Source organism: Cervus elaphus, chromosome 28, assembly GCF_910594005.1.
Source record: "Cervus elaphus chromosome 28, mCerEla1.1, whole genome shotgun sequence".
Lineage (NCBI taxonomy): Eukaryota > Metazoa > Chordata > Mammalia > Artiodactyla > Cervidae > Cervus > Cervus elaphus.
The window spans coordinates 22695314-22756261 of NC_057842.1; the positions used below are offsets into that span (position 1 = coordinate 22695314).

Below are 60948 nucleotides of genomic sequence, written 5' to 3' on the forward strand. Positions count from 1 at the left end.
TTTCACTCCAATCCCAAAGAAAGGCAATGCCAAAGAATGCTCAGACTACTGCACAATTGCACTCATCTCACACGCTAGCAAAGTAATGCTCAAAGTTCTCCAAGCCAGGCTTCAACAGTATGTGAGCCGTGAACTTCCAGATGTTCAAGTGGGATTTAGAAAAGGCAGAGGAACCAGAGATCAAATTGCCAACATCCACTGGATCATCAAAAAAGCAAGAGAGTTCCCAAAAAACATCTACTTCCTGTTTTATTGACTACGCCAAAACCTTTGACTGTGTGGATCACAACAAACTGTGGCAAATTCTTCAAGAGATGGGAATACCAGACCACCTGACCAGCATCCTGAGAAATCTGTATGCAGGTCAGGAAGCAACAGTTAGAACTGGACATGGAACAACAGACTGGTTCCAAATTGGGAAAGGAGTACACCAAGGCTGTATATTGTCACCCTGCTTATTTAACTTACATGCAGAGTACATCATGAGAAATACCAGATTGGATGAAGCACAGCTGGAATCAAGATTGCTGGAGAAATATCAATAACCTCAGATATGTAGATGACACCACACTTATGGCAGAAAGTGAAGAACTAAAGAGCCTCTTGCTGAAAGTGAAAGAAGAGAGTGAAAAAGTTAGCTTAAAATTCAACATTCAGAAAACTAAGATCATGGCATCCAGTCCCATCACTTCATGGAAAATAGATGGGAAAACAATGGAAACAGTGACAGACTTTATTTTGGGGGGCTCCAAAATCACTGCAGATGGTGACTGCAGTCAAGAAATTAAAAGACACTTGCTCATTGGAAGAAAAGCTATGACCAACCTAGACAGCATATTCAAAAGCAGAGCCATTACTTTGCCAACAAAGTCAAAGCTGTGATCTTTCCAGTAGTCATGTATGGATGTGAGAGTTGGACCATAAAGAAAGCTGAGCACTGAAGAATTGATGCTTTTGAACTGTGGTGTTGGAGAAGACTCTTGAGAATCCCTTGGACTGCAAAAAATCCAACCAGTTCATCCTAAAGGAAATCAGTCCTGAGTGTTCATTGGAAGGACTGTTGTTGAAGCTGAAACTCCAATACTTTGGCCGCCTGATGCGAAGAACTGACTCATTGGAAAAGACTCTGATGCTAGGAAAGATTGAAAGTGGGAGGAGAAGAGGATGACAGCGAATGAGATGGTTGGATGGCATCACCAACTCAATGGACATGAGTTTGAGTAAACTCTGGGAGTTGGTGATGTACAGGGAGGCCTGGTGTGCTGCAGTCCATGGGGTCAAAAGAGTTGGACATGACTGAGCAACTGAACTGAACTGAACTGAGTCATAAAGCAAGTCTCAGTAAATTCATCTTACAAGAAAAGCTTTCAATTAGGTGTGAGATAAGCTGATGGGCTACAGCACATAGAGTGGCACAGTCAGACACGACTGAAACAACTTAGCATGCATGCATATCCCTGATGAACATAGTTGTAAAATTCTCAACAGAATATTAGTAAACTGAATTAATAATATATAAAAGGATCATAGATCAAGTGGGATTTATTTCAGGGTTCGACATTTGCCAATCAATATGATACATATTAACAAACTGAAAGATAAAAATTATGTGATGATCTCAACAGATGCAGAAAAAGCACTGGACAAAATTCAACATCTGTTTATGATTCAAAAAAAACCTCAGCAAAGTAGATATGGAGGCATTATATCTCAGCATAATAAAGATTATGTATGACAGACTCACAGCTTATCTGACACCTAATTGAAAGATTTTCTTGTAAGATCAGGAAGAAGACAAGGATGCCCACACTTGCCACTTTTATTCCAGTTAGTATTGGAAGTCCTAGCCACAGCAAGTAGGCAAGAAGGAGAAATGAAAGGAATCCAAACTGGAAAGGAAGAAGTAGAACTGTCATCACTTGCAGATGATATGATACTATACATAGAAAATCCTAAAGACATCACCAAAAAAAAAAAATGTAGAAATAATAAATTAATTCAGTAAAGTTGTAGGATACAAAATTAAGTATAAAAATCTCTTGCACTTCTATACACTAATAACAAACTATCAGAAAGAGAAATCAAGAAAAAACCCCATCTACAAATGCATCAAAAAGAATAAAACACCTAGAAGTAAATTTCACCCAGAAGGTGAAAAATGTGTGCACTAAAAACTATGACATTGGGGAAAGAAATTGAAAAGGACACAAATGGAAAAACATTTTATGAAAGTGAAAGTTGTTCAGTTGTGTCCAACTCTTTGCGACCCCGTGTATTCTATAATCCATGGCATTCTCGAGGCCAGAATACTGGAATGGGTACCCTTTCCCTTCTCCAGGGAATCTTCCCAACCCAGAGATTGAACCCAGGTCTCTTGCATTGCAGATGGTTTCCTTACCAGCTGAGCCACAAAGGAAGCCAGAATGGACAGAGGATATGAATACATATTTTTCCAAAGACACACTGATGGCCAAGAGGCACGTGAAATGATGCTCATGATCACTAATCACCAGGGAAATGCAAATCAAACCGCCATATCACCCCACCTGTCCGAATGGCTATTATAAAAAATATATAAATAAAAAAAGTATTGGTGAGGATGGGGAGAAAGGCAGACACTCATGCACTGTTGATGGGAATGTAAATTGATGCAACCAGTATGGAAGACAGTATAGAATTTACTCAAAAAAAATGAAAAATAGAGCTATCGTATGATTCAGCAGTTCCACTTCTGGGTTTCTATCTGAAGGGTATGCAAACAGTAAATCAAAATGGTATATGCACCCCTGTGTTCACTGTAGCATTATTTACAGTAGACAATGGAAATGATCTAAGTGTTCAATGATGCATGAATGGATAAAAAAGGTGTCTCTCACAGGCACAAACACACACACACACGCACACATACACACACATATGAATACCACTCAGCCATAAACAAGAAGTAAATCTTGCCATTTGTGATAACAGGAATAGACCTTGAGGGTGTTTTACTAGGTGAAATTAAGTCAGACAGAGAAAGATAAACATTGTATGATTTCATTTACATGTGGAATCTAAAACACAAAACAAACGAAACTCAGATTTGTAGATATGGAGAACAAACAGGTGTTTGTCACACTTAAGATGGCATTGGCCACCATAAATGTTAAACGCAAATATATGCATGTCTAGACACAAAAATATTACAAAGAAACTCTTTATAAACTAGAAGCGAGCTTTTATGAAGTGGTTCTAACTCTCTCTCCTCTCTGGATCTCATTTTTAGCACCATTCATAATATTTCATTTTCTTTGCCCATCTTCTCCACAAGTTGTTGGCTTCTTCTTCTCAGGATGCATTTTTACATGTTTTACTTTATTGATTACTTTTGGTTGCTCTGGGACTTCACTGATGCCTGGGCCTTCTCTTGTGGCAAGCGAGGTTGTGGTACACAGGCTCCTCATTGCAGTGGCTTCTCTTGTTGCAGAGCACGGGCTCTGCATGCATGGGCTTCTGCAGTTGTGGCATACAGATTCTAGAGTGCAGGCTCAGTAGTTACAGCCCGCAGGCTTAGCTGCACGTGGAATCCTCCCCGACCAGGAATCAAACCTGGGTCCCCTGAATTGGCAGGTGGACTCTGATCCAGCATACCACCAGGGAAGTCCTTGAGATGTATTTTGAAAAAAAACGAAATACTTGACACATTTTTTAAAAAGTTTAGCATGTTATATTATTATCTTCCTCAGCTAACACAATAATTGGCACATAGAGAGAAATGTCAAGACACTTGTCAAATGAGTGTATTCCACATTAATCTGAGAGTATAAAGTATGATTACCTTAAAATGATAAACAAAGCTTTCTGTATAATATCTAAATTCTGACACAAACATGCTACCTCTTGTCAAGGAATTGTTTCCTCAATTTCAGTACTGTTTCCCAAATTTTTACGTAAATTATGCCTACAATTAGGAAACCTCTGACTTAAAATTTGAATATGAAAGGGTAAAAGTTGCAAAAGCTGTTGAAATTTTAACCTTTATCTCAACCTTTACAAACTTTATAAGTTGTTGTAATTTTAATCATCAATAAAGACGTTCAAAATCAAGTCTTTGAAAGACAGTTAATTTCAGTACAATTCTATAGCCACATGGAGGTATCTTAAGAAGAGCTTACACCACAATGATACATATATAAATATGTATATCTATCTGTATGTATTTTCATATTAAGATTTATTTATATTTAAATAAAACTTTCAGAGACCAAGATTAAAGCAATGTATTAATTTATGCTAAATATTTAGCATATGTACTCTATAAGAAAAAATTATATAATTTTCATATGTCCTATTTCTTTTTACCTCTTCTTCAAGTCACTTTTGACCCTTTACACTCACCAGAAAATAGTTAATAATATTCTACACCCACAATGATAAGAGGTCCCATTAGGTCATGTTAACCCACTTCTTCTCATTCCATGAATAGGAAAGTCTAGTTGCATATAATGTTTATTAATTGTCCCTGACACTACTGCCTGAAATAGGCTCCCAGTCTAGAGTGTTAATTTCGTTCCTAAACTGAGCTGGCCATGAGGCAGCACTGTGAAAGCCGTGGCAGGTGAGAACCGCTTCCCAAGATTGCTGATGAGTATAAATCAAAATGAGACAAATTGGACTTCCGTGGTGGTACAGTGGATAAGAATGTGCCTGCCAATGCAGGGGATGTGGGTTCAATCCCTGGCTCAGGAAGATTCCCCATGCTGGGGAGCAACTAAGCCTGTGCACCCTACTGAGCCCAGATGCCACGACTACTGAAACCCGAGTGCCCAGAGCCTGTGCTCTGCAACAAGAAAACCCACCGTGAAGAGAAGCCCACGCAACTCAACTAGAGGGTGACCCCCACTCTCTGCAACTACAGAAAGCTTGCATACAGCAACGAAGACCCAGCACAACCCAAAACAAATAATCTTTTTAAAAATGAGACATTATTAGTCAAATTATTATGTAATATTACAAGTATATGACAGTACTAATAAGATGTTGTAATTACTACCATGGCAATAAAATTACGGGAACTCTGTGCTAACATTGACTGTTTATTGAACACTTAGTATATGTCAGGCCATAGGCTAAATGCTTTTCCAGCAGTATCTTACTGAGTTCTCATTAAAACCTGACTACTCAATTGTGATAGAGAAGTGGGCAAACTGACATGAATTTTAAGTATAAAAATAAAATATGGGATGAACCAAGCCACCTCAAATTTTTACTGGAATAAAGAATGCCTTCTTCCCTTCCCCTGCTGAGTCTACAGCACAATGATGGCAAAAAGGTGCTGATCCGTTCAGCAATATCAAAATGAAACTAATCATATTAATGAGAAATGTAAATGATAAAATGTCTATGACTGATTATTCCAAAAAGTCAGAGCCATTGCCTTCATAATAGTCTGATCATTATGACTCAATATATTTATAAAACCACAATTTATGTCTAACTAGCAAGAATAAAACAAACCTGGAATATGTTTCCTCTAGTTTGTATGCTCTAAACAATGAAGCATAAGTTTAAGGTAATTAAAAAATATGATTTATCAAGACAGCAGGAGACAAGCCACAGACTAACAGAAAATATTTGCAGAAGACATACCTGAAAAAGGACCACTACCTAAAATACACAAGGCACTCTTAAAGCTCAACAGTAAGAAAATAAGCAATCCAAATTTAAAATGGGCAAAAGCCCTGAGCAGATATTTCATCCAATAAGATAGACAAGCAGCAAATGAAGATATGAAGAAATCCTCCACATTCTATGTCATTAGAAAATTGCAAATGAAAAAAACAATGAAATGACACTACACACCCATTAGAACGGTAACCTCCAAAACTGACAACATCAAATGCTGACAGGGATGTGGAGCAGCAGGAACTCTCATTCATTGCCGGTAAGAATGGGAAATGGTACAACCACTTTGGAAGACAGTTCAGTTTTTTCTTACAGAAAAACACAGACTCCTACCACATGAACCAGCACTTTGCTCCTGGGTAGTCACCCAAAGCAGTTGGAAACATGTCCACACAAGAACCTGCACATGTATGTTTATAACAGCTTTATGCATCATTACATTTATAGTCAAACTGCAGGAGATTTATAGAGGTATACAGGGATTGGCATAGTATTAGCAATGGTCCTTAATCCAGGGATCCATGGCAGGCCCCTCTGGATTTAAAGTCATTAATTTCTATTATTGTCACAGTGCCCAAACAGGAGACCTTAATCTGATTATCTCTCCTGCTATTCTAGCCAGAGCTATTCCAGCACTGTCTTATAACAAGTGCAAATTAATTCCTAATATAAAACAATAAAAGCTAATATAGACAGTTCTTTGAATTTATTGTGTTGATAAATAAATTTTGAAGTGCTTCAGTATTTAGTTAAGAAATCACACTCTTTCCTTTCATGATCTTCTTTGCCTGAATTCAAGTTACATTAGTCCACAATCAAACAATATTAGGACAGGCTTCCCAGTGGTAAAGAATCTGTCAATGCAAGAGACCCAAAAGACTCAGGTTTAATCCCTGGGTCGTGAAGATCCCCTGGAGAAAGAAATAGCAACCCACTCCAGTATTCTTGCCTGGACAATTCCATGGACAGAGAAATCTGGCAGGCCACAGTCCATGGGGTTGCAAAGAGTGGAACATGACTGAGCAACTAACACATACATACAAACATACATCCTTTCACACATTTTTGGGCTAGCTCACAAGTGAAGCTGTAACACTGCCACAGTCCATTTCCAGCTTGTGTTTGCATTTTATGTGGAATAGGTTTTAACCAGGCTCAATTACTTTCTTTCTCATTTTCTCAATCAGAGTTCCAGCATAAATGAAAATTTATCACAGATGGTTTAAATGAAAAACCTTTTATAAAGAGACGGCTTATAGAGGTGTAAGCAAGGTTAAAGGAACAAATGATGTTGCGGTATCCAGACCCTAGCAAGAGTGTGATGTTATCATCCCTGGAAGTGAAGAGACAAGGGAAGAAAGCAGTGCTCCCAGAGCTTAGTGAGAATTAAAACTGTGGATATATTTCCCAGCAGGGACTGTGGTTGTGGAGGGAAGTAGCTAGGGTCAGAGGTACATCACCCACATAGGGAAAGAGCATGGAACAGATGTTCCATGCATTCTATGCATCCACCTATTGATCTCCTATTGATTGGATCCAGCTGACCAGGGAGCCAAAGTGATGCAGTGTCCACATGGGTCAGTGTCCTAGGACACAAAGCAAGGCGGAATGGATCAGACGTGTGTAAACACAATCAATCTATATTTCGCAGAAATTTTCAAGACGTCAAACTCGTGGGCTGAGGGAAAAGTGACGGTGCGGCAGGACTGATGCTGTGGCAGGACTGCCCATGCCACTTACCTGGGCCTTCACGGCCTTCCACCTGATGAAAGGATACTGCTGTGCATGGCTTAGCTTATGACATGGTGAATCAGATAACTCCCAGTCCATGACAGGCAGCTCAGCTTACACGGTCATGTGATAGTCTGTGGTCAGCTACACAAATTTCTCCCACGGTCTGGAAGCAGTCCAGGATCTGTTTCTTTAAAATAGTACATTTGGAGACTAGATTGTGGCTTTATGCTAAAGCCCTAGAGGACTGCACTGTCATTCTATGTTAAGGCTGGCCAAAGGCCCCTGTAGGATTGCCTTCTGTCAGATTCTTCAAGAACCGTTTCATCTGTTGGATCTTAAGGTTCAAATAGCAGTGTAACTTGCATGGCAGTCCATAGTAGGAACAAAGCCATTTCCTATGCTGGCTCCATTCAGAACTGGCAGCCTGATGGGTTACTTGATAAGTGGGTGAAAGTAGCCCCTTAAATGTATATATGCTGTTTCAAAGGTCCAGTGAAATTTAGCAGTCTAAGAAATTCATCTCTTTAATACCAATGGGTAACAAGTTATAGCAACTGTCTTTCACTAAAGAGAAAAAAAAAAATCTCCATCTGCTACAGACCACTGGTCTACCCCAAACTGTTGATGTCATGGCTTTTGAATTTACATGCTTTTTCCCCCTCCCACCATCTCTTGGGCACTTAGCAAGGAACCATGGTACTTTCTACCTCCTGGGCTTCTTTGGTAGCTCAGATGGTAAAGAATCTGCCTCCAATGCAGAGGACCTGGGTTCACTCCCTAGGTTGGAAAGATCCCCTGGAGAAGGGAATGGCAACCCATTCCAGTATTCTTGCCTGGAGAATTCCATGGACAGAGGAGCCTGGCAGGCTACAGTCCATGGGGTCGCAAAGAGTTGAATATGACTGAGCAACTAACACTTTCACTTTCTACCTCATCCTCATCACTAATCACCACATCCAAGTAGGATGAACCAATAAATATCTTATGGTGTGATGAGACAAACAGGATTTCTAGATTATTATAGAATACTAGATAATCAACACTATCCTAAAGTAAGACCACAAACAAATAAAGGTGAAAGAAACTATTTCTGTTTCCTCTTTATTGGAAAAGGAGAAGAAAAACATTTAACAGATTGATAGCTAAGTATCAGATGCCAAAATTATATTGATTTGTTGCAGTTAATTGACCATGTCTAGAACAGTCACTGAACTTGGAGTTACATGACTAAGTGAAAATTTCCCAGATTACTCAGTGGTAAAGATCCGCCTGCAAATGCAGGGGACATGGGTTTGATCCCTGGGTTGGGAAGAGCCCCTGGAGGAGGAAATGGCAATCCACTCCAGAATTCTTGCCTGGAGAATCCCATGGACAGAGGAGTTTGGAGGGCTGAAGTCCAGGGGGTTGCAGAGTCAGATAGGACTAAGCGTGCATGCATATATGCATAAATAATCCACGGTCATTCTCCAAGACTCTCCAATATCTGGCTAGGGTCAAATTGGAGAGTTAAATTAGTGTATAATAAAAATAATCAGCCCTGAATCTTCATGCCTTTGATGCTGGCATGAACCTCTAACATTCATGGAGAAACATGGTATTGCTTTTGGTCCACTGTTTCAAGAAGGAGGTGATCGATATTTAAGGGCTTTGACTTGGGCCTTTAATACATATTAGCCCTCATTCCACGCAGGGAACCAATGTTAAGATTCAGCCAAAGACTGAGTATGACTAATCCACTATACATTCAGGAACCAAAGAGTGCAGGTTTGGGGATCCATGGGGCCACTGTGAGATGGACTTAGGCCAAAATTACCTTTATCCTGCAGCCTCCTTAAGCCTCGGTTTTGACTGATGGTCACAGTAGCAATTTGGGTGCCTATGATCAGTATCAGCTCAGTGACCCAGTAAATCCCCTAAAGTCTGCTTATTTCCCTTCCCTTTGGGTGAAAGCTAGTAGAATTTATACTGCATTCTTGTGACAATGTCACAGGAAATTTTCTCAAGGGAACCCCACATTCCTTTCATTTAGGAAGCCCTGAAACTAAAAAACCTCTTGATGAAAGTGAAAGAGGAGAGTGAAAAAGTTGGCTTAAAGCTCAACATTCAGAAAACTAAGATCATGGCATCTGGTCCCATCACTTCATGGGAAATAGATGGGGAAACAGTGGAAACAGTGTCAGACTTTATTTTTTGGGGCTCCAAAATCACTGCAGATGGTGACTGCAGCCATGAAATTAAAAGACACTTACTCCTTGGAAGGAAAGTTATGACCAACCTAGATAGCATATTAAAAAGCAGAGACATTACTTTGCCAACAAAGGTCCATCTAGTCAAGGCTATGGTTTTTCCAGTGGTCATGTATGGATGTGAGAGTTGGACTGTGAAGAAAGCTGAGTGCCAAAGAATTGATGCTTTTGAACTGTGGTGTTGGAGAAGACTCTTGAGAGTCCCTTGGACTACAAGGAGATTCAACCAATCCATCCTAAATGAGATCAGTCCTGGGTGTTCATTGGAAGGACTGATGCTGAAGCTGAAACTCCAATACTTTGGACACCTCATGCAAAGAGTTGACTCATTGGAAAAGACCCTGATGCTGGGAGGGACAGGGGGCAGGAGGAGAAGGAGACGACAGAGGATGAGATGGCTGGATGGCATCACCGACTCGATGGACATGAGTTTGAGTAAACTCCGGGAGTTGGTGATGGACAGGGAGGCCTGGCGTGCTGTGATTCATGGGGTTGCAAAGAGTTGGACGTGACTGAGTGACTGAACTGACTAACTGGGTCTATGAAATGACTCAGGTATGGAAATTGATGTGGGGGCTGTGTCTATCATGGAGACTCAAGCCACATCTGTGCTCACTAAGTTTAGAGTGAGAGATAGAAATCAAGTAGGTTGCCTATCTGTCTCAGTCCTAGGGACATCATAATAAATTCTCAGCCACCATAAATATTCGGGCTTCCCAGGTGGTGCAGTTGGTAAAGAAGGCTTCTGCCAATGCAGGATATGCAAGAGATGAGGGTTTGATCCCTGAGTCAGGAAGATCCCCTGGAGCAGGAAATGGCAATGTACTCCAGCATTCTGGCCTGGAAAATTCCATGGGCAGAGAAGCCTGGTGGGCAATAGTCCATGGGGTCATAAAGAGTCGGACATAACTGAGCACGCACACACACATGCATAAATATAGATGAAGTTATTTTAATAACGACTCAGGGGAATTCCCTGGCAGTCCAGTGGTTAAGACTCCATGCTTCCATTGCAGAGGGCCCAGGTTCAATCCCTGGTCAGGGAAATAAGATCCTGCAAGCCTTGTGGCACGGCCTAATAATAATAACCGTCAGACTCAGCTGCCCATTACGATAACCATGTCCATTTTGGCATTTAAGTACTGGCATTTGGCCTCTGGCAATCTGCAATACCATCATTCCTACTGAAGTCAGAGAATGTACTTCAGAAACAGCACTTTCCCTCCTTCATCATCCTGAAGGATCAGAATATGTCACCCCAAAGCACTTCACTTTGACAACAAGGATTATTATTATTTTTTTTTTTTAACAAGGATTATTTTGAGCTGCAGGCAGTTGAGAAAAAGCAGACACAGAAAGAGCTCTTTGCCCTCCCTCTGACTGCCTAACAGCAGGGAATAAATTTTCCCTGTTGAGGCTGTTCCCTCTTCTCCTGTATCAGGAAAGGGAGAACAACCCTTATCCCTGAAAACAAAGAAGGAACAGAGATGAGTCTGCATTAGGAGAAAACAAAACAAAACAAAAAACCACCTCATGAAATAACCCTTGTCTCCCATGAGTTTCTCCCATATGCTTCCTAGTTACTTTCCCACAAAGCATGAGCCCCAGAATCTGAGATTCCCTTTCCTTTGTCCAGTCACTTCTCTACAATTTGTTGTCTTTTGTTAAAATGGTATATAACTCCCAAGGCTAATCATTTCTTCAAGTTTTTTATTTCTTCACCTATGCATATTAAATTGAAAATATTAACATCAATAAATGTTATAAAACTCTTCTCTTGATAATCTGTCTCTTGTCAGTTTAATTCACAGGTAAAGGTGGCTTAAAACTCAACATTCAGAAAACTAAGATTATGGCATCTGGTCCCATCACTTCATGGCAAATAGATGGGGAAGCAATGGAAACAGTGACAGACTCTATTTTGGGGGGCTCCAAAATCACTGCAGATGGTGATTGCAGCCATGAAATTAAAAGACGCTTGCTCCTTGGAAAAGTTATGACCAACCTTAGACAGCATATTAAAAAGCAGAGTTATTACTTTGCCAACAAAGGTCTGTCTAGTCAAAGCTACAGTTTTTCCAGTAGGCATGTATGGATGTGAGAGTTGGACTATAAAGAAAGCTGAGCCCTGAAGAGTTGATGCTTTTGAACAGTGATGTTGGAGAAGACTCTTGAGAGACACTTGGACTGCAAGGAGATCCAATCAGTCAATCCTAAAGGAAATCAGTCCTGAATATTTATTGGAAAGACTGATGCTGAAGCTGAAACTCCAATATTTTGGCCACCCGATGCGAAGAACTGACTCATTTGAAAAGACCCTGATGCTGGGTAAGATTGAAGTCAAGAGAAGGGGACAACAGAGGATTAGATGGTTGGATGGCATCACCAACTCAATGGACATGAGTTTGAGTAAACTTTGGGAGTTGGTGATGGACAGGGAGGCCTGCAGTGCTGCAGTTCATGGGGTCTCAAAGAGTCTGACATGACTGAGTGACTGAACTGAACCTAAGAGGGTAGAAGAAGTTTTCCTCCTTGCAGTCCACAGTCTACAGAAAACAGCCACTACAGAAATTTTCAAGGAAATATGGCCAATGTACACTTAACACTGTATTTCTCAAATATGATGAGACAGTGGTCAGGGGGAGTCACATACGATAAATAACCTGCAACATTCCTAATAGCCTTTGGAGTCTCTCCTCCGTTAATGCAATGAATTTCTAACATATGTCTCACTCTGATGCAGGCCATCAATGATGCCAGGTTTTCCTGATTTCAGGTTAAACACTTGACAAATTATTAAAGCTTACTCCTCACTGTTATGTCCTCAAATTAAACATTTCTGATAAGTACATCTATATTAGTAATTTCAATCCCTTAAAATTCTTTAAAAATAATTTCAGGCTAACCCTAAGATATGTTTCTTTCTGCTTTCTTAGCATTCATAAATTCAAGGCAGGGAAAAACTAGCCAAGTCCTATAATTCTAGGCTATCTCATCCCAGGATAGATTCTGTGTTTTCACCCTGGAGCATGCTGTAATTCTTCTGACAGATCTGATGACACTGAAAAAGTAGAAAGCAGACACAAGGAAGATCAGCATTGCTTTAGAAGGTCTCTACCTTGGGTGAGACGGTGACTGCAGCCATGAAATTTTTAATTTCTCCTTGAAAGAAAAGTTACGATAAACCTTGACAGTGTATTAAAAAGCAGAGACATCACTTTGCCGACAAACGTCTGTATAGTCTAAAGCTATGATTTTTCCAGTAGTCATGTATGGATGTGAGAGTTGGACCATAAAGAAGGCTGATGCTTTTGAACTGTGGTGTTGGAGAAGACTCTTGAGAGTCCCTTGGACTGCAAGGAGATCAAACCAGTCAGTCATAAAGGAAATCAACCCTGGATATTCTTTGGAAGGACTGCTGCTGAAACTGAGGCTCCAATACTTTGGCTACCTGATGTGAAGAGCTGATTCATTGGAAAAGACCCTGATGCTGGAAAAGATTGAAGGCAAGAGGAGAAAGGGGCAACAGAGATGGTTGGATGACTCAATGGACATGAGTTTGAGCAAGTTCCAGGAGATTGTGAAGGACAAGGAGGCCTGGCAAGCTGCAGTTCATGGGGTTGCAAAGTCGGACAGGACTTAGAGGCTGAGCAACAACCACCACCTTGGTTGAAGTCATTACAGGATCTCAAGTAACCAAGGACTAATATCTGACCAGGAACAAAGTGCTGCTTTTCTTGGCTAGAAATATCCAATGGGATTTAGAGAATCAGGTTCTCGGATTCATGTACACCCATCCAAATGTCCCCAATCCAATTCTTTGGGTCCCACTCTTTCCCAGTTACCACCACAACTTTCACTTATTGAGGCTGTGAACTTCAGTGGTAATTCTGCCACCAGTTTGGACCAAACTTTGGACCTCGTTTTAAGGTGAGATCTCCCACTACAAGATGTAAGAGGGCCTCTTAGGGCAGCTAGGAATGAGTGAATTTTCTTTCTGATAGCTCTGCAGGGCAATCAGAAACATCCATCTCACTCAAGTCTTTATATTCTTCATTTCCATCACAATACTTCAATAATGTCACCCCTAGGTCTGCCAAAGACTTTGCTTTCAGTAGTTATTTTGTTCTCCGTGACCACAGTGAAAATGTCAGCTATCTACTACATGGAAAGTAGTATCTCATTTCATGAAATTTTCACTGCCTATAAGCTCAACTAGGTCAGATAACCAATTCCACATTCTTATCTCAAGCAGCCTGTTCCCTGATTACATTTTGGTACTGAATACTTCATTACGTAAGAGTCACTGCATGCAATAGATACCACTCAACGTATTTCAGGCAGAAAGAGCTTTAATTCAAAGAATTAGATGCTTATACTATTACTGGTAACTTGGAGGAATAAAAGTCAGGAGGCCACCCCCTGTCTTTGACTTCAAATTCCCATGACCACATCTGCCATGACTGTTATCACCATTACCACTGCCTGCCTTCACAAACTTGGTGCCAAGGTAGTAGAACATGCAGTTCAGCTATTGCCAACATATATGTCAGTAAGGAGTCTATTCACATGATCGCATTACTACAGAAAGATGGCATCCACCTCCCTTCTGCCTTTCAAAAGTTTCCTAAGTGCCTCCCCGAGCGCTTCCCTGCTGGCTGAGGTGGTAAAGAATCCACCTGCAATGCGGGAGTCCCCATTCTGATTCCTGAGTTGGGAAGATCCCCTGGAGAAGGGCGTGGCAACCCACTCCAGTGTTCTTGCCTGGAGAATTCCATATACAGAGGAGCCTGGCGGGCTGGGGTTGCCAAGGGTCAGACACGACTAAGCAACTAGCTCACCTGAATTTGTGAGGGAGTCTGAGAAATGTAATCTTTCATCCTCCAGACTGTAACACAAAGAGAGGAAAGGACAGAAGGAGAACATTTCAAAGGGTTAGGAATGGATTCATAGAGCTGCTAACATCTAGCACACAAACCTAAAGATGGGGCTGGATTTCTAAAATAGTTAATATGTAGGGAAGACTCTGGGATGTAAACTCCAAATTTCAACTCTGAGGATAAATTAGAAATTTGTTCCCCAAATTCAAGTCGGCACTTTTGCCTCAACAGCTCCCATTCTCCTTTTCTGACAAAAAGACCAGACACCACTTTTACAAGGGCTGGTAATAATAATTCAAGTCTAATATAAACATGCAAACATTGTTGAATAAATGTATCTTTAATGAGCAACTATCTTTGTGACCGAATAACATCTTGAATTTTCACTATGAGAATTGAACGTGGAAAATATCTGAAATTCACCTATATGCATACAGTTGATAAACCCTAACTATATATAATCTGCTTAGAAAAATGTTAAAGTTGTGTTTGTGTTTGGTTCCCAGATTTATTGAGGAAATTAGAACATAAATCATATTCAAAGGTGAGGTATGAATGCCACTAACATAATACTGTGCAAGACTAGTAAGCTACCCACCCTCTCATTACCAAATAGCTTGGTAATCATTCTTCTTGAAAGACTGGTTCTGAGGATAGCTACCTCACAGGGAGGAGAATCTCAGTCTAAGCCTACAGCATCAGGGATGACAAAGAATGAATCTCAACTGGATGCTTTCCTTTCTCTTAATGTCAAATAAAAAAGGAAGAAAAAAAGTTAAACCGAGGAAAGGAACTACCTGACTGGCTTCTCTAAAATTGCAAGAAAAGGATTCAAGGGTATGTGGAGACTGACAGTGGATACAGAATATGCCTGTGGGCTGACGAATACTTTTTACAATGCACAGTCTTGTATTTAAAGTGGGATATCCAGTAATTTCAAGACCTTGTCTTTTTAGAAACAGTTGTATTATTTAAACCTTCCCAGAGTTTTTCATCTTAGCTTTTAACGTGGACATATTCTTTGTGGAGATGTTCAGTTACAATGTGACTTTCTGATCGCTGCATTAGATTATTATAATTAGGTAGATAGACATCAAATGATGTGTTTCAGCATGCATTTATTCTTAAAGAAGATACTGCTTTAAGGACACATTCTTTGGGGAAACCTCACCTATGAGGGTGCTAGTGGTAAAGAACCCAGCCTGCCAATGCAGGAGATGCAAGAAATGTGGGTTCTATCCCTGGACCAGGGAAGATCCCCTGGAGGAGGGCATAGCAACTGACTCCAGTATTCTTGCTTGGAGAATCACCATGCACAGAGGAGCCTGGCGGGCTACAGCTCATAGGGTCCCAAAGAGTCGGACACTACTGAAGCGACATGCATGCACATACTTCTGCGAATGGAAAAAATAAAAAAATTCTAGTTGAATTTCAATTTAAGATCAGATGGATCTCCAATGAATAAATGTATGAAGGAAACTTTGGTCACACGTGGACATGTAAACATGTCTCTATGTCATAAAATGAAAAAGACAAAGAAAAAAGGAGACCTAAGTTCTGGGGTTTCTTTTAAACTGGTAGAAAAATGCTTAATTTCTCCAAAATTTAGACCTGTAAGTGTAAAAGGACACCAAGAGATAATTCAGATCATCCCCCTGCCAGGATGGTAATTAGTCACCATCCAAACAAAGCTATTACCATCTCTTCAAATGTCACGGTCCTCACCTGGTTATTTGTTCTATATGTCAATTGTAACTTTTAATTTAGACCTCTGAATATCCTTCAGGAACACAGGGTTATGTTACAGCCTCCTATTATAAAAACTTAAAAAAAAAATAGCTGTGCCCTTCAATTGACACTTGTGCATTCCCTCTATAATTTACATCAGGAAAACCGACCTGAAAAATACTTGCGTGATCTGCAGTGTTTTGACACAAGAAATCTGTTTCTACATTTCTTCCTTTTCATGAAGATTCTTCTGGTTCAGATGTCCTCTGCCTAAAATTGTTATTGCTGTTTAGTCACTAATTTGTGTCCGACTCTTTCGCTAACCTGTGGACTATACAGCCCGCCAGGCTCCTCTGTCCGTGGGATTTTCCAGCCAAAAGTCCTGAAATAGGTTGTCATTTCCTCCTCCAGGGTATCTTCCTGACCCAGGGATCAAACTCACATCTCCTGCATTGGCAGGTGGGTTCTTTTACCGCTGAGCCACCAGGGAAGCCCCTGCCTGAAATACCTGAGATTAATTTAAGGATGGATTGTAAAATCCAGTAGTAAGGACTTGCTTTCTGAGGTTACCTGTCAAAACCACTTACATGCTGAGTGGCAGATGACTGATCTCATCAAGCAGGTTCTGTGGTTACTGCTCAGATGCTGTGTGCCTGGGCAGGTTGCTCAGCCTCTCAGCTCTTCGACCCTACTGATCATCCAGCAAAATCCTAACTCTGAGTCGCCCAGGTCTGTAGTGAGGATACCACTTACAGCCATACATCCACCATCATCTTTTTCTCAGTAAGGACAATGTTACAAATACGGCTGGCTGAGGTTAAGGCCATAACAAGGGATGAGCTGAGAGACAGTGAACAGTTCAGCACGCTATCACATTCTAATGAAGGTGAGATTCAAAGGCTCTGCCCCAACACTCAATACCTAAGGCCTCAATTACATTATTAACAGATACGGCAGCAAAAATCACCTCCATCTCTAGGTTCTCTTTCTCATTTACAGGGTATCCCTCTATGAAGCGCGTCCCTGGTGATTCAGATGGTGAAGAATGTGCCTGCAACGCAGGAGCCCCGGGTTCAATCCCTGGGTCGGGAAGAAGTGAAGAGAATGGCAGCCCACTCCAGCATTCCTGCCTGGAGAATTCCATGGACAAGAGGAGCCTGGTGGGCCACAGGCCATGGGGCCGCAAAAAGTCGGACATGGCTGAGCACCTAACCTACATGAAGCAAGCCTTTAAATTAAAATATTCCTGATAAATAAAAAAGCACTGCTAGATTTGATGTTCTAAAATGTGAATATAATAATCTATAGGAAAATATGTTTGAATGCCTCAGAGTATGTGTGGAAAGAGTGAAAAAGAGAGTAACTGAATTAATAATGCTAAGACTGGAACTAGTCAGTGTCCAGCAGCAAAGCAGAGTCAGGGGTAACACAGAAAAAAGAACAAAGAGAGCCACAGTTATCAATTCAATGGGAAAACACACTGCTAACACACCTCAGCTATTTCTAGTCAATGCAAATATTTCAGAAATTCCGTTTTCTAAGAATATTTTTCTTAAGTTACTGACACAGTTTTACCAGAAAGAGGATGCAATCCTCCTCACTGATTTTTACATATGAGGCATGTGTATTTAGTGGGGTAATAGAGAAATTATGAAAGTGCTCATAAAAGGCTGTATTTATTACATCTTAAAATCATCTTTGGTAAAAAAAAAAACAAAACAAAACTTAAAGTATAGTAAGGACTGGAGGATTTGAATATCAGAACAGGAGAACTTGCTAACTTTATTTTTAGAACAAAAAACAGCACACCGTTAAAAAGTGTTACCATGTACACACTGCTATATTTAAAATGGATAACCAACAAGGACCTACTACTGTATAGCACAGGGAACTCTGCTCAATATTACATGACAACCTAAATGGAAAAAGAATTTGGTAAAGAACAGATACATGTATATGCAGAACTGAATCTCTTCACTGTACACCTAAAACCAATACATTGTTACTCAACTACACTCCAATATAAAATTAAAAGTTTCTTTTTTAAAAAAAAAAAGCTTACATTTGAAATGACAAATGTAAGAATTCACAACAAAATGATATGCCAGGAATCCAAAAATTCTTCCAAAGAAACATCTAAGTTTTAAAGTAAAAATATGCTACCATAAAAAAATAAGCTTTTTGCCAGAAATTATTGACACCCAAGTTCTAGTTTCATTTCTTTTCTACACTAGAAATTGGCAGCAGGGAATAATTTAGAATATTAACAACTGAATTAAATAAATAAATATCTAGAAGATTTATATTATAATAAACTGAGTAGCCAAAAAAAATCATTTTTCCCATAGCAGTAGTATATTTATTGTGCTGAAATCAGGTAGCAGGGAATGAATAGCTCTAGGGAACTAGTACAGAATGTTCACAAAGATTTACAAATCTCTAGTCATTACAAACTGAGTGGTAAAAACAAAAGTGTTGAATCCTCCTAGATCAAACTATTACGTGCTGCAAATTTTCTGTAGTTCTCATGTCTGCATGCCTTGGGTTGGGGTGGGGGGAGAAGTGTGTAATTTGAATGCACAATAAATATTTCATAGTTTACAAAGTATTCTGAAATAGTCTGCACAAACAGCATTACATCCTGCACATGCAGTTTTGATATGTTAAAGATGCTTAGAAATACTCATGCCTTTTTACTTTTTGGTCACAAGATCCCTGTGCAATACCCACTAGCAATTTAACCCATGTAATAAGACATAGTACAAGTTCTTTCCTAGTGAATTTCCAGTTGTGTTTTTACATCACATGAAATACTTCATTGGTAAAGAGCAAATTTAATTTTCTGGATCTGACAACCCTCACTTTTACTCACTTTATGTCTTAGCAATTAATACCTTTTAACAATCAAGCATTGAATTTAATGATCTTTAGCACCAAGGAGTCAAGAATATTGCACCAAAACGGGTTTACACTTCATATCTAGTTACAAATAAGATCTTGCAACTTTGTCACAGAAAAATGTCACTCCAAAATTAAACACATTGAAAGAGAAGGATAATTTCACAAAAAAGCTTGCTGTATGCTATTTGTAAAAAAAAAAAAAGTTAGTGAATTTGAAAGTTAGTATTAAAATTTACATTAGAGGACTCCTTGATTTTTTAATTAAAATTTATTTAATTTTAAATGTTCTTTCCAACAGAAGAGGTAGGTATATTTCCACATATGAAAAATCGGTAACAGCCACAAATCAAAACAAGGAAAGCCTGATAAAAATCAACATACTCTCTTCTAACAGCACATAAATGTAGCTATTTTATGATGTTACTAGTAGACACATGAATTGTTTCATGTTCCAATCAGACAGTAATCTTAATTTTCATAATATATACCCAGTAGTAACAGGAGTATTGAAAGGCTGCCTTTTCATCACAAAAATTGTTTCCCACAGTGATTTGTGCTGCAGGTCACAGTGAACTGAGCCACTGGACAGGATTTTACTGTAATTCTATTGTCACCAACACCATCATCATAAAGCCTCTAAGAGTCTACAAAGATCATCAGATTTTTAAAATTTAATTCCAATCAAAAGGGTATCTTCAGACTACAGGTGGAGAGATTTGATCATTCCAGTAAGCAAATGAATTCAAATGTGCACGTTTTAAACTATCTGCATTTCCAGTTTGGGACCAGAAAAGATAAGGTAACTGATTTTCATCAGTACATAAGTTGCAATTTAGCTAAAAAAAAAAAAAAAAAAAAAAAGGCATAAAGACCGTGTTTCTGTGATCATCAAACTGAAGGATGAAGAGAAATGAAAAATCTCATGCATTGTTGGATGTGAATGTGGGGGGGTGGGGGTGGTCTCCAAAATCACGTGATGATTTGCTTTGGTCTGACAACATCAAGGCTAATAAAAAAAATGTTTAAAATAAAAACTTCATAAATAAAACATCTGGGTGTTGTATTTAACACTTTACTCAATCTAAAGGTTACTAATAATACATAGAGCACATTTGCCTTTTTTCTCCCCACCCTCAAACCCTCATTTGCTTCTGTTTTCCCTGAAATCTTAAATGAAGTGGGAACTTCCTCACTGTCAACACCAGGTAAGGCCCAGTTCGCTTTACTCTCCTTTTGCTTTTCCATTTTTCTGCTTCTTGCCATTTTCTACCACTAGGTGGTTTTCGGATTTGTTCACACCGTTCGCTGAAATACCATTCGCCGCTGTTTTTCCAGGTCTTGCTTTCTTGGGCTCTTTGTACGTCCGCACATAGAAGTTAAGGAAGAGGAAAATGAAGCTGATGGCGTAGGCGATGAGAGCCCAGTGCATCCACTTGGGGAAGGGGCAGTCGGTGTACAGCGACAGTGCCGTGTGCCCGATGGTCACGTGGAACTGAACCTGAAATCAGAACAGCACAGCCTCGCTTACTGTGGGCAGCAAGCAGCTCGTCCCGACCGCAGCACCTTCCCTGCGGCTGAGACAGGCCCGTGCCTGACCCAGCGCCCAAGACCTCAGCGTTCTCTGGCTCCTTCTCACGTGGGCCGCTTCTCAAAACCATGTCCTCAACGAGGGCTTCCTGCTAAGACTCAAGTACCCCCACCCAATGGGGTCCTCCATCCCTTTAACCAAAGGGTTCTGGTTTGGGCTGGTTTTGTGTTTCGGAGGAATTATGTCTTTTGCATCTGCTGACTTCTGGACTGTCCGTCTCTCCCCTCGAGTACCACTTAAGGGCAGGGCTCTGCATTCATCCCCACGATTCCTGGGCCCTTGGCCTGGTATCTGGACCCAGGGAATTATTTTTTGCATAACACTGAATAATGTTATCTAATGAGAGGGAATATCACTGGCCTAAGAGAGTGAAGGCTCTTCAGTTTTTGTTTTCCTCCCAAATAGACTGATTTCTTTCCACAAAGTTGTTAGCAAGCTGGTACATATACTTTTAAAAATGAGTTTATCAAAATGGTTCATTATCTGTTTCTTATAGAATTGGAGACAGGTAAATATGCATTTTACAATTAATTAAAAATTGAATTAACATAATCCTTTAAAAACTAAGATTCTTGGTAAAACTTAGTAGATATTTGATAGTAAGTATAAAAGGAGAGGACAGTTCTCATTATAAGAATTTATGAATTCCATGCGATTAAACAACACTTAATTTTTCACAAGGTTAACATACAAGATTCACTGCTGTGAGAACTTCTGTCTTGGAAATACACTACCCTTCACAAAATTAACACCCTATCTAAAATGGGCAATTGCAGCTTCTCTTTTAAGGATAGCATTATCAATATTATTTTATTAAATATTATTTTAAAAGTTTATCCCATGTAAAGCTCCAAATTTCTATCAGACTAAAAAACTTTAAAAGTTTCCCATGGCAAAATCCAGGTTTTAGGGACTTTTGATTTCACAATGATTCTTAGAACCTGCATCACTGGAAAAGGGTGTGTCTGGGGGGTGACTGAGTCAGGCATCGCTCAAAGAGAATCAGGTGCAGTCTTCCCGCAAAGTAGATAAGAACAGTTCACATGATTTCTGTCTTCTCGTTTTCTTGGGCCCACTTACTAATAACTGAGAGAAACGAATTACACAAACTGTGTAAACAGGTTACACAAAAACTGGAGGAAGCTTCCTGTAGCATTTTACTTGCAGATGAGTCCTGCACACCCAGCACTCCCCAAAAGCTGTGCTTCCTGTTTGGGTAGCCTGTTGTTTGGCAACTTAAAACAGAGATGAATGTATTTCCAAATGTGATTCCACTGATAAAATTGTGCACATGCTATGATTAAAGCAAATTATAATAAATTTCCAAGGCTTGAAGAATAGCTACCAGGTTGGTTTTGGATTTCCGGTTTGATTACTGGGCTGGCGCTTCAGCTCTGAAGGTTGCACTGAGTCACCCAGATGCTACCAGAAGTCCTACTAGGGGTTGGTGCTGCGAACTGTCTGCTCTGAAGATGAGCATTTGAGTATACCAAGCTCTGCTCTCTAAGGATTGTGTGTTAGGGAATTAAGAGTTCTTTGATCCTTGGTCCTTTAACTTATTTATTTTTTGGCCACACAGCGCTGCATATGGGATCTTAGATCCCTGACCAGGGATCAAACTTGCACCCTCTGCAGCAGAAGCATGGAGCCTTAACCACTGAGCGGCCAGGGAAGTTCATCCTTTACCCCACCCCTTCCTTGGCTCTATGACTTCTCTACAACTTTCCTATTCTAAATGTACAGGATCTGTTCACAAGGACGAAAAATGGGAGTCAAAAAACAGAAAATGTATTTAAGGGCAGAATGAACAGAGGTAATAATAACATTTTAAGTGGGAAAAAAACTAAGAAGTTATTTTTCTAATCATAAACGATTGTGTATTTTGCAACGTGCCTAGATCTTTACTCATCCATTTCACAGAGATGTTTAAAGGATATTCCTATTAGACAGACAGGACCTGCATCTGGTCTTTTAGGGACATTTAAAAAGCAAGAGTCTGTGAGCACTCAGCCTATGAACAGGCAGCTCAGAGCCAGACAGCCTAAACTCCTATCGCTGGAACACAGAGAAAGCCAGTTTGGTAACATAAAATGGTTGAAAATGACTCAGCACTTCACAATTAATGACAGTCTAACATTCTCAGTGTTTTAACAGAGAACTCACCAGCTGCAGCATGGTCAGGTATCGTTTCCACCAGAGATATTTCTGAATCCACGGGCCAAAGGCAGCTAACCCGTAGTATGAGTACATAATCACATGGATGAAGGAATTCATCTGGGCTCCAAAAAATGCTTTAGAAAAAGAGGTGATACAAGACACAGAAATCTTTACTTAGGTGATAAGCCATCTGAATGTAAAATAAATGAATCTACATTATTTTCCAATATTTAATTCTGAGTATAGATGAGAAATAAAAGTTGTAAAACAGTTCTAATGGACAAGCCTTCTCTTAAGATCATGCGGAATATTTTTAAAGTTTAGACTACACCTTTAACCATATAAATAAAAATGGGTGTTCTTCAAAGGCAAAGGACTTCCCCAGTGGCTCTGCTGCTGCTGCTGCTAAGTCACTTCAGTGGTGTCTGACTCTGTGCAACCCCATAGATGGCAGCCCACCAGGCTCCTCCATCCCTGGGATTCTCCAGGCAAGAACACTGGAGTGGGTTGCCATTTCCTTCTCCAATGCATGAAAGTGAAAAGTCAAAGTGAAGTCGCTCAGTCGTGTCTGACTCTTCGCGACCCCATGGACTGCAGCCTACCAGGCTCCTCCGTCCACGGGATTTTCTAGGCAAGAATACTGGAATGGGTTGCCATTGCCTTCTCCGCCCAAGTGGCTCAAGTAGGCCCTAGTCTATTTAAGTAGGTCATAATACTGCCAATATTATTTTTCATTCTGTTACTCTTGGGGGAATAAAAGCCAGGGTACATATAATGGTTTAAGCAGATCTGTAAATCCTTCATTATTGTCTTTACATGTGCTGATACACATAGCTACAACAAAATAATACTCATTTCTTAGATTTATAAATAGTTTGAAAGTAAAGTAGCAAGATGAACTATAGTATGACTTGTAACCTGGGTCCCCATCAGAGGAATGGTCTGTTTCCAGCTCAATGATGTGAATTATCTCCAATGTACAGGCATCTGAAAAGCTGGAGGCAGATCTTGGCCAAACTGTGAGTTCAGATTCTCTTCAACACTGAGAAGGCTACCTACAATTTCCTTTGAGTAAGAAGCAGTAGGTGCTCTGGGGCCTATTTGAGAGCAAGAGTGGGCTCTGGGCTTGGAGGAGAGATGGAACCTTCAGATGGAGAAGTTCTATCTTGGTATCCTCTGGATCAGAACCACTAGCATTGTTCCCTCTCAAAATACTGTTTGCTACACTTGGGATTCATTTATGCTAATCTCTGGGGTAAATCTTTAGGTGTGAAAGTAGTCACAGATAAACAGCTAAAGCTCTACTTTCTTCAAATTTCTTTAAAGCGAAATTAACACAGGAATAATTAAGCCTGGAAGGAAGTTATATTTGTGTGTGTGTGTGTGTGTGTGTGTTAGTTGCTCATCGTGTCTGACTCTTTGCGGTCTCATGGGCTGTAGCCTGCCAGGCTCTTCTGTCCATGGAATCCTCCAAGCAAGAAAACTGGACTGGGCTGCCATTAGACCAAGTCAAATTCCCACCACTTTCCACCCGACACATTTACATAATTTAGCACACGGGGACATGTTCCTGAAGATGCTCACCCTGTCCTCCTGGGACCCACTTAATTCCGATCCACCACAAGGTAAACATGGTGCAGTGATGATACACGTGAAGAAAAGAGACTTGGTTGTTTTTCTTCCTCAGGATAAAAAACACCGTGTCCAAATACTCAATTCCTTTAGATATAAAGTACCACCACAGAGCAGCAGCTATCTGTAGAAAGAAAGGGAAAGCATTTTACAAACACCAGAATGGTACTATCACATGGTTTTCTACTAAAGTGAAGTCTTAAGCAATTTTTACTGCACAAAACGTATGAGGCATAGAATCATTTTTGTTTAAGTGGGTGTGAAACCTAGGCATCTATTCATGGGGAAGATGATGGGAAATAAAAGACTCCAAATCTGTATCTACACTGTACCAACAGTTCACAGAAGATTTTTAGTCTGTTTCATAGCTGGATGTCCTGGGTACCAGCCCACTCACTGCAGTGCTGTGAACACTTTCAACTGCTATGATTTCCAGTGTGGGAGAGAAACAGATATTTACTCTATAAAGGCACTTCAGTTGTTCATGCCAAGCCTATATTCCAGCCTCAGAGATTCTTGCAAGTGTGCTTGAATCTCTCTTTCTCACTTTAACATGTGCAACAAAATACTTAACCACATTATTTTTTATTAGGTGGTGAAATTTTTAAAATGATTAATTGCAACAAACACACACACGCAACAAATATTTCCTAGGTCATAAATATAATCCTGCTTACATGAGTAAGTCTTTTCTTTTCCTGGGCTCTAATTAAGACACCAGATGGTGCAGAAAGATTACATTACACGCTGAGATTAAGGATCCAAGGATCCAGCGAGAGGTGACCTCTGTATATACATTTTAAAATATTTCACAGGAATCCCACTAAAATAGTAATCTAGATTCATCTTTCTTATGTCAAGTATTTTCTATGACATCTGCACTATATACCAACAGCAAAGGCAGCAGTACAAAACTGAAATCTGATGGTAAACTTGTGTGTGTCATTTGGCAGATGCATTCACAGGAAGGCTTAGGCTCTTCAGAGCTGATAGGGTCTTCATTTGATAAGAGCACCTGTTGGATGCCATGGGTTTCTGTCTGTTTGGGTTTGGCTGTTCGCTTTTGAAAAACAAAATTATGATTTTAAAGTGTAGGCAAGGAAAAAAGAGAACATCCAAAGAAAAAAATAATTGTCTTGTATTTACAAACTGAGAATTATTTACTGAGTCTGTTTGCATAATAACATTGCTGAAAATGATAAAGTTGTTTGAAAACAAACTTGAAATAGGGAACTACTCATAGCAACACTATATTTAATATTCACCATTATGTTGGTATTTTAAAGTGTAACATTTTGGTGCATGCAGTAAGGGGCTTCCCAGGTGGCTCAGCAGTAAAGAATCCACCAGCCAACAAAGGAGACATAGGTTTGATCTCTGAGTCGGGAAGATCCCCCGGAGTAAGAAATGGCAACCCACTCCAGTATTATTGCCTGGAGAAATCCATGGACAGAGGAGTCTGGTGAGATATAGTCTGTGGAGTTGGACATGACTTAGCAACAGAGCATGCAAACTCTATCTAGAAGGTCATGTCTTATTTCCCCTCTTATCTGGCATGTTAAATTAGCAATGAGACATAAACAGTAATTAACAATCCTTCTTTTTAGTTTGTGAAAGTGTTAATCGCTCAGTAGTGTCTCACTCTTTGTGACCCCATGAACTGTAGCCTGCCAGGCTCCTCTGTTCATGGAATTCTCCAGGCAAGAATACTGGAGTGGGTAGCCACTGCCTTCTCCAGGGGATCTTCTGACCCAGCAATCAAACCCAAGTCTGCTGCATTGCAGGCAGATTCTTTTGCATCTAAGCCACCAGGGAACTGAATAGCTACATCAAAGTGAAAAGATTCTTCTTAGCTACATGACAACTAATACAAAGATGAGTCTCTGAGTAAAACACTTATTCTGCCACATCTCAGAATAACAGAGAGGGAAGAAGTGTTCAAATACAATCTGCTGCCAGTCTTGTCCTTTCTCCTCCTAGATTTCAGGTCTCACAACAGCTACATTTTTAAAGAACTCATCAGTTTATGCATGCCAGGAGGGCAGGGACACGGTGGCCAGAATGGTATTTTTAAAACTTGATCCCCCAAATATTAACATGTTGTCTCCCCCAAAGGGTTTATCTGAGCTCACTCCTCAAAGAAAGCAAGTCCGACACATTTCCTTTTCTCTCCCCAGATTCAAGACCAGTCCTGCTCCACTGCTCCAACCAGGAGAAGGTTCTGGAGCAACAGAGGGGCTCCCCTCAGGCAATCTCAGGTCTGAGCTCCTGTTAACCGTTTGTTTACATGACTGCCTCTCCCACCTGCGCTAGAATGTCAGCTCCACAAAGGCTGGGTCCCTGTCTGCCTTTCCACTGGGGCTCCCAGTACCCGCGCGCTATCTGTGTATAGCCGATGTCAATACACACTTGTTGAATGAATAAAACCAACGTGACAACCAAAAGGGGTCATTTTTCATCAGCGTGTTAAGTCTTCCAATGGGGAAATGAAGATAGAGACATAAAATCATAAATACATTAAAGCAATTTGGTCTCGTGTCTTGATGAATACTGGTTTGTTTATACTGTTGAACCCCAATGCTAAAGAGCTATTTTTTTTTCAGGGCCAGCTATTACATATTATATTATTACTACATATATCATATCTAACATAAAACACACATATATATAACATATGTCACAGACACATATGTTTAATATGAACACAGTATACAAGAGGAATTCTATAAATACTTAACAAAGTAAGTATTGTTTCTTCACTTGAGTAAAATGGCAACTTTACTGATGTAGGTGACTACAAAGTAAAATATGATAACATTGTATTACTAGTCTATTTTTCTCAAATATAAATAAAAACTGGGTTTATACCTATACAAGCTGTGCTATGCCTAATTTACTAAACATTAAATAGTTATATTTGTCTTCCTCATACTTTCTTAACAAATGAATTCAACTTCAAGAGTTTCTATTCTCGACCAAAAAACCAAGAATCTAAAATATAATCTTTATACTAAACATGGAACTATTATTGTTTTTTTTTTGAGTACTGCATTTCAGTAGTTCAACATATATTCACTCTCAAATCTCCAAATGAGAAAAGATAATGGGGGAAGAAAATGGACTTTAAATTATGTATATTTTTTAAAAAGTAGTTTTACTGACTCAAAACAATCCCACTATAGTTTTTACCACTACATTAAAGCATGTTTTTCACAGACTAGAGACTACAAAATTAAACCAACGTCTACTGATCAGCAGTATTTTTAATGTACTTACCCTGACTTCATGAACATTATCAGAATAATCCACAGTCTGGCAAATATAGCTATATCCTGCATTATATGATCCCATGAATAACTGGAAAAAGAAAATAACATTTGGAGTAAAGTTTTAGAAGATATAACATTTAAAAGCACTACCTACAATATGCAAACTTCCAAAATATTTTTAAAAGCAATATTGTCTTAAAAATAAATTTCAAATGCATTAAACATTTAATATGTTGGAATTTCTAAAATTTATTATCCGTCAATTTATTCTTAAATTGAAATCTAAGTTGACATGTAAAATTTGGACTGAGACACTCTATCTGTATTATAATATTAAGAGAAACTGTGATTAACCATGCTGCAAGAGTTGCATGGGTTTCTAGTTTTGAACCAGAGTGGACTGCATCTAACAAATTAGGTAAAGTAGCCAAATAAATTAAAGTTTTTTATGATGTTGAGCTTCTCACAACTTAAAAAGTGGTTGGGTCAATCTAGCTTTTAGGATTTCCTTTTAAAATGCCATAGAGAATTTCTTGGTGTCCAGAAAAGTATCCACTGGTTAGCAGCAACAGTTGTATAACAGTTAACTCATTTTAGTTCCAACCTAAAATATTAATATAATTATATTATGTGGTAGGATTTAAATTTGAAATCGGTATTTTACATCTGCATATTTTCATCAGTTACCAAACCTGAAACTGCTGAATGAGAAAATGTAAATAAACAGCCACAACTATTTACTGAGGACTTAATATGTTCTAAACACAATGCAAAAATTATCTCACTTACCTCTGATACCTTAGAAGACAGGTATTATGCCCATTTTACAGATGGGGGAAATGAGCCTCAAAAAAGTTAAGGAACTTCCAATGTCAGAAAAACTAGTAAGGGTTATTTTAGAATCCAGTTTGTCTGCTTCCAAATTTCACTTTAAATAAGTCTTTATACTTTATGAATGTTTCAGATTTTTGTTATCCATGCTTAGGTCAATAACATAAAATTTACTCTTAGAGGAGCTAACAGTTATCTTAGGGCACAACATTCCAATCATAGTTTAACACATTCTTATTTTCTAATTTGCAACAGACCCGAGGAAGGATAAAGTGAACTTTAGTAAACCTACCTCTCTGAAGATAAAAAGGTTAAGCAAAACCATCCCGAAATTATAGAGAATGAGCACTAAACGCATCTGGAAAGGCTCGCGGTCCCTCATCCATTTGGGACCCAGCCACACGAAGAGGAGGTACAGGGTGCTTATGCAGAGTGTCGGCAGTGGGGACTGCATCAGGGGCCAGTTCTCGACGCGTTTATCTACAGAGGGGACACAACATTCATTACGTGATAAACGTTTCATCAAATGAAATTATTAGGAAGGGCCACGTTTCAACTTAGCTTTCCTCCGTGACCAAATACAGATCCTTAGAGGTCCAACAAAAACACATGACATACAGTTCTAATGACATGGATGAACCTAGACCGTATTATACAAAGCGAAGTAAGTCAGAAAAAGAAAAACAAATATCCCATATTAACACATATACATGGAATTTAGAAAGATGGTACTGGTGAACCTATCTGTAGGGCAGCAGTGGAGATGCAGACATAGAGAACAGACGTGCGGACACAGTGGATGAACTGAGAGAGCAGAAGGGAATCGTGTATGTTACCATGTGTAAAAGAGCCAGTGGGAGTTTTCTGTATGATGCAGCGAGCTCAGACCAGTGCTTGTGACAACCTAGAGGGAGGGAGGTTCAAGAAGGGGGGGACATATGTATACCGATGGCTGATTATGTTGATGCAAGGCAGAAACCAACACAACATTGTAAAGCAGTTATCCTCCAATTAAAAATACATGCATTTCTAAAATACATGACATAAAAACCGAAGAAACAATACCAATTCCTGGGAGTAGCTTTTGGAAGTGAAGTTGCATTATATAAGGTACACCTTATATATTTGACAGAGAACCTTGACAACAAAGGGATGAAAACAAGGTTCACTGAAAATACAGAATAGGCTTGGGGTGAAAAGTTAATCAAAGGTTTCAAAGACAGAAAATACTTAAAGGAGAAACTTGACCTTATATTAAATATGTGAAATAAATCAGCAGTTTGGAAGCTACTCCCTCCTATGCTAAAAGCAGGAAAAACTTAGTAAACTGAAGAGCTCTGGAGAATAGAAGCCATCCCCTGGAATATTTCTGGATGCTGAAGACAAGAGTATGGTTATACCTGAATTAAGTTGAGGATTAAGTTAGAGGTCATCACAGTTTGATAATTTATTTAAATGGCAACCACCATATTCAAGACATTTTTCTTTTTTCTTGAGAACATGAATTTATTCTTTTCCCATGAATATAATCAACTTAAGCACTTTTCTCTAAAGCAATAAATCATTTACCTTATGTACGTGTAAATATATACATCTCCAATGTAACACATTATTTCATTTAAATTGAATCAGCTGTCTTTAAATTCAAATATGTAATCTTGAATCAAATTTATAACAGAGTTTTGCCACAAATATTTCTGAGATGTATAAAAATGAAATACGAGGTAGACAAAAATTTACATTATAAAAAGACACTGAAGTCAATTTTTATATTTCTAAAAGCTAAATGGCATTTTGAAGGTTGTGAATCTAATGTCTAGTTTATTCTTGGTAATGCATATTATTTCTATGTTGTATTTTGAAGAAAATAATATATTTCTCAATAGTTAAAAAATTTTAGCCAGTTCCTAAAACCTAGCCTAAATGAATGCAATTTAATTGCTCATTACAATGTCTCTCTATTTAAACTGTCAGTTTTATTAAAACTATATATGTGAAACAGCTCTGGATAAGTTAATTATCTTTCAAAATACTTTACATAAAATAAATTAGTCTGTTCCTATATTACTGTCAACAGAAAATAAGACAGAAGATGTGAAACACAAGTACAAAAATATTTAATCACATAGCTTCCAAAGTTGGGAAATGACTTAGTAACTATGGTTCCCATAAAAGAAGAGTCGCTAGAAGGGTGGGATGGGGCTTCCCAGGTGATTCAGCCATTAAGAATCCCCTTGCAATATAGGAGATGTGGGTTCGACCCCTGGGTCAGGAAGATCATCTGGAGAAGGAAACAGCAACCCTCTCCAGTATTCTCACCTGGAAAGTCCCATGGAGAGAGGAGCCTGGCGGGCTACAGCCCATGGGGTTACAAAGAGTGGGACATGACTTAGTGGCTAAACAACAACAAGGATGGGATACTGACTTGAAAAGAAAAGAAAAAAACAAAACACACAAATATGAGAACAACAATAGAAACCCCAGAGGAACTGATTTTACTTTATAGTTTACAGTGGAAGCCTACTATCTATCTATTCATAGAGATTATGATTCTGTCACTCAAATCAAAACATATTCCAGAACTAAAAATAAACTCAAATACTTAAAGGACAGGAGGGATAGTAGTCCTCTTAGTAGTCCTCTTATAGGGAGGGTAATTTAAAAGACGGTGGGATGGCTTTTGGTGAAGGTACTGTACCACTGTGGTCTTATCCGTGGTCGTGCACTCTTCTTTAACGTTGCTATGATATCCTTCTGCACCCATATCTTTCTGTGTCAAAAGGCCCCTTAAAACATGGAGTATTTATCTACTTAGATCTTTATTTTTCTGTATTATAGAAAAAGACTTGATACGAAGCCCCTAAATCCTAAAGCTTGGATCTACTTCTGGTCATGAGGAAAGGAGTTGCCGGGGTGTCCCATCTTCATCCACAAACTAGAGAGCTTTTCCCATGGGATGGATGCAAAGAGCAAAAGAACTCTGCTATGAGATAATCTATGTAAGAAAGAAAATTACAAAGAAAGATTGATTATATTCCTTGCGGTTGAAGATGGGGAAGCTCTATACAGTCAGCAAAAACAAGATGGGGAGCTGACTGTGGCTCAGATCATGAACTCCTTATTGCCAAATTCAGACTTAAATTGAAGAAAGTGGGGAAAATCACTAGACCATTCAGGTACAACCTAAATCAAATCCCTTACAATTATACAGTGAAAGTGACAAATAGATTCAAGGGATTAGATCTGACAGACAGAGTGCCTGAAGAACTATGGACAGAGGTTCATGACATTATATAGGCAGCAGTGATCAAGACCACCCCAAGAAAAAGAAATGAAAAAAGGCAAAATGGTTGTCTGAAGAGGCCTTACAAATAGCTGAGAAAAGAAGAGGAGTGAAAGGCAAAGGAGAAAAGGAAAGATCTGAGTGCAGAGTTTCAAAGGAGAGCAAAGAGAAATAAGAAATTCTTCCTCAGTGATCAATGCAAAGAAATAGAGGAAGACAAAAGAAAGACTAGAGATCTCTTCAAGAAAATTAAGAGATACCAAGGGAACATTTCATGCAAAGATGGGCTCAATAAAGGACAGAAACAGTATGGACCTAACAGAAGCAGAAGATATTAAGAAGAGGTGGCAAGAATACACAGAACTATACAAAATATATCTTAATGACCTAGATAATCACGAGGGTGTGAAAACCAGACATCCTGGAGTGTGAAATCAAGTGGGCCTCAGGAAGCATCACTACAAGCAAAGCTAGAGGAGGTGATGGAACTCCAGCTGAGCTATTTCAAATCCTAAAATATGATGCTGTTAAAGTGCTGCACTCAATACACCAGCAAATTTGGAAAACTCAGCTGTGGCCACAGGGCTGGAAAAGGTCAGTTTTCATCCCAATCCCAAAGAAAGGCAATGCCAAAGAATGCTCAAACTACTGCACAATTGCACTCATCTCACACACTAGTAATGCTCAAAATTCTCCAAGCAAGGCCTCAACAGTACATGAACTGAGAACTTCCAGATATTCAAGTGGGATTTAGAAAAAGCAGAGGAACCAGAGGTCAAATTGCCAACATCCACTGGATCATCAAAAAAGCAAGAGAGTTCCAGAAAAACATCTACTTCTGTTTTATTATGTCAAAGCCTTTGACTGTGTGGCTCACAACAAACTGTGGAAACTTCTTCAAGAAATGGGAATACCAGACCACCAGACCACCTGACCTGCCTCCTGAGAAATCTGTATGCAGGTCAAGAAGCAACAGTTAGAACTGGACATGGAACAACAGACTGGTTCCAAATTGGGTAAGGAGTACATCAAGGCTGTATACTGTCATCCTGCTTATTTAACTTCTATACAGAGTACATCATGAGAAACGCTGGGCTGGAAGAAGCACAAGCTGGAATCAAGATTGCTGGGAGAAATATCAATAACCTCAAATATGCAGATGACACCACCCCTATGGCAGAAAGTAAAGAAGAACTAAAAAGCCTCTTGATGAAAGTGAAGGAGGAGAGTGAAAAAACCTGGCTTAAAGCTCAACATTTAAAAAACTAAGATCATGGCATCTAATCCCATCACTTCATGGCAAATAGATGGGGAAGCAATGGAAACAGTGACAGACTTTATTTTCTTGGGCTCCAAAATCACTGCAGATGGTGATTGCTGCCATGAAATTAAAAGACACTTCCTCATTGGAAGAAAAGTTATGACCAACCTAGACAGCATATTAAAAAGCAAAGACTACTTTTTCAACAAAGGTCCGTCTAGTCAAAGCTATGATCTTTCCAGTAGTCATGTATGGGTGTGAGAGTTGGACCATAAAGAAAGCTGAGCACCGAAGAATTGATGTTTCTGAACTGTGGTGTTGGAAAAGACTCTTGAGAGTCCCTTGAACTGCAAGGAGATCCAACCAGTCCATCCTAAAAGAAATAAGTCCTGAATATTTATTGGATGCTGAAGCTGAAACTCCAGTACTCTGGCTACCTGCTGGCAAGGGCTGACTCATTGGAAAAGACCCTGATGCTAGGAAAGATTGAAGGCATGAGGAGAAGGAGATAACAGAAGACAAGACAGTTGGATGGCATCACCGACTTGATGGACATGAGTTTGAGCAAGCTCCAGGAGTTAGTGATGGACAGGGAAGCCTGGTGTGCTGCAGTCCACGGGGTTGCAGAGAGTTGGACACGACTGAGCAACTGAACTGACTGACTGACTGTAACAAAGAAAGGAAGATAAATTCATCTGTAAAGCGATTCTAATCTCTAACATCATAAATTATTTCTTACTCTTATACACACAATTCCTATTGACTTCAAAGGCAGTTCTGTGCAGCAAGCAAGGGAAAAATTAGAGAGGTGGATTCAAAATTTCCCCCAAATCAAGAATAAATAAAAATGCTCATTCCTGGGAGGGAGTTTGGGGGAGAATGGATACATGTATGTGTATGTATGGCTGAGTCCCTTTGCTGTCCACCTGAAACCATCACAACATTGTTAACTGGCCATACTCAATATAAAATAAAAAGTTTAATAAAAAAATTTAAAAAGAAAGAATGTCAATTGGGTCACCCTAATCTTCAAGAGCTCATGCTCATTCTCAGTCATATCTTATTCTTTTGTGAACCCATGAAGCCCACCAGGCTCCTCTGTCCGTGGGATTCACCAGGCAAGAATACTAGGGGGGGTTCCCACTGCCTACTGCAGGGGATCTTCCTGACCATTAAATGCAAACAGTTCTACAAAACACACATTGGTTGTTGCAGTCCATGAACATAAGCCTCAAACCTTGCTTAAAATATTAATTTGAATATTGTTTTCCTTAAATCCGAATAGCAAGTCTACACGTGACATAAATGATTGGTTATATCATCCTAATTTTGTAAGACCAAGAACAATGAACTCTACTTCATCAGAATGGTGGGAGAACTGAGGTTCTCTTTAACAGACTCATTCAAACTACACAGAAGTTACCATTTCATTCAGGATTCTTAATTTTCAAAGAACTGAAGTCTTTCACTAAAATAAAAGAAAGTTCTTTGGGAAAAAAAAAAATGCCCATCCTTTTTAATGCATGGTGTTACTCACGCAACAGAGATATTTAAAGAGACAGGAGTAAGAAGCTGAAGGTCTAGACAGGAAGAAATAAGACAGAAGGTAAAACAGGGGTAAAAGAGGTGGTGGGGGGAGGGGGCAGACAAGGAGTAACAGTCACAACAGAGGAAGCATGTGAGACTCCACTAGCAGACAGGCGCGCTGTCTTAACGCCAGCTCTGCAGCTGTGGGTTAAGACCTTAAGGGCACAACTTGTCCTCATTCCCTTCATCTGTAACACCTGATGGGGAGCAGTGATACTGGATTAGCGCTTCTCCAACGTCAACAAGAAAAAGAATCGCTTGGGAGCATAGTTACAGTGCAGGTTCTGACTCAGCAGCTTGGGGGTACGGCTCACCTTTAGGAAGATTTTGCACTTTCCAGAAGTTCCAAGCGAGGCTATGCCAATGTTCCATGGACCATCCTTGAGTATCAGAACACTAGGTGATCCCTTGGGAGTGTTTAACTTCTAAAAATTGCTACTTTTTACAGCAACAGCAAGGAGAAGAAGGGTTCCCTGGTAGCTCAGATGGTAAAGAATCCCCCTACAATGCAGGACACCCCAGTTTGATCCCTGGGTCGGGAAGATACCCTGGAGGAGGAAATGGCAACCCACCCCAGTATTCTTGCCAGGACAGTCCCATGGACAGAGGAGCCTGGTGGGCTACAATCCATGGGTTTGCAGAGTTGGACAGGACTGAGCAGCTTTCACTTTTTCAGAAAGAGAAAGAATGGGACTGAAGGTAAGGAACACTGGGTTAAGAAAACAAGCAGTTTTCTCTGGCCAGGGACCCACTTCTCACGGGAGCCCTTGCACGTGTTCTTATAGCACATCACACTGTCCTGTGACCGTCCTCCAACGCCCCATCCCCACACCCTCTGCCTCTGGCCTGACCTCTCCTTCTGAGTTTGGTGTTTATTCTTTTTAACTAATCACTTTTACCTCTTTATTTATTGTTGGTTGTGCTGGATCTTTGTGGCTGTACGGGCTTTTTTCCTTTAGCTGCAGCTAGCAGGGGCCACCCCGTAACTGTGGTTCCAGGCTCCTCATTGCTGTTAGCAGGGGTCACCCCGTAACTGTGGTTCCAGGGCTTCTCTTATTGCTGAGCGTGGGCTCTAGGGCATGTGAGCTTCAGTAGCTGTCTTGCACAGACTTGGTTACTCCACAGCAGGTGGGAAATTCCGGGACCAGACATCGAACCCATGTCTCCTACACTGGCAGGTGGACTCTTTACCACTGAACCACCAGGGAAGCCCTTAAATAATCTTTTGAAGGAATTATATCCTCTATTTATTTGAGTTACACGGGATCCAAATGTAGATCATGCGTATTAAGGTAAAAGAAGACATGTTTCTGGTATGCTGTCAGTACACAGTGATGGGTGGGGTTCCACACCATGAATTTTATTAGGGGTGGAAAAAAAAAGAAAAATTCTACTGAAACACTATCCCTCTTGCCAACACTGAAGTCAGATTCTGTCATCGACGAATACCAAGGTTCAAATGGATTTTATGTAACATTCTTGGGGAATGCTCTCTATGAAAAGCTCTTATAGGGGAGGGAGAGGGTCAATATGGCACATATATTATATAAATTGAACTCTAGTTGATTTGTCATATTGTCTTCTTTCTATATTTTATTAATATGTTTACTAACATGTCTATGCCTTCATATTTTGATGATTTTGCCCTTATTTTTGAGTCTATTTATTAACAATTTTGGGCTTTCCTCTATGGCTCAGATGGTAAAGACTCTACCTGCAAAGCAGGAGATCTGGGTTCGAGACCTGGGTTCAATCCCTGGGTCAGGAAGATCCCCTGGAGAAAGGAATGCCTACCCACTCTAGTCTTCTTGCCTGCAGAATTCCATGGACAGAAGAGACTGGCGGGCTACAGTCCATGGGGTCACAAAGAGTCAGACACGACTTAGCAACTTTCACTCTCATTAACAATTTTAAGCCTTTCATGTTGCACATCCCTGAATATTCATTAGAAGGACTGATGCTGAAGCTCCAATACTTTGGCTACCTGATGTGAAGAGCTGACTCATTGGTAAAGACCCTGATGCTGGGAAAGATAGAAGGCAGGAGAAGAAGGGGACAACAAGAGGATGAGATGGCTGGAAGGCATCATCAACTCAATGGACATGAGTCTGAGCAAACTCTGGGAGATGGTGAAGGACAGGGAAGCCTGGCATGCTGCAGTCCACGGGATCGCAAAGTGTCAGACATGACTTAGCGACTAAAAACAACAACAATAAATTCCATGTGTAGAACTTCAGATTTAGAAATGATCCCTTTATTTTAAAAAGGAGATGCATAGAGACCAAGAGACTTGCAGGAGAAGGGGGAGCCCACCTTCTCAGTCACCATGCTCACTCATTTTAAGGGAAAAATGGTCCCACCATTTTCTCCCTAAATTATAGGCATGAAGAAAATTTTCAAATAAAACTGTGACTATCCATCATGGTCCTTCAAGGGAAAGAAAGCAAGAGAGACTTACAGAAGTCCCCTGAGCAGAAGGGAGGACAAGAGATAAACACACCGAGGCTCACACCTTCCCAGCTGCTGCACCCAGCAGACCTGGTTTAGGATCGCAATGCTCTGGAAGACACAACACCAAATACTGAGGAAAGACCAAGAAAGTCTAGCCTGCAAAAGAGGAGGCCTCATCAAATACTGAAAGACCTAAAGAGGCGCCAGATTTATTCTCTATCCAGAGATCCCATGAGAAGGGCTTGAGCAAAGTAAATGACGCCTATAAATTCAGAAATTTCTAACCATGAGGTCTCTCTTCCTATAAGTGGAAAAGCTGTCTCCTTTGGAAATGAGTTTCAAGTTATTAATAATTAAATTAAATTTAAATTAAAGTTAAGCAAATCTAAAGCTAAATATTACTGCAAATCAAGTTTCGGAGCAAGGAACTTTATTTCAAAAATAAGACTTACCAAGACACATTATCTTAACCTTCCAGACCCTTAAGCGTTAACTTCTTTCTCAAGAAACTGTTTCCATCTAAAACACTTTGTTTCACAAAGCTCATGCCAAGTGAGATTGGTTTACAAACACTAGTTTGGTCAACAATCATACAATTTTATCTATATTAAAAGGCCATGTAATGGTTAACAACTATATGTGCTCATGAGAACTCACAAGCTGTTCACTATAAAGAGTTCACTTTATTACGTGTAAATTATACCTTTATTTTAAAATGGTACTGAAAAAATGGTCCATCTGAAGTGGGGCTTCCCTTGAATACTCTCCCCACCAACAGCTTCGTTTATTCTTAACCTGATTTGCACCTTAAAAATCACCCAGCATAGTAAACAGAACAGCCCTTCCACCCCTTCTGAGCTCAGTGATTAGGGGCAGGTCATTTGGTCCCTGACCTCTCAAAGCTCATCATCTGTTAGAGGAGACACACATGACAAATCAACTGCTTTGCAGGATTCTGACAGCAACATCAGAGGTCAGTCTGGGGACAGGAGAGAGGTGACAAGGGTGGCTTCCGGAGCTGACGCCCAAACCATTCCTTGAAGAAAAGAGGAGTAACTTGGCAAGCAGATAGGAAGGGCGGAAAGCCTTCCTGTTGGGAGAATCATATGTATAAAAGCCATAAATCAAGAAATAAAACACTTACTCTGGAATCTAAGCAGGCCTGAGGTAGAGGATGTGAAGTGAAAGTGAAAGTCACTCAGTTGTGTCTGACCCTTTGCAACCCCATGGACTAAACAGTCCAGGCCAGAATACTGGAGTGGGTAGCCTTTCCCTTCTCCAGGGATCTTCCCAACCCAGGGGTCGAACTCAGGTCTCCCACATTGCAGGCAGATTCTTTACCAGCTGAGCCACAAGGGAAGCCTGAGGTAGAGGATATATACAAGGAAAGATGACAGGAAATGACTAGAGATTTATAGGTCAGATCAGACCTGGAAGAGTCTCACAAACTCTGCTGAAGAGGCTGGAACTTATCCTGTAGAGAACAGAGAGATGCTTCCTTGGTTAGAAACTGGAGACCACGTGTGGCTTTCAGCAGATGCTGACGGAGGCAGCAGGGGATGGACTGAGGGGAAAGGCAGGGAAACCAGCTGGGTCCGTGGTTCTCAAGTATCTGTCCGTTGCCCACAGAAGAACGATCTGCTCATTAAAAATGCAGATTCCTAGTTTCCACCCCAGATCTACTGAATCACCATCTCTGTGGGTAGGGCTCAGCAGTACAAACCTTTTCCCCTGCTGATGCTGATGGGCAGGCAACCAGCCTTGGAGACCACTACACCGTGCAAGAAATGAGCGCAACCTGGATCCAAGGGTTGCACTGCCGATGGAAAAGACAGGCAGATGTGAAAGTCACAAGAGTGAAATCTACAGGCGAGGTGGCTGATGTGGATGTGAGAGGTGGGAATGAAAGAAAAGCTTGGGGTTACTCCCAGATTTCTGCCCCGGCTGGTGGCACAGATGGTGAAGTTGTGGATCTGGGACAGAGCATAAAGGAAGAGGAGCAGGAGGTAATCAGCTGCTTTCTAAACCTCTTCTGCTTGAAGCACTCGTGGAACACCCAGCGGGAGGTATCCAGCAGGGTCTGCATCTGGAGCTGCAGACGACTGCCCAGGTGGCAGACACACAGAGGAGTCACTGGCAGTGAGAAGTCCTCCAGGGTTTCAGGTCACAAGGGAAAGAACACACAGTGAAAGACTAAAACGAACGAAGGCTGGACCCTGAGGAACACCTAAGGGAAGAGTGGGATCAACGGCTGTGAAGCAACCAGAGAAGAAGGAAGAGAAAATAGAAAAAGACGTGAGGACCAAGAGAGGGGATGGGCAACACACTCTATGGATGCAGAACCAACTGTTCTTTCCAAGTCTTTTTAAAGAGAAAAAATAACTGTCTCACAAGGTTGACGGGTGATAGGTAAGTGGGTACGTTCCCAGCACACGTGGATGCCACAGGCCCTTCCTTCTGTTGTACCCTGTTCCCTCTGCATCTCCATGCAGGTGGTCCTACCTCAGGGATCATCTGAGCCCCTCTGGCTAAGAGCCAAGCCCTCTATGTCTTCTAGGCCTTTTCTTCCCAACCTAAAAGAGTTCTCTAGGCTCTGAATCTGAACTCTCAAGTCAGACTAGCAGCCTTATGACCCCAGCTTTCTCATTCACCAGCTGAATAAGCCCCAGCAAGTTACCCAGTCTCTCTGACTTGACGGGTGATGATAGGATTGCCGGGAGGAATAAGACACGACGGACAGTGTCTGACAGAGAATAAGAGCTCAGCACATGTCAGCACTGTCTTTACCACTGACAATAATCAAACCACTAAATCCTCCTCTCTCCCAAGAGAAGAGTTAAACCAAATTAAAGAAAAATCGCCATCAGCAATTAATCTTAGCAGGAGACTGTAAAATGAGAAGACAGAATATTTTATAACTTATATGCTGAGAATACAGTGCATTTTATAATTTATTCAGGAGAGCAAATGCATAACAAGTCTAACTTTTTAATTACCTAAAAAAAAGTTCTTTTTTAAAAAACAAAAGCATCCTTTTAAGAAAATGTAAACCAGATTTTAATAAATAATAAAATATTTTTAGTCCAATAGTTTTGAAGTAACCCTTGGAAATTTCTACTCGTACACAAACAACTGTGATTAATTCTTACAACAAACTATGTATAGTAAAGCAATTTTCTTAAAAATCTCTATAGGTGTCTTTTTTCTTTGAAAGGCTTATCTCTTTTAAAGCTTTTTAGAACTCAGGATTTCCACCAGTTAGAATGAAATTTCGTCTGCAAGCAGTCTAAGCTGATAGTAGATTTACAGGGCTTCCCAGGTGGCTCAGTGGCCATCAAAAGAAAAATTAGTAAAAATTTAAAATTTTAGAAGATCCAAATTCCCAGAATTGATAAGAAAGGGCACATGGTTACAGGAGGAAATAATCTTCGTTGAGTGACAACTTGGGGAGTCACACGAAGCAGAGGGAATACGGCACCAAGGGACAGAGGACAGGACCTGAACTGACAACAGCTGGATTCCAGCTCTATCAGTCATTTTCGGGCCCCATGACTTTGAACCTGAAACTCTTGGGCCACAGTCTTCTATGTAAAACGGGGGTGATAATGTGTGTGCGCTCACTCAGTCTCGTTTGATTCTTTGCTACCCCGTGGACTGCAGCCCGCCAGGCTCCTCTGCCCATGGAACTCTCCAGGCAAGAATATCGGAGTGCGTTGCCATTTCCTACTCCAGGGGATCTTCCTGACCCAGGGATCAAACCCACATCTCTTGCATTGGCAGGCAGATTCTTTACCACTAGCGCCACTAGATTACCAAATCACAGAGTTGCTTTGAGGTTCAAACTGAAAACCCTCTGTAGGAAGCCACTCCAACATGAACCCTTTTGCACTTAAAATTCACTAAACATGAATTTCTTCTGAAACTTTTCAAGCACGCTGTGGTTGCCTCTAGCATGCCATGACACTGTCCTGGCACCGTCTGTTTAACTGTGTCCCACACCAGACGTGGCAGGGGCTGCAACCGTGATCTCTAAAACCACAGAGCTTCCCACGGTGGCTGCACCCACAAACGGTTGAGCCCCAGCACTCTGAAGACCACAGAGTATCTAGAAAATAGCAACTATTATTATGGCTACTGTGAGAATTCAAGACATTTTATTTTTACCAAAGTATAGTTGATTTACAGGCCTTCCCAGGTGGCTCGTGGTAAAGAACCGCCTGCCAGTGCAGAAGACCCAGGAGATGCATGCTCGATCCCTGGGTCGGGAAGATCCTTTGGAGAAGGACATGGCAACCCGCTCCAGTATTCTTGCCTGGAGAATCCCATGGACAGAGGAGTCTGGTAGGCCACAGTCCATGGGGTCACAAAGAATCTGCCACGACTGAGTGACAGAGCATACCCGCAGTTGATTTACATTGTTGTGCCAATCTCTGCTGTATAGAGAAGTGACTCAATGTTATACCTTATAGATTCCTAACATTCAAGATATTTCTAAACTGCCCTTTTGACTCCTGTAAAATGAGCAAGAGTCCTTGGTCAATATCATTCTAAAAGAAATACAAAGTCTCTGTTGGAGTGAAAAAAAAAAACTAAATATTCTATATAAATCCATGCCACTGCTGAGGTTCTCTTAAATACATTTTAATAACAATATTTTAAAATTCATAAAAATATTTTAAAATAATATTTTGAAATTCTTGTTTCTATCGTAGTACATAGTAATTGTAGTGTTAGTCTTTCAGTCATGTCTGACTCTTTGCGACTCCATGGACTGTATCCGCCAGGCTCCTCTGGATTTCTCAAAGCAAGAATGCTGGAGTGGGTTGCCATTTCCTGCTCCAGGGGATCTTCCCAACCCAGGGAACAAACTATTGCATTGCAGGCAGATTCTTTCGTCCAAGCTACCAGGGAAGCCCTAGTATATAGTAGATTATCAAAAACATTAAAGCTCCATCCTTGTGCTATTTGAAGTGTGGTCGCAGGCTTTCCTGGTGGTCCGGTGGCTAAGAATCCACCTGCCGGTGCAGGGGACATGGGTTCGTTCTTGGTCTGGCAAGATCCCACACGCTGAGGGACCACTAAGTGCAAGCACCCCATCTACTGAGCCCGAGCTCTAGGACCCTCAAACTGCAACTACTGAGCCCACAAGCCCACGAGGCCAAGCCCCACAACAAGAGAAGCCAGCAAAACAAGAAGCCCGCACACTGGAACTAGCAAGGAGCCCCTGCACGCAGCAACAGAGACCCAGCGCAGCCAAAAATAAATAACTAATTTAAAAAAAAGGTGTGGTCTCTGCGCTAGCAGAAAAGCTCCTCTTGGAAACTGACTTGAAATGCAGAAGCTCAGGCCTCACTCAAGACTTACAAAGCCAGAGCTCTGCTTTAATTAGTTTTCTAGGTGCTTAACACATTAAAGTCTATGAACTGCTTTAGTCCACTCAGAAGTGTGGGCCTACTTTATATAATACATAATCAAGTCATGTAATTTTGATCTGTTTGTTCCTAGAGCCTCGCTGAATAAATCAGCTGGTTTTGTTTTCTAACATCTACCTCTATTTAACCTCCCATAATGCTTAGTCGCTTAGTCGTGTCCGACTCTTTGTGACCCCATGGACAGTGGTCCGCCAGGCTCCTCTGTCCATGGAATTCTCCAGGCAAGAAAACTGGAGTGGGTGGTCATTCCCGTCTCCTGGGGATCTTCCCGACTCAGGTATCGAACCTGGGTCTCCTGCATTTTAAGTGTATTCTTTACCATCTGAGCCACCAGGGAAGCCCTTAACCTCCCATAGACAAAAGAAAAACACAAGTCCAGCAGCCAACGAGAGGCACTAACAGCTTCTGGCATACAGTCAAGACATCAAGAAGTATGTACCACACACTGTTCTCTATAACTATTCACCCCTCCTTACTAAATCAGAACCAACAACTGCAAATCAACTCCATGCTTTTAACACCTGGCAGCTAATCACTAATACTCAGGAAATGGCAACCCACTCCAGTACTCTTGTCTGGAAAATCTCATGGACAGGGAACCTAGTAGGCTACAGTCCATGGGGTTGCAAAGAGTTGGACATGACTGAGCGACTTCACTTCTTCTTCACTGTTATAAATCCATTCGCCTCTAAAGAGTACACAAAATAACAGTGACTTCATGTTACGCTGTACGCTGAGAGCACCCCAGAGAGAAACTGCTCTTTTTCTGAAGGATGTAGTCAGTGTCCTCCTCCAATTATTGTAAGTATCATGAGGGCCAGGGTTACAGCCATTCCTTGATGTACCTCTACAACAATACTTGCAAAAACTTGCTAAAAGAAATGTTTAATGAGCAAATGTAGATAACTGTTGTCAAGAAGAATCTGAGAAAGATCTTGTCTCTGTGCCAAGGATAAACTAAACACCCCCTCTTCTGGGTCCCATTCTAAAATGGGATGCTTAGTATATTCTTCAAGCCAAGGAAGATCTGGGGTATCAGCAAGGTGAAACAGGCAGAAGCAGAGGAGAAAGGTCTGGATACAAGGGGACAGGTCACCAGCTGAGATTTACTCTGAAAATGAAACATTCTGAAGACAGCGGAGGACTGAGGGGTGAGTCAGGGTGATGAGCAGGGAATGTCTGTCTGCTTTAACCCATCTGTGCTCAGGGCAGAGGATGCTGCTTTCAGGTTGGAAGAATGCCTGGATGAAGTCAAGGAAAGGGCAGCTCTTGAAGAATTTGGAGGCTGAGCTAGAAAAGACTAAGAGGTCAGAGTGTGATGGGCAGACTGGAAGGAGTGGAGCTCATCACCAGCAAGGCCAGGGGAAGGTGCAGGCTCTAACGGAGTCAATGGCCAACGTAGAGTTTTATGAACTCAACTGTATACTAGTCACACAAGAGCCTGCAAGGATGCAGAGAGGAGTTAACAGCAGAGAAAAAAGAATTCTAGTTCCAAGTCTACCTGTACAGAGAACACAATAAAGGTGAAAAGCAAGAGAAATGATAAAATTTCTCACAGAGAGCAGATAAAATAGGGACGGACTCAGGAGCTTCAAAGGAGAAAAGACAATAACAGAGACAAAGTGAGTGAGTCAATGTGTGATATGAGCTGCAGATCATTTACACAAAGGCTTAATTTGGGAGGGCTGGTTCTAGATGGATATTAATTATCTGGAAGGTTGGTCTATCTGCTTGGAAAATGGGGATAGTAGAAACGAACCCAAGATTGCAAAGCAGCTATACTCCAATAAAAATTGCTGCTGCTGTTGTTTGGGCTTCCCAGGTGGCTTAGTGGTAAACAATCTACCTGCCAATACAGGAGACGCAAGAGACATGGGTTCGATCCCTGGGTCAGGAAGATCCCCTGGAAGAAAAAAATGGCAACCCCCTCTATTCTTGGCCTGGAGAATCCCATGGACAGAGGAGCCTGGTGGGTTACAGTCCGTGGGCCACAAAGAGTTGGACACGATTGAGCAACTGAGCACCCACACATGCTGTTCTTTAATCATGAAGTCATGTCCAACTCTTTGCGACCCTATGGACTATAGCCTTCCAGGCTTCTCTGTCCATGGGACTTCTCAGCCAAGAATTCTTAAGTGGGTAGTCATTTCCTTCTTCAGGGGAATCTTCCTGACCCAGGGATAGAACCTGCATCTCCTGTACTGCAGGTGGATTCTTTACCAAGAGCCACCTGGGAAGCTCCAATAAAAATTAATTTAAAAAAAATTTTTAACTGAAAAAAAGAAAGAAAATGGGGATAGTAACATACTGAACCCACAGGAGTATAAGGATTAAATGTGACAAATACAAAGCATTGGTCCAAGAGCTTGGCATATAATAAACATTCAATAAATGTTCGCCATGATGACTGGACAATAAAACAGGATTTGTGGGACGAGTAAGGAGGCTGTGTTGCTTTATGCAAAGGCCACCAAAGAAAGATGGAGGTGAAAGATCTCAATTCCATCCCGGCTCTGTTACTTTTTAGTTGTACAGTTTCAAGTCTATCTCTTCATCATGGTGGTGGTTTAGTCACTAAATTGTGTCTGACTCTTGCAATCCCACCAGGTTCCTCTGTCCGTGGGATTTCCCAGGCAAGAAGTGGAATGGGTTGCCCTTTCCCTTTCCAGGGGATCTTCCCGACCCAGGGATCAAATCAAGTCTCCTGCCTTGCAGGCAGATTCTTTACCACTGAGCCACCAGGGAAGCCCTCTTCTAAGGACACTAAGAAACATTAACTAATACAAAGTGCATAAAATTCATATCATAGCGTTCTATAATTCATACCCATCCTACAGTAGAAGTTCAATAAACAGTAGTGAGTTCTACCATGTGCAGACGATATCTATATTCATGGTTTAAAAAATTACATATTCATCAAAGCCAGTGCAGGGCGATATAGGGCAGTCATAGGTCACAGGGAGAGGCAGATGTATATGCATGTGTGTAATATATACTTTTCAACCATGAATTTAGATATCATCTTCATATGTTGAAACTCACTGCTATTTACTGAGCTTCTAGTATAGGGTGATTATGGTATAAAATGCTGTAATATACATTTTATACACCTATGTTATTTAATGTTCACAGTAGGCATTATTTAACAACTCTATGATGACAAAATGGACTTAAATATATGTACATTTGATAAAGAAGAAGAATGCTATGTATACTGAAGCCAAGACAGAATGCAGGCAAGTAATCTTCTCATCCCATTTTCACACTTTGCTGGTCTTCTCAGAAAAAGCAGTTGCAAAACATCCTCCATGTGGTAATCTGAGAGTTCAAAGACCAAATATCACACCTAGCGCTATCAGTGTGGCTTTAAGAAAACCAAAAGCAAAAAAACACTGAGATACTACTGAAGTATGTGGTATGTTTTAATGGAACTTCGGTCAAGATCTTCTCCTGCGAACTGTTCTATTTGCTGAATATCCATAATGGATCCTGAATTCCTCTTCACTAATTAGCAATAGTTTCTAGTTCTTACATTATGAAGTATGGCAAACATTTTCAAAATTCACTTTGAATATACTTTCTTTTAAGGTTCTAGGCTAGTCCATAATATGGAAGTCAACTTCACCTTCTCAGGCTAAATACCACTACCACTTTTTGTATTTTATATATATATATACACACACACACAATATATATATATACTCATATATATGGTATGTATATATTTATATATGGACTTCCCAGGTGGCACAGTGGTAAAGAATCTACCTGCAAGGCAGGAAGCACAGGTTCAATCCCTGGGTCAGGAAGATCCCTGGAGAAGGAAATGAATGGCAATCCACTCCAGTATTCTTGCCTGGGAAATCCCACAGACAGAAGAGCCTGGCGGGCTACAGTCTATGCAGTCACAAAAGAGTCGGACACAATTTAGCAACTAAACAACAAATATGTACGTGTATATATATATATATATATATATATATATATATATGTATGTGTGTGTATATATATATGTATGTATATATATAATACTGTAGTTTAATTTCATACAATAGCCCTTACAGCACCATTAAGCATTTCAGATGCTTTTCTTTCGATTACCTCTAGTGGTATTATGACTGTGTTCAGATTTAGTGTTCTAAACAGTGATACACCTCCGAGGACTTTGCCTTCTTGCTGGGCGAGCTCAATGGGAAACAAGGCACTGGGCTAAGAGACCAAACCACCTCTTTCGATTCAACTGCCACGTGCAAGTTGTTTAACTTCTAAACATGGAAAATATCACTGCCTGCCAGGCCTAAACTCCAGAGTTGTGAAGTTCTTGGTAATCCTGTAAAGCAAATTACAAAGCCAAGATTGTCCTCCCTGTCATTTGCTACTTTCTAGCCATTTGCATGCATGTGTGCTAAGTCGCTTCAGTTGTGTTCGACTCTTTGCGACCCTATGGACTGTAGCCCACAGGCTCTTCTGCCCATGGGAGTCTCCAGGCAAGAATACTGGAGTAGGTTGCCAATCCCTTCTCCAGGGGAGCTTCCCAAACCCAGGGGTCGAATTCACGTCTCTTACATCTTCTGCACTGGCAGGTGGGTTCTTTACCACTAGTGCCACCTGGGAAGCCCTCCAGGACCATTTGGGTACTTTTTAAAAAAGCAACAGCTATGAATACTCTATAAATAGAGCCATTTTATGATAAACTAAAAACAAAACCACTTTTAGTGTTTTGGCAATGAACACTGAAGAAAGATCATTTCTAGAGATGCTATATTAATTGTATGACATATGACAATCTTTTTAAAATTGTAATAAAAAACACATAAACTTTACTATCTCAACTGTTTCTAAGCATAGATTTCATTAATGTACATTTCACTAGTGTACACGTCATTAGTGTTACATGTATTCACATCGTTGTGCAACCAGCCTCCAGAACTTTCTCATCTTGTGAAACTGAAACTCTATATCCGTTAAACAATTCCCTGTCTCCCCACCACCTTCCCAACCCCTGGCAACTAGCACTCTACTTTCTTTTTCTATGAATGTAACTATTTTAGGGACTTCATAATCACCAGTATTTGTCTCTTCCTGACTAGCTTATTTTACTTAGTATAATGTCCAAAAGGTTCAGCCATGTTGTAGCTTGTGTTGGAATTTCCTTTCTTTATAAGGCTGAATAATATTCCCTTGTACGTATATATCACAGTTTATCCTATTCACCCATCAGTGGATATTTGGGTTGCTCCCACTCTTGGTCATTATAAACAGTGCTGCTATGAATACGGGTGAACAAATATACATGAAATTCCTTAACAATACATGTCTGTGCCTAAGTTTTCATTTGATAAACAAATAAAATGAAAAAAGAGAAGCTTACTCCTTCAAATACTCTAGTTAAAAATCACAAATGCCTTGATGTGATCACACCTAACAATGAGAAACTGATTCCTCAGTGGGTTAATGCATTTGACTTTCAAATTCCAATTAAATGTGACCACAAATAAAGTATTATATTGAGATATTTTTTAAGAATTACAATATTCCATGGAGAAGAATAAATGACAAAAGTAAGATGCTTTAATACCAAAGTGCCTAACCAAACTAAGGAACATACTTACACCAAAACCATTTAATTTCTTTTGTTTTCCCTGTATGCTAAAACCTACATATTTGTAGCAATTCTACAAAAAATTTAAGCCATATTTCCAAATTTGTTAGAAATGCTCAAAAAGTGCTTAAAAACGAAAATCTTTTCTAATAATGTATGATAAAATTTGCATTTTCTATAAAAAAAAAAGTATGAAGTAAGATTAAGTTTAGACTATCTAAGCCATTGCTTTAGGAGATATTCTGAGAATTCAATAAAAAGGCCTTAAGGGGACATGTAGTTTCAAATCTTCTCATTGTACAAGCAGAAATATGAGCCCCTCCAAATCATGAGTAACTTGTCCAAAACCATGTAAAAAGCCATTCTCAGAATAATAAACTTATTCTTCAATGTTACTGCTATTATTTTTGACAAGATAGTTAACTCTGGGTTGTTTGAGAAATACCTAGATCATTAAAGGGGTAGAGTATTACAGCCACACACACTATGTCAAAAAAAGAGGGGCTTAAATATCTGTATCTCTGTGTTTTTTATTCCTTCACCTATCCCTTATTGAGCAGATAAGAGAAAGTGAAAAGGACTAAACATGAACCTGTTATTTTTAACATTTACACAGCACTAATACCAGTTTTACTGGTGAAGATTGGAATTGTTGCCTGGAGTCAGGTTTTCCGTTACTTATCAGTACATGTTTATTTGAAATTACTTTATCTATGTAAAGAATTTTTAAAAGCTTCACTTATATTTAGAATTTAAGAGCCAGGAGAGACCTCAAGAGATTACCTAATTCAGCTCAATTTGTAGGTGAAAAAAGTTGACTTGGAAAAGCAAAGTGCCCCTATACACACTCACTGGTAATTTGTGGCAGGTCCAGGACTAAAGCCTAAAGTCTAAACCCCAGTCCAGGGTCCTCTCCATCTGCGACACCACGTGCCCCCCTCACTTGCGCACACACCACAATGCTCATGTGCAGAGGATGGAGAGAGAGGAATGGCATCTGATTCTAAATCTCTTGAGAATATTCTGTGCTACTAACTGATTTTATGGTTTGATTCCTTCATTCAACTGAGTCAACACTGATTGACTTAAGACTAACTTATGATAAAGATCATTCTTAAACTCTCCATTATTTAGTGGAATCCCTTAAACTCCCCATAATTTAGTCTAACCCCAAACCTTACTAATATTTATCAATCAGAAAGTATCTGAAATGTCACTATCTGAAATCAAGCTAGATTAAGAGAGTTGTGTCAAGCCAACAAATGTATGGGCACTCCCTAGTGTTGGGGAGAAAAATACTAAGAAGGGAAAAGATAAGTAATGATGAAGGGTAAACAGTGCAAGAAAAGAGAGTCTCAGAAGAAACTGCACAAGGAGGTACATGAGCGATTGCTCAGGGCAATGGGGTCAGATGAAGCAAGGAACTGCGCTGGGTACCCGGGCTGAGAAAGGCTCCACGTGGGAGGGAGACTGAGGCAGGGCCTGGTGAAAGGCATGTGGGAAGGGAACCAGGGAGAAGGGCAGTAATGGCAAGAGCAGTGTGACAAGGGACATCACGTGCGCCTGTTTTACTCAAGCGTGAGTGTCCCAGGTTGGCTCAAGCTGCAGGTCTGTGGGCAGGGACCAGGGTAGACAGGAGAGCTGGAAATTGGGTTTTGAGAGCCTATGTATTTCTTCCTCCCCTCTCTTCTCTAAAAGTCAGGATCCAAATGATTTTTTAACATATGTATTGTAATTCATTCTCATTCTAAGGGAAAATGAAACAATGGCACCTTAATTGAACAGGAAAAAATGTCCTAATAAGGAAAAAAGAAAAAAGAGCCATCTCAATGTGAGAAAAGACAGATTCTGCTACCTAACTCTTCTCTATGTGACCACAGACGTCTAATTCGAAATAATAAGTGACTCAATAAATCAAAGATAATACTTTGGTTAACATTAAATCATTCACTAATGATATTATCACAGGACTGACGAAAAAAACAAAACACTGAATTTTAAAAGGACGATCAACTTCTTGTGGCTCTTAAGATCACAAAAGCACTCACTGATATAATTATCTATGTAATTCTTTTTTTTTAAATTTTTTTCTTGCCTTCTTTTTCTTTTATTTATTAAAAAAAATTTTTTTTTCATTTATTTTTATTAGTTGGAGGCTAATTAGCTATGTAATTCTTAAAACCGTGTTTCCCAAAGCCAAAGAATCTAACTGTGTAAAATTGTGTCCCGATGCCAGTTTTAGAGCATGTGTTGTTTTCCCCTCCTGGCATTCCATCTGTGATTGGATACTTTGGGGGAATGGACGAGAGCATCAGACATTAGAGTCCAGGACCAAACAAACAAAACCCTACAGCCGAATGGACTTCCTGGAGGCTGCAGGGAGGCTGTGAAAGGACAGAAAGAGGACTTCAGAGGACTTCATTGAAAACACGGCCTAAGGGAGACGCCACGTTAGAAGATGAACATGTATTTGTCTTTCACTGCCTAGAACTTAGAATGTCTTTTCTCAAAGAAACACTGAAAGTGACGAGTTCCCACGCTAGTCCAAACAGAAAACCTATTTTAGATAATGACGCAGATTGAAAAACACAACTATACATTAACTGTGACAAATAACAAGATCAATGCAACGATGCTGTGCTCCGCTCAATCGTGCCCACCTCTTTGCAGCCCCGTGGACCGTAGCCCGCCAGGCTCCTCTGCCCAAAGAATTTTCCAGGCAAGAATACTGGAGTGGGGTGCCATTTCCTACTCCAGGGGATCTTGCTGACCAGGAATTGAAACCCTGTTTGTCTCTTGTTTCTCCTGCATTGGGAAGCCCCAGTGTAACTGAATAGCCTGTTTAAGACCCATGTGCCTCTGGGGCCCAGGAAACTGTGAAACAGACCCTTGCCTAGCTGAGCTGAGTTAAACACCCCCTTCTGTGAGCCATCAAGTTTCAGCACACCAAGCTGACTCACTGGCACTTAAACTCATTCCTAGTTTCCATGGACTTTTAGTTTTGACAGCCATTTTTAGTCCACCTATCAAACACTCTCCAACACCATCCATGTCAATTCCACATGGGGAAACAGCTTAAATACCCTAAAGACGGAGCCATACACTCCTCTCACGACTAAAGACTGCCAGGCAAGTGGAAGTGGAGACACGGAGAGTCGAGGAGTTTCCTGACCTTCCCCAGGCTCCAGCGAGCCCTGACCCTCACTCTGACCACACTGCTTTGAGACCACGACAGCAAGGAAGGTGGAATGGCCGTCATCCCCCAGACTTCACAAGCTGCCTGGAGTGGTGACCACTTGTCCTCCTTCTCTCCCAGAACCATGTCAGCACATGGCAAGTGATGAGATAAGAAGGAAAGTTTATACAAGCCTCGCTTCCAGATTTCATCATCACCCCACAAGAGTCCTCCACCCTCTTGGACCACACATCCTCTTCTCCCATCTGACACTCCAAAGTGAGGGGAAGGTCAGATAGACTGGCCTTTCACACTCTGATCTCAACTCCTACTCATCTACCTACTCTGATCTCAACTCCCAAGTAGACAACTCATTTTTCACCCAACTAGAGTGTGCTATATTAGTGAACATAGATCAGTGCCCAGCCCAGCACACATGCCATGTGGAAACATATTCCATGAACGATGGCTGTTTACAAACAAACACGTGGTCAAAAAGAAATATGGAACCTCGAGAGACAACTGGCCTTAGAGAGGACATGCTGGTTATTAACTTTCTAAGATGTTTCTTTGTTAATGTTAGTTACACAAAATGCTACTAATAAGTAATTACTAAAATAATAAATGCAATGGAAAATACAGACAATTAGGGTATTTATAAGTCGGGGATATTGACTCATCAGTTTTGAAATTGTATATACAATTTTTCTTGAGTAGATATACACTTTGAGCCCAGGATCCCAGTCCAATGATATTAATGATATAAAGTGAAAGAACAGAGGAAAATACCACAATGACATCAGACATACTCTAATGCCACCAACTGCTATTAAAAAAGTCCTGTAAAAAAAAAAAAGTCCTGTATCAGTCTATACTTTCCTTTATATTATAAACTAAGACTCACTTGTTCAAAATACCTAAAAATACAGAGAAAAATTATTTTTGCAGGTTTTCTAAGAGTACAGTGCTTTCACAGTTTCAATTCCAAGGTATACAGTGTTAATTACATGGTAAAAGTAACATTTTGCATGTTCATACACTGTGGGACATATTCTACATTTGCTAGATATGTGTCTTTGAAAAGCCCGGTTTTTATGCATTGCTTTGGACATGTGTTATTAAATATCACCATTTAATATAATAGCAAAAAAAATTTTATTTTTCCAGACATCGCCCTAGGGCAAAAATCTTTGAAATCATCAAATGTACTCCCCAAATGTGTAACAACTATTCCTATTAGACTGCCCAAGGTAGACAGAGCTAGGCAGAAACCTTGACACTAACTTTACACTTAGGCAGACACCTCTGGGGAGAGAAATATTTAATGAGACGACAGAACAGAAAGCAAGAAGCCCACAGCTACCGCGTGGGGATGAATGCACTCTAAGGCAGGCAGCCTTGTTCATCTCTTGCCCTCCCTGGAGGATGTGCATCCTTTTACCAGACTCATCACTCTTTCTCAAGACCATCTTTCTCTCTGCCCACTTTTATCTTATCCTCCTTCCAAATTCATCAACTTTTCCTTCAGCCTCATCTCCTAGGCTACTTTTCTACTTTGAAACTCCTTCACCCAGATATTCATGAAATTACAGGAAGAAGGGCCTCTTGGAATCAGTCGTGTGAATCAGCCGAAGACAGGAGAGCACAGAAGTGGGGGTGTGGCGACAGGGCGAGAAGAAATGGGGCAGCAGTGGGTTCAGACCAGCTCTTCTGCCTGAGTCTGAAACAGTCCTCCTTACACAGCAGCAAGGCAGAGCAGACTATATCCGACTAAGCCTCTAAGTTGGTTAAGAAATACCATCTACCTACACTAGGTAGCTCATTACAGAAAGCAAGGAAGCAGTCTCAGGTTTCGTAAGTGGATAGCCAGAGCATGGGCAAATACCTTACCTCTGACCTGCTAGAGAGAGGTCATTTCTTTCTGGTAGCTACTCTCATTTCTCAGGCTTGGTCCACAATATTATACTATTTTACTTGCCTTTCACAGGCTAGCGGAAAGCTTTCACATGAGGGAACTGCACGAAATTTCCCACTTCATTTGTGATTTTTTTTTTATACCAGCATCATTAGGAAGGAACTGACCATCACAGAAAGGTACATTCTACCTTTGCTCTCAATGGTTCTGAAACTGAGCTTTCCCAAAGGTGGGAAAGCTCTGAGGGAGGGAAGACAGGCAGGCAGGCAGAAGTCCTGGGTGTGGCTGGCTATATGGAGATTGGAGGACCTTGACAATGTCTGGAGTCTGAAATATGCAAAGTGCAATTATCTGCCAACCAGTCTGCCTGAAGTTCAGCTCTGCACAATTGTGTAATGGGAAACCCTGATGCAATGTTTAAATTACCAAAATCACAGAGATGAAGGAAATGATACATCTCTCCCAGTTTTTGTTGGTACCACAAAACCTCAATAGATACTACATAGAAGGGAGACTTTAAAAATGAATGATTCCATTAAAAACTGTTTTTTAACCATTTTCAAGTGCAACAGCTAATTAAATCGCTTATTTCTCACTGTCAAACTTAACATCTTCTGAGAAAGAACTTTGCTAAAGAAGTTAAAACCGAGGCAATGCCAAAGAATCATTTTGTCTCCCACAGAAATAATTTCAGAATACGTTTCTTCCCACAACATATATCCATATATTCATGCTGCAACCACTGCCTCTAACAACAAACACCAAACCAAACAACAGACACCAAACTATAGGACTATATTTCCATTTCTAGGGAAGGGAGGCACGGTGGTAACATGTCATATAAACCTCTTCCACTGTTGGCATGCAGGGCAATATTGCAAAAGGACTGGCAAAGGATAAAACATAAGATCCCTTCTAAAATCCTGTTGGCCTCGTTTTTTTTTATTTCAAAAATTTGTAAACGCTCTAAACCCAAAAGTAACTGAAGCAAATAAAGAAAACAGATGGTAAAGTATAACAACTGCCTCCCCTTAGGCAGGAAAGCCGCCTAGCTCAGCTAACTAAGGATCCCTGTCAAACTGCGACGGCGAAAGAGAAAAGTTGGCCAATTTAAGAAAATGGTACCCAGGCAGGCTTCTGGGACCATCTCTAGGTGCTGCTGTAGAGACCCCCCCCCCCCCCATCCTACAGATTCCCCATTTCTCTTCCGGTTGTTTTATCTTTCCCCCCTCCCCCAGACCGCACTGCACTGCGCAAAGCCATCGCAGACAATCACTTGGAACCTCCGTGCGGATGAAAATGCCTCAGAAACTAACCCCCTCCCAGGTTCAAGGAGCCGAACAATGGCTCCCGACTTTTCCTTCCAAACGGTGTTGCGGACGGACGAGCCAGACAAGAAAATTACGGGCAGGTGCGTCAAGGCAACCAGGAGCCCAAAAGGACAACGACCCCCCCACCCCCACCCCGGGGCCCTGGTCCCCTCCCCCGAGCCCCATCACGGAATGTTCCTAAAGGTTACAGCAGACCCCGGAGCCGGAGAGAACGGTCAGAGCCCGGCAGGTGCGCGGCCACAGGGTGGGGCGGGCCTGCGCCAGGCTCCAGCTGCGATCGCAGCGCCTGCATCCGAGAAACCTGGCAAGACCCGCTGGAAGGAGCTCAGGAGGGAAACCGTGCGGGCGCCGGGGGAGGGGAGCGCCTTAACGTTCGGATCCGATTAACCAGTGCCCGCCCGCCCGCCCGCCGGTCCTCGGCTCCGCAGCACCCCAACAGCCGCCGGGCGGGGAGCGGAGGGCAGTCGGGGCCGAGGCCGAGGTCCCCCCGGGGGAGGATGGCGAGGATGGAGAGGACGGCGAGGATGGCGAGGCGGCGGCTTTACCTGTGATGGACAAGGTCCAGCGGTAGAACTCCACGGTGTCGTTGAGCGCCGTGGACACCGCGTTCAGGACGCTGCCCGGCTCCGAGTCCAGGAGCCCCATCCCGGCCGAGAGCGGGCGCCGGCGGCGACGCGAGGAGGAAGCTGAGACCCCGCGGGAGGGCTGGCCTCTGCGGCTGCGGCGGCGGCCGGGGGACCCCCCTTCCCCCGCGAGTCCCCCCGTCTAACGGCGGCGGCGGCGCCGCAGCTGCGTCCTCGCCTCTTCCTCGGGGCGCCGCGGCGGCGGGCACGCGGCGGCGAGGAGCCGGGTGGAGGGCAAGGGACCGTCGAGGCTCCCGGGAGGAGGAGGAGGAGGGAAGGAGAAGCAGGAGGAGGAGGAGGTGGAGGAGATGCCGCCGCGCGCGCCGGGCGCTGCACCAGTCTGCCGCCGCGCGCCGCCGCCGCCGCCGCTCCAGTCTCCTCGGCCGGCGTCACGTGGCCGCGCGGGGCGGAGGGGCCGGCGCGCCCCTCCTCCCGCCCGCGCGCGCGCGCGCGCGGGGACCCGGCGCAGGGATGCTGCGGCGGGGGCGGCCGCCGCGCAGGCGCCCCGGGTACCCGCTCCGGCCGCCTCGTCCGGGGACCCCCGCACGCCGGCTTCCCCGCGCCCTCTCCTCCCCGGTCACCCGCCCCACCGCATCCTCATGCCTTCCCCGCCTCCCTCTCCCTCTAGGCCGCTGCAGAGAAGTCCTCCGCCTGCCCACAGGTGACCTCGCATCCGCCCGGGATGCATCTTAGAAAACAGGACGCGGGGAGGATGGGCGTCTTGTGGGCAAGGCTGAGTTAGGCGACGTGCTTTGGTCCTTACCTGTCAATCATTTCGATGTCCCTTGGGTTTTTGTTTGTTTGTTTGTTTTTTGGTTTGTTTCACCTCAGCCTGCACAGATGTCACCACGATAAGGGAGATGCTGAAGCCGTCCTTCTAAATAAGTAAAAGGTTATTTATCTTCTAAGCTACGGTGATGGAGAATGGACTTTGGGGAGCTAATCATTAACAAGTTAACAAATAATTTGAATAAACGCTTGCGTTTATTGTTCGGCAGAGACTTTTAATATTCAGGAAGTAATCAAAGCAGTGTAATTGTTAAATGAGGTTATGGTAGTTAAACGAGGTCATTAGAAGAAAGAGGGCCTAGAGAGGCCTTACGGTTAGAGAAGTCTGCTCAGACCTGAAGGAGTTGTGGTGAATCTGAAAGGATGATTACTCAGGAGACAAAAGACAATCTAGGCAAAAGAGGGAAGAGTTGTTTGTTTATTTATTGTTTAGGTAAGAAGAAGAAGATAGGAGGCAACAAGATAGTCTTACCCTGAAAAGTGAACCTCTAAAAAGTAGCAAAACTACACTACACTCAGTTCATAATTAGCTTCTGACATCAAACAAGACCTTTGAGAATAGTCCAATAACCTTTTCCCCTACTTGATATTTAAGCATGTCGCCTACTTTTTGTGTAATCTTTTCACCAATTGTTGGTTTAGGATGCTCGGGTTAAAGGCCATTGATTCATAAATAAATACAGGCCTTTGAGTGCAGTGTTAATTTCTTGTGCTCTTTGACAGTATTAAAATAATCTGAATACTATCTTTTGTCATAGTTATTTATTTGTTTTCCAGTTGACCTGTTATATGATCTTTGATTTTATTTTATATTGGAAGCATCCTGGAGGATAAGACTTATTTTGGGTTCCTTTTCGAACACCCAACCCAGTGCTATAATAAGTATTTATGATGATGTCAAAATGATAATATATTTTTTCAGAACATAAAAAGAACTGTATGAGGCAGACATTTTTAGGAAAGAAGAGATAACTAAAAGTAACTGATGTACTGCACAAGCAACCATCAGTTCAGTTCAGTTCAGTCGCTCAGTCATGTCCGACTCTTTGCGACCCCATGAAGCAACCATAGTCTTCATTAAATGCTCTTTTTTTTTAAATTAACCAAACAAAATGTAATTTATCAAAAGCCAGACTAAAAGTTTTTGGATTGAAATATGCTTTCTCAAGTCTGAACCTAAATTTATGTGTATCTGTCCGATTCTAGAAGCTATACACTATGTATAAAACATCCTGTCAAGTTTGGGGAGTGGATTGTTGTTTTAGTTGCCAGGTCCCGTCTGACTCTTGTGTGACCCTGTGGACTATAGCCCACCAGTCTCCTCTGTCCATGGGATTTCCTAGGCAAGAATACTGGAGTGGATAAGAGTGGATAGTGATCGACAATTTACTCTTCTATTTTGATAGTCTGGCAAGGTTCAGATTAGTTTGAATTTCATCTAGAAAATTGACTACTATTTCTGCATTGTGAGATCCTACATACTTTATTTGGAGAACAGATCCCTGCCCTCTTTTCCTTTCACATTTGCAAAATCTCAGCATCTCTACTTGTTTAATACAGTGTCAAATTCTTAAAACCATTTCAGATGGTTTCCCCAGCCTCTTTTTTACAGCGAGGCCAACTTAAGTGCCTATATTCACTAGGGGGCGCCTGTCACATATACGAAAATTCTAGACAAGGGATGACAGAAACATCTGGCAGGGCACTTGCACTGCCTCCATGACCTACCGGGTGGAGTAGTATCTTTATTTGCATTTATGGGCTGTCCAAACATACACCAAGAACCAGAGCCCTAGAACTTACCTGCCCTGACCTATCAGCCAGCATGGAGACTGACCGGCCAGTCCTCAATTCACAAGATGTGTACAAACACCACTGGCTGACCAAACCCAAAGTCTACCTACTCTGTGGAACAGAAGGAGAACTGCATGTCCACTCAGCTAGAGTGGCAGCCATCTAACCAAGATCTTGGTGGCATTATGTCAGAACAAAATCAGATACAAGCATGCATGGTTGGTATCTGCAAAATTTTGAGAATGGAGTTCTTTCTTGGGGAATGACTATAAATACAACAGAGTTACCTACAAAAACTAAAGGAAAGGATATGATTATAATAAGATCATTTTACATAAAATAGCAAAATATATTTTAAATGTCTTCCAGTCCATACAGAGTTAAGAATATAAACCAAGCTATCCACTTTTTTCCCCCTAGTGTTTCTATATTTCCATGTTGTCAATATTGTCAGCAACCTATGCTTTCAAAGAAAGCAGAACCGAAAAATCTGTTGACTCGGGAGTGAAAGGAAGTCTGATAAAGAGCAGTAGAGAGACCCTGAATCTTACAGAAGTAAATGTTGCCAAGTGGATCATACTCACAGAAAATGAAGAAAATTGATGCTAATATTAATTGCTGTCTATTAGTTCTAGTTTTCTGTTAATTCCACTGGCCATTCCACCCCTACTCCATAAAGGTAAAAAAGTATGTAGTATCCATTACACCATGAAAGAAAGTGAAAGTGAATCACTCAGTTGTGTCCGACTCTTTGTGACCTCATGGGCTATTCAGTCCATGGAATTCTCCAGGTTAGAAGACTGGAGTGGGTAGCCTTTCCCGTCTCCAGGGGATCTTCCCAACCCAGGGATCAAACCCAGGTCTCCCATATTGTAGGCGAATTCTTTACCAGCTGAGCCACATATATTCTTAGCTAGTTTGGAATTACAAGCTTTGCCTTAAGGCATCTTTCATTAAAATTTTTTTTAGGATGTTTACTTTTTTGTTACCTTGTATTTAATTATTTTTATTATATGAAGTGGATATTGATTCTCCTGATAATTCTTGTGTACTGAAAAAATTACAAATAAAACAATGAAGTGAAAATCCCTCACAATCTCATCTCTCTTATTTTTCCAGATTTTTACACATCTGTTGGAGAAGGAAATGGCAACCCACTCCAGTATTCTTGCCTGGAGAACCCCATGGACAGAGGAGCCTGGTGGGCTGCTGTCCATAGGGTCACACAGAGTTGGTCACGACTGAGGTGACTTAGCATGCACGTGTTACGAGTCTATATAAGCTCTTTTCTCTTTACACAAATTTTTATTTTAATGCTATTCTATAATCTGCTTTCTAAAAACAACAATAGATTAGGAACACTTTTCAATGCAAAAATACTGACTATGTAATATTCCATTATATGGATATACCACAATTTATTTAGTCTCTGCAATTTAGATTGTTTCCAACTTGAGCTATTATAGCAATTTAACTATTAGTATCCCAGTATGCACAATTTTGTGAACTTGTCTATATTCTTAGCATAAATTTCTGCAAGGGAAATTTCTGGGTCAGGGAGCTTTAATTTAAAATTTTGGGTATCTGATGATTGATTAACCTCCAGAAGTATATCAGTTCATAACTCCACCAAAATTATGAAAGTGTGCTCATTTCTCTACACCCCATTATTCTTGCTGAATTTAATTATGTTTTATAATCATTACCAATCAGATAAGCTGATAATGATATTTACTGTTGCCTAACAGTTAAGCATGTTTATTGGCATTTAAGCTTCTTTCTTTTGAGAATTGTCTACTTGTATTCACTGTACAGTTTCTATTAGTTGCATCTATTTTTCTTACTGATTTATAAGAGATTTTATGTAATAAAGTTATTGCTCTGTGTGTGTGTGCTAAGTTGCTTTAGTCATGTCCTCCTCTTTGCGACCCCATGGACTATAGCCCTAACAGTTTGCTATGTATGTTGCAAATGTATTTTCCCAGTTTATTTATATTTTACTGGATTTATTATAATAATTTTTTTCTGTTTGTCTTTTTTATCTTTTCATTTTTTTGGTGGCCAGACCACTCAGCATGTGGGATCTTACTTCCATTTAAAATACAATGCTCAAAAAAAAGGAGTACCAAGAAAAGGATCTTTGAAGAAAGAGTTAAATGAAATGAGAGAGTCATAAATGCAAAGGCCTTGGTGAACTCTGATTTCTCCTCAATCTAGAATCACATGTTTCTACTGTTTATTTATTTATTTGGCTGCACCAGGTCTTAGTTGCAGCATACAGGATCTTTTTGTTGATCATGGGGAATCTTTTAATTGTGGCATGCAGGATCTAGTTTCCCAACCAGGGATCAAACCACACCCCCTGCAGTAGATGTTGGAGTCTTAACCACTGGACCACCAGGGAAGTCCCTATAATAATTTTTAACTGTGCATATTGGAGGCTGGGGATAAAGCATAAGTTAGGCTCACTCAAGGCTCTATATTGTCAACCTTCTTGTTTAACTTACATGCAGAGTACATCATGAGAAACGCTGGGCTAGAAGAAGCACATGCTGGAATCAAGATTGCCGGGAGAAATATCAATAACCTCAGATATGCAGATGACACCACCCTTATGGCAGAAAGTGAAGAACTAAAGAGCCTCTTGATGAAAATGAAAGAGGAGAGTGAAAAAGTTGGCTTAAAGCTCAACATTCAGAAAACTAAGATCATGGCATCTAATCCCATCACTTCATGGCAAATAGATGGAGAAAGTGGATACAGTGGCTGACTTTATTTTTGGGGGGCTCCAAAATCACTGCAGATGGTGATTGAAGCCATGAATTTTTAAAAGATGCTTACTCCTTGGAAGGAAAGTTATGACCAACCTAGACAGCATATTAAAAAGCAGAGACATTACTTTGTCAACAATGGTCCGTCTAGTCAAGGCTATGGTTTTTCCGGTAGTCGTGTATGGATGTGAGAGTTGGACTATAAAAAAAGCTGAGCACCAAAGAATTGATGCTTTTGAACTATGGTGTTGGAGAAGACTCTTGAGAGTCCCTTGGACTACAAGGAGATCCAACCAGTCCA

General features: G+C 40.9%; 1 protein-coding gene across 1 annotated transcript; it reads right to left on the reverse strand.

The window, feature by feature from the left end:
- Positions 1–18588: 18588 nt before the first annotated feature.
- On the reverse strand, positions 18589–55354 carry ELOVL4 (ELOVL fatty acid elongase 4). Its single transcript, XM_043890391.1, has 6 exons — positions 55216–55354; positions 28926–29113; positions 27810–27890; positions 24486–24657; positions 22908–23035; positions 18589–20654 (listed from the first exon to the last, which is right to left on the reverse strand). Exons 1-6 carry the CDS (start codon positions 55313–55315, stop codon positions 20379–20381), a joined length of 945 nt encoding a protein of 314 aa, XP_043746326.1. The 5' UTR covers positions 55316–55354; the 3' UTR covers positions 18589–20378.
- Between the last annotated feature and the right edge of the window lie 5594 nt (positions 55355–60948).

What these genes read in the sequence shown, in the direction of transcription:
- ELOVL4 (XM_043890391.1), bottom strand. Translation starts at nt 55,315, where the DNA reads ATGGGGCTCCTGGACTCGGAGCCGGGCAGCGTCCTGAACGCGGTGTCC. An exon ending in GTGGGTCCCAGGAGGACAGG is followed by an intron (nt 23,036 to 24,485) that starts GTGAGCATCTTC and finishes CTTTTTCTAAAG; the next exon opens with CATTTTTTGGAGCCCAGATG. An exon ending in ACCTGACCATGCTGCAGCTG is followed by an intron (nt 20,655 to 22,907) that starts GTGAGTTCTCTG and finishes TTCTGATTTCAG; the next exon opens with GTTCAGTTCCACGTGACCAT.